Below are 70,434 nucleotides of genomic sequence, written 5' to 3'. Positions count from 1 at the left end.
TGGGAATTTTTTTTCCATGGCTAAGAGTTCCCAGAAACTGGTGAGCTGTCTGTCTGGGGGGTGTCTGTCTGGAGGGGGAGGGGGGTGTCTGTCCAGGGATGGGTGAAGCAAAGCCAGCCATGATCCATGGGTACTTCCTGCCAGCAGAAGTCCTAAAGCTTTAGGGACAGAGAGGGGTCTGGGGATGCTCTCTGCATCCACCCCCGGGGAATTGGAGCCCCCACAAACCCCACAGACACCCCTTTATCCTTCAGCCCCCAACATCAGCTCCATCTAATCCTCAGCTAAATAAACCTTCTGCCTGCAGGGGTGCAAGAGAGGGACCACAGAGACTATCAGGGGCTTTAGAGTCAGTCCTAGAAAGGGAATTCTGTGTCGAATATCAGGGTACCTCCACCCATGGATGGATTCTCCATTCTTCCAGTAGAAGGTGTCCCTGTCCTTCGCAGAGGGGTTGGAAACAGATGATTCCATGATTTTATGATCCCTGCATCCCGTCCTCAGATCCCTGTGGCCAGGAAGGGTTATCCAGGGACAGCAGCACAGCCCCGTAACCCGGGGGAGTTCCGCGGATGAAGATGCCGCTGCTTTGATCAGGCTCTTCAGAAGCTTGATTTAAGGCTTGCAAGCCTCTTCCGAAACACTTTTCAGCCTAATTATTTTTCAAGATGAAAGGGAGAAACAAGAACCCCAAACCCTCCTGTTTGCTCCTCGTCTTTAAGGTGAAGGAGAGGATGCCCCGCGGTCCTGGCCAGGGCTGCGTCCAACGCCCCGCAGTGCCAGCCCAACCCGAGCATCACACATCCCAGCTCCCACTGCATGCTCCCCCCCACCTCCTTTCCATTTCTAGACTGTTGAGGAATAATTGCATTGTGAAAGGCAGCTCTGATCTGGCATTAGGGAGCACTTCTCCTGGCCTGCACAGCACCGACGGTCCCGAGCCCCGGCGGTAATGGAGCTCACCACAAGCAATCAGCAAAGAGCTCCCAGCACTTCAGCTCACACACTCATGTGCTCTGAGCACATCCTGAGCTCCTGAATCTCTTCCCCCCTTTTCAAGGGCTCACAGTTTGCCAAGAGCACACCCGGGGCAGTGGCAAAGGGGAGGCTGAGCTGCAGGGGTGCAGGGGGCAGCACCCTGTGGCTGCAGGGTGCGTGGCATTCCTGTGTGCCATGCCCGAGCTGGGTGTGAATCACGGGCAGTACAAACCATTGCCACGCCGGGGACAAACTGGACCTTTGCAGGAGACAGAGCGAAGGGAATGAGCGCGGCAAAATCCGTGCAGGGAGGGTGCACAGCGGCCCTGCAGCCTCGCTTGCTCTCTCCCCTTCCCCTCCCCTGCTGCAAAGAGGAGGGGGCATCCCCATCCCACCCCTCGGCACAGCCACTGAGATCCTTTGGGTTTGGAGCCAGCTCTTTCTTCACTACCTTGATCCCCGCTCCCTCTCAGCTGCTGCCGCCGGCTGCCTCGTGGTTCTTTCTCAAACGCTGTCTTGCAGCCCCGATAAAGGGTGGCATGTGCAGCCCCGATAAAGGATGGCATTTGCAGCGAGGCTGCCAGCCCTGCCCACCACAAAGGGTGGCATTTGCAGCGAGGCTGCCAGCCCTGCCCACCACAAAGGGTGGCATGTGCAGCGAGGCTGCCAGCCCTGCCCGCCGCCGCTGAGACACGCTGGGGATCAGCAGAGCCCAGCTCTCCTCTGCGTGCCCCTCTCTGCCAAGAGCCGGTGACAACAGCACGGGCATCTCCCTGAGACTGAAGCCTTGCTCGTGCACTCCCCGGTGACGTGCCCAGCTGTGCCACACGGGCATCACCCCCGCTGATGTGTGCCAGGGGAACAACACGTCTGTCCCAAACGTGCGGTCCTCGGAGGCGGGTCCAGCACGTGGCGTTTGGAGCCAAGTCTGGAATACAGTTTGGCCAGTGGCTGGGCTTGTCAGCAGTGCAGATGGATGATCTGCCTCATGACAAATGTTCTCGTGAGTCGTTATGTGAAAATCTGAGCAGGATCCAAGAACAAGCTCACCTTCAAGCTCGGACAAGGCCTGGATTTGGCGCTGTCCCTGCTGTTCTGTGCAAAGGGCTGAGCAAGGGCTGGGCTGTCTCTTGGGGGCTCTGCACCAAGTGGGGTGCTGCTGCAGGCAAAAGCCATTCCAGGCAGAGCGGAAGCAAATCCAAACTGGCTTTGCAGCTGGGGAAACTGAGGCAGGAGCAGATCACCCAGATCACCCTGCAAGCCTGTCTTCTCCCACTGATTCTCACATCTACCACTCAACTCCACCAGAGCCGTTTCACACCCTTGGGTCCCACTACAGCCAGCAATGCCAAGTGATAATGATTTATTATTATTATTATTACTCCTGCTATTATTATTGCTGCCTAGATAATCCCCTGTCAGAATATAAATGTGCCTCCCCCTCCAGCGTGAAAGTGTCCTGCTTAATGATGTTGTTTTCCTCTCACTGGTACCTTCAGCCCTGACATATCGAGCGTTAATGGCACCGGGAGAGCTTTGGCTGCGCTGCTTCTTTAGAAGACAGGTCATTATACCATCAGCCATCCCGGTACGAGGGCTGCTCTTCCCTCCTCCGTTATTAAGATTTGCCTGTCCTTGATTAAATTAGCTTGAACGGCTGGCTTCCGTGGAGGGATGGATGCCTCCATTATCGCCTCTTCCCTCTGAAAAGGATGGGGGGGGGGGGGGGGGGGGGGGGGGGGGGGGGGGGGGGAGAAAATACAACGTGGCCCGGGATAATTGAATGAAAATTTAATGAGCACTTGCGAGAATACGTTAAGAGAAATGCCAATCGATAGAAAACTGATTTCCCGTTTTTAGCACCAAATGGACTCATGCTGGAGAAGTCATTCCCCTCCACCCCTGGCAGAAGGAAGAGGAAAGGCTGGAGCAGCCAGCCTGGCCCTCTGGCAAACACAGCTGTGAACTGGGCTCATGGAAGCAGAATTAAGTTATTAACGTACTCTCAGCAATTTGGCAAAGGAATCCTCTGTGCCTCAGTGCCCTCTCACTCGGGGCAGAGTGGGCAGCTGTTGTGAGAGGAGTACCAGCCACTGGCTACAGAAGGACAGGATGGAGGCTCAGCAGCTGGAACACCCACCTGTACTTCTCACCTTGGTTTAACTGCTCAGCACCAGCCAGCTGGGTGGGTACAGGGGTCTCTCTGGTGCAGCCATCCCCCAGCTGGGGTTGGAGGATGGAGACAGTCCCGTCCCCTCCGACACTCCCACAACAAGCAGCTCACTCAGGGGTCCCCTCCTGCTTGTCACCCACACCTCCCATCCCAGAGACACCACGGGGAATGGCCTTTTCCAGGTGGAAATTGCCTCCACCATGCCAAGTTTGCAAAGACAGCGCATGTCCCAGCCACGTTTTCCCAAGGCTCCTCAGCTCCACCAGCCTGGGTTTTTCTTGAGAGCTCAGCCCAGCACCTTCCCCAACTCAAAGCCTCACGAGCAGCTGAGTCCTCAATGAAACTGTGATGCTTTTGCTCCTGGGGCCAAAGGCGTCCTTGGTAGTGACCCATGGAGGTCACTGAAGCAGCTCCAGATTCAGTCCTGTTGGCAGTTCCTCAGAAAACCAGTCAATAAAATGCATCTACCTGAGAAGAAGAGCGGGGGTTGCAGGTCTCTGCCCGCCCCTGATGGAAAATACTTTTCACCCTTTTGATGAAAAAGCAGGAGGTTGCTCAAAAGCTGCACTTTATCAGCTAAAGAAAAGCACTTTATTAGCTAAAGAACCTCCATGTGGGGCCCTCGACATGCAGTGGAGGCATCTCCCCAGCAGCCCCCCCCAAAACAGGGCACACACCATGGCTGTTCATTCCTGCAAATCGAGACCCTGCAGACTCAGGCCACTTTTCCACTTTTCATTACCATCTTTCTGAAAAGAAGGGCTCTGAGCAGCCGTCCCTGGCAGGAGCAGTAACCAGGCTGCCCCACACCACAGGGACTGTCCCCGTGTCCCCAGATGTCTCCGGAGCCCCAGGGAGGGGCCTTTGGACACACTGACACTCTCCTGTGCACGTCCTACAGCCTGTCCAGCTCGTGTCTGAGCTGCACTGTGCCCAGGCCAGCTTTGGTCTCACCCCAGATGCCCCGAGCAGGCAGGGCAGGGGGGGGACCCCCGGGGAGCTCCCCCTGCTGCAGCTGCCCCGCACAAAGCAGCCCATTCTCGCAGCCCCAGCGCGGATCCGCAGCAGTAAATATTGCATTAGCTGCGGTGGGCCGGGGCTCCGGGCCCTTTTCCAGCTTGGCAGGCTCCTCCCGGCCGGCCGGCACAAGGAGCAGGGATTATTCGAGCTGGGTGCGGAGCGAGAGGGGCAGGAACAGCCCCGGGGCGCTGAGAAGGCTGCCGAGGCAGGGGTGGCTCATCTCCATCCTGCTTTCCCAGCGGCGGCGGCTGACAAAGCCCCTGTGCGACGTGTGGCTTTGGTGGAGTTAACATTTTCCTCTCGGGGAGGACAAAAAAAGAAAAGGAAAAATAAAGTGAATTTTTGGACCGAAGCGTTTGGGAATCGGAGCCGAAACCCTTCCAGCGTCGATCTGAAAAGGGCTTTTCCGCTCCCAGGCGATGCTCTGGGGTTTTGCTGTTGCGATTTTGAAACTTTCTGGAATTTGTCGGGTTTTGTTTCTGCTTGCTGGGAAAGGTCACGGCTCCCCGGGCAGGGAGGGAGAGCTGCACTTTCCAGCACAGCCCTCTGTGCCCGGCCTGCCCTGCTCGGGAGCCTGGCTGCCCCGGCGTGCCCACTGCAGAGTGCTGGGGCAGCGGGAACCTGGGGAGACGTTAACAGATAGAGGCGTTTATAGATCGCTCCCTGAACAAAACCTGCACGCAAAATCCGAGAATAGTGGCAGAAAATAAACCCGAGGTGGTCCCTCCCAAACCGCCTGGCTGAGCGAGTTCCCGGTCCCGACTCCGGCGTTTCCCCTCCGTCCCGCACACAACAGGCCTTTTGTTGAATCTCACATCCTGAAAGAATTTAATAGCATTTTTATTTTTAATCCGTCACATGTGTTTTGTTTGGACTAATTCAGCAGGGCTCCGTTTCACAAGCAGCTCTTTTCCAACATCACTAAATTTTTTGAGGCTTAACCTGTTGACAGGGACGGGCCGTGTTCGTCCCGTGTTACACAAGCGTCGTTGGGTGCACAGAGACTCGAGCCCAGGGAGCAGATGGGGAGGTCAGGGGGTTGTGCCGAGGGTGGGAGAAGGGGAGCACTGTGTGGAGGGGAAGCTGTCACCCCTTTCTTTTGGAGGGGGCTCCAGGGCTGCTCAGCAGCTTGGAGTGATTTTGCACAGACCTGCACTTCTGCAAACCGAGTGGTTTAGCCCGTGGGATTTCTCTGGGGAGGATCTGGTGTTCCCATTGCCCAGCTGAAGGACTGAGCTCGGGACTATGGAGAGCAGCAACACTGATGTCCCTTAATTGCTGCAGTTCAGATAAGCCCTGCAGTGGGGTGGAGCTGGGCAGGGAACCATCCCATCCCCAGGAGCCCAGGGTTGGAACGTGGTCACAGGGCATTCAAGCAGAGGCTTAACTTCAAGCCTGGGTTGCAGATTATCTCTGCTTAAAGCAGTGTTTGCTCCTGAGGTGTTGTGTCCTCAGGTCCCGTTGCTTTCCTGCAGGGCTCAGGCAGGAGGAAGGCTGGGGTGCTGGGCAGCACTGCAGGCAGGAATGGCATCAGCGGGATCAGGAAGGGGCTGGGGAGCCTCTGTGGGTGCCTGGCCTGCCCTGGGGCGCGCTGCAGATGCGCCTTTGAGCACATCTGGATCCTGTAAGGGCTCGGGCCGTGAAGAAAACGCGAGCTCACACCCCCGGGAAGCGCCTTTGTGCGATCCCTCAGAAGTGCCTGATTCCCAATCTGCGGATTGCTGCTCTAATGAACTCCAGCCCTTGTTTTGAACATCAGATGCAGTGGAGTTTGCTGCTGCAGGAGATGTCCCTGTCCTGGGGCTCATCCCTGGCAAGGAGTGGGAAGCAGGCAGGGCTGGGCTGGGCTGGGCTGGGCTGGGCTGGGCTGGGCTGGGCTGGGCTGGGCTGGGCTGGGATGGGATGGGATGGGATGGGATGGGATGGGATGGGATGGGATGGGCTCAGAGAGCCCTGTGGGTTGGGGGCCGGGGCTGCCCGCCCTGCCGAGGCAGCGCCCCTGGACTGAGGCTGGGTGGTGGCTTTCAAGGGACAATAGCACAGCGAGAAGCCCCACTTCAGACACTCCTTGCTCAGGAGAAGCCCTGCCAAGGCAGGTTTCTCGCTGCAGGGCTCAGATCAGCCTCAGGCACACTGCAGCCAGCGCTGCCCCTTGGCTCACGTCGGTGTGCAGGGCTCTCCTGGCCTTGCGTTTCACCTGGGAGTCTTTAAGGGGCACCAGATTACCCTGTGGTCATTATTTCTACATGCAGGTGACCACTGGGTTTAAATCCAAGCTGGCAAATGAGGCCATTACAGCACATCCCCTCCTGGACAGGCAGCTGGCTGCTGATGGAGGCTGCGAATGGTGTGGGTGCATTTTATAAAAAATTCCGGGTTTTTGAGTGACAAGCAGCAAGATTTCCCACCTCCCCGTTGCTGATGGCAGCTGGGGGTGCTGGGCACAGCAGTGTCCTGGCTGTGGGAGGACACAGCTCTGCAGGAGCCCACTGGACTTGGTGGCCGCTGGAGCTTCAGAGCATCGTGGTGAGTCACCATCTCCAAGTCCCGGGGTCTGGAGGCCTCTGAAGCTTTGCTTTGATCAAAATATGAAACCAAAGGCAGAATAAGCTCCCACATGCTCAAGTTTGGTTGTAGCCCAAGGCAGTCTCTGGGACACCTTCTTTCTCAAAGCCATGAGACCAGTTGAGGATGAACTAGGGCCCTCAGTGCTCCTGGGAACATGCCTTCCCAAAAGGGACAGCAGGACATGTCCCTGCCAGCAGCAAGTGACAAGGGACAGGGGCTTTCTCATTTACCAGCCCTCAACAGAGCAGCTCCACGAGGCATTCAGGAGGTCTGGAAGGATGCCTTGGCCTGGAGGTCCCACAGCAGTTACCTGGGGACAGCCAGAGGGTGCCCTGCATTTATTTATCCCCTTCCACAAAATGCCTGAGCTGCTCATGCCAAACCCCTGCGGCCCCCTCGTTAAATCAGCATCTGCCCTGGCATGGCAGGGCTTGGAGACCGCCCCGTAGATCAGCTCAGGGGTGGCTTCTGTGTTTGGGTTGTGTTTGATACCAGAGTCAAAATTAATCGTCTGACAAATCCAGGCTTTGTCACAGATCTGCAATAAAGCCCCAAACTGGAGGGAAATTGGGCTCTGGGTGGAGTCCAGGGATCGTGTTCAATTAATGGATTTATTTTGTCCTTGGGAACTGGATCCCTTCAAGCTGGCTCCGGGGCCAGGGCAGCACAAACCCCAGCCACACCCCGAGAGTAAACCTGGCTGGGTAAACTGTGAAGAGCCAGGAGACAAACATCCCATTCACCGGCCCTCCTGGAAGAGTCATCAGGATAACTGTCCCTGCCAAAGCCACTGCAGCCAAAGGCATCTCTCCCCAGCACACTGGAGCAGGCAGGGATCAGCCTGGGGGTCGGGGCTGAGCCGGGGAGGAGATGGGAGTGCCACAGCTCAGCGGGGCGGGGAGTTTGCTGCGTGGCCGTGGGAAACCTCCCAGCGTGGTGCTCATCTCGGTGGGGGAAATCCCTCTGAGCGGTGCTTTGGCCCCCTGCCTGTGGGGAAGGACGGCGGTGCTTCTGCAGAGGGAGCCTCGAGGACAAACTGGGGCTTTGTGTGTGAAAGTGGACCCCAGCGTGGGAGAAAAGGGGCTGCAGAACAGCCAGGGGGAAGCAGAGAGGGGACTGAGGTCACTGTGCCCAGCAGGCCAGATCACAGTGGGGATGTGTGCTGGGAACATACTGGGAGCACACTGGGGAGCTGAGCTGTGCTGGGGACAGACCCTGCTTGGCCTTTTTCCTGCTTTACACGGGAGAACTCCCATCCTCCCCTGTGCCATGTGCACCCCCTGCACCCCACCATGTCCAGCCTGGCACGCCAGGATGCACCTCTTACCAACACAGTGCCCTCATCCCTGCTTTTTGGGGGGTGATTTTTCACCTAAACCAGTTCTTCAGCCCAGATCCCAAAGTGCTGCAGATTCACATCTGGCTAACCCAGCTCAGCCTGCCTGATTTCACAGCACTCATTTTTAGGAGGAAAGGGTCACTTGCTGTCGTGCATAGGAGTCCAGAGCTGTCCCAGTCCATCCACCCTGGGCAGAAAGGTCCACGTGGAGCAGAAAGGGATGCAGTCTGGGGTGGGACATTTTCAGGGATGCTGCACTCCAGTGCTCACTGCCTCTGTTGTATCTGAAATAATAATTTCCTCACCCAGGGAGAAACATCCCCCAAAGCATCTGAGCCAGTGCTGCCTTTCCCACTGGGAAGATCCCCATCCCACGAGTGGATCCCGCTCAGGTGCGGCCTCTGGAGCGGCTCATCCCGTGGAGGAAGTGTGGGATCCAGATGCCAGCAGTGGGGTTTGCTTTGCTTTCAGTACAAGGCATACGAAGAGGTCCAAGCAGAGACTATTTATTGGTTTTAATGAAAATAATATGTTGCCTTGACTGAGGATGTTAATTAAAAGGCACCCGCTGCTGTTTATCGCTGGCTGGGTCTCTGGCAGCAGTAAAGAGAGAAACGAGCGGGGGAGCTCCTGCCAAAACCTCCCCGCAGGGAAGGTGGATGATGCCGGGAGCAGGATGCGAGGCTGGAGCTTTCCTGCTCCTCTCTGCTGCTCTGGGGGAGCAGCTCTGAAAAGAAACCCTTCTGAAAGCTGGGCCTGGCAAAGCAGAGTTGCTGGAAAAGGGGGACTGAAACCCAGGCCCCGCTCCGGCCAGCCCTGCCCCTCTCGGTGCGTGGGGCTGGGTGAATCCCACCCCAGCTCCCCTCTTTGCTTAATAATTTCACACAATGGCATCCTTTATAGAGAGAGATTTTTTGTTTTTCTTCTCCTCGTTATGCATGAGACCACTACGCAGACAAAGAGGCACCATGAGCATAAAAACTTGCTACATCTTGCCTCGAGGCAGCAAATTTAAAAGCAAAATTGGATTCTTAAGGCCCCATGGAAAGTCACTGAACCTGCCATGCAAGGTCTGCTGGCACAGAGGCAGGGACGCTGAATAAAAACCCCTGGGTGAGTGTGAGACTCCTCTGATACAGATCCAGCGCCGGGCTCGGGGGCGGGAATTGCTTCTGAGGAGGTTTTTTTTTTTTGTCTGGAGAAGGAGGATGATTTCAGCCCACGAAGCATCCCGCTTGCTTGCTGGTGGTTCCTCCGGTGTGCTGGGGTTTCTGCTCATCCCCAGTTGCTGGCTCTGCACGGCACCTCCTCTCTCGGGGTAGGTTGTGGGGTTTGTAGGTTGATTTTCGCCCCCACCCCAGCCCTCAGTCACCCTTGAGCATCACCCTTGCCTTCCTCCTCCAAAGCTGCCTTCTGGTGATGAATCAAGCACTGTTCTCAGGGTGAGATGCAGAGGCCGTTTCCACCCCTCAAGGAGACTGGATTTCCTCTCCTTTCCACCCTCCTTTTCCCATATAACCCACTTAGGCACCAAAAAACCCAACTCCCACTGTAGGGAAGGAGGGGGGGTGTGAGGACTGGACTGATCTCCTCATCTGCCCACAGAAGGGATCATCCCTCCGTGCACCCCACTCCCTCCAGGAACACGCTGAGATCTACAGAGAAAATCCATCGGGTTGCTTTATTAAACAGTCATCTATTAAGAGAGCTTCTGTGGGCTTTGGCCTACTTAATACAGAGCTTGGGGCTAAAAGCGGTGCCAAAGCCAAGATCAGCCCATTACTGGAGGTAATTCCTCCCATTTTCTGGTGTGAGATGTTCAGAAGCCATCCAGAGGCTTTTGAAGCACCCTCCTCTGTCCTTCAGAGTTCACTCTCACACAGCCCACCCGTGGCCACTCTGTCCTGGGGGTGACTCTGTGTGTCCCCGCCGTGCCTGGGGCAGACAGGAGCAGGTTGGGACGTGCCTGCCATGCAGAGGTGGAGCCCGGGGTCCCTACTGGCCAAGTGTAAATGATGCTCGGGGGACTTTGCAGCCAACAATTGGACGTGTTTACTCCTGTATTTGCCACGGGTGCCTCCCTGAGCTCCCAGTAAACAGCAGCAAGGTCTAACTCCTCTCTACAGAGACCTCTGGCAGCAGGGTGCCCAGCTCTGCCCCTCAGCTGGGGGCAGGTTTGGGTAGAGGGGGAGGAAAGCGAGAGCGTGGCCGTTCACCTGTATCGACCCCGCTGCCTGCCAGGCTCAGCCACATCAAACAGCCCCTGGGGATCACTCAGAATCCGAGTCAAGCTGCACGGGGTGGCGGGCAGGGCTGCTCCCACAGCCTGCCCGTGGGCACGCCGGAGACAAACCCACTGAAACATTTGGTTAGAGAACGGTTTGGGGTTTTTAGAGTTGTTTTATTATTTTTTTTTTCTTTTCTTTTCTTTTTCCTCTTTTCCCCTAGGTCTGCAAGCCACGGGTGAGTCATCCCCCAGCTTTCCTCAATGAGAGATCTAAAGCACTCTAAAAAAAAAAAAACCAAAAAATAAAAAGACAAACCAAAACACGTCTGCTGTTTTAATCACTGCTCGGTTTCACAAGACATAGCTGGTCTGGGCTGTGTTGCAACTGAGTCTCTCCTTCCAAGTCACACACACGGGTTTTTATGTCTCTTCTGAGATCCTCTACCGGGCTGGCAAAGCTGCTCCACGTGCTCCCTCAGACCCCACTGGGGACCTCCCTCACTGTCTGTCTGTGAGCACGTAACGTCCTGACGTGATAAGCAGGATTTCTTACCTCGCTCTGTTCCTCTCCAGCACGGAACAAGGCACCTGCTGTTCTGATTTAAACAAGAAGCCACTGCAATCAGCTGCCCAGCGAGGTCAGGGTGTTGCTGTGGATCAGCAGCCAGAGTGCCAGGGGGTTCAGGAGCCGTTGCACCGTGGCCACACTCACTGGTGGCCAAACACAGCTCACTCCTCCCCTGGCTCAGTCCCTGTTGTGTGGAGCATCTGTACCTGTGGGGAGGGTTAGAGCGTGATTTATTTTGCCTGTGGGAAGGTGGTGAGCTGCAGCCACGGGGATTTCTGATACAGAACTGCCATCGATTTTTATCTGTGGGTAAAACCCAGGCAGGACCCGGGGCACGCCGTGGTGCACGGGCACAGCCAGCGTGGTTTGCCTGTTCTGGGACAGCTCGGGGGAAATGTGCCCCAGTGAGAGGCTGTGGGGCTGGCTGAGAGCCTGCAGGGGCAGGCAGCTCTGAGAGCCTGGCAGGAGGATGCTGGAGCAAAGGGCAGAGCTGGTTCCTCCTCCAGGAGTGAAGCCCAGGCAGCTCTGGATGCAGAGCAGCTGGTTTTTTTTTATTTCTTCCTTGCATTTAACACAAGAAGAGAGCTCACAATCCTCGTTTGCTTCATTTTCCCCCCTCCTCTCTAAGAAAAAAATCCCCCCCCAGTTGTGGAGTGAGTGGGCATATTTATGAACTGTGAGAACATCAACCACAATGTTATTTATAAGTTTGTTTTTGATGAGCACCTCTGGCTTTTCCACGACATAAATCAGCCATTGGGTTGTGTTGTGCTGTGGGTTTGCTTTTTTGATGTGAAGGGGGTATTTCCAGTGCTGGGAAACACCCGGAGAAGGCCTGTGTCCCACAGACAGTCATGCTGGGCTCTTCTCATCTGCTGTCGGGATCATCTACCACGTGTTATCACTTAGAAACGAGCTCTTTTCATTTGGCCAGGCAGGAAAAGCAGTTGGAAAACATCTTAGGCAGGAGTGACCCACAGAGCCTTTTCCTTCCTCCCCTGTACCCTGCATCCCTTGGGGAAAACAGGGCACCAGTGCTCTGTTACATCTGGCAGCCCAGATCCAGCCCCAGAGCCATCAGAGCTGCTGCTGATGGTCCAAAAGGAGCAGGAGCTGCCCAGTTAGCTCCAGTGGGCACCAGTTCTGAACTTCCTGGGAGGGGTGAGGAAGATCTTGCCCCCTCTCCCTGCAATGGACTTGAACTTTAATTGCACAGAGAGTCCAACCTTCACTCGAGAATCATCAAGTTGGTTCTGCTCCACAAAGGGGTCTTTTGCTCTGTGGGGCATCTGGGTGTTGAAGCGAGGAGATACTAAAACAGGATTGTCTCCTGGAAAAAAAGGAGTTGGGGTTCTCAGCAACTGTAGCAGTTTTTTCTGGATCCTGGAGTGGGGATTGTCTCTCTAGTCCAGGAGCCTGGATGTGCACACAGAGCAGTCTAAGGAGCCTCTGGGGTCTGTGGGTGGAGACTTCATTAGGAATTAAGTGCACCTTTGCTATGTGGAGTATTAGAAATGTGATGTTTGATCCCAGGAGGGAACAGGGCCTGGAAGCACAAGCTCCTGTGTGTGTGTAGGAAGGTATGGAATCCAAAGGGCAGCTCTTTCCAGGCTGGTGTCAGCCAGTGCTGACCCACGAGCTTTGAGAGAGCAGCTCTGGTGGAAGGGATACAAAATGCTTTTGGTCCTGAACCCGACACCAAAGCAAATGCACTGGCAGATTCTCAGCTGAGATTTGTAGGGGCACTGAGACTCACAAACCCACAGGGGTTATCAAACACCTCTTCAAGCCCCCCTCCTGGAGGAGGGTCAGGCTTCACCCTCTCCATGTGGCAGGGGACGTGTGCCTGCTGTGAGCTCCCCAGAGGCACTGCAGTGACACCGTGGCCCTGCAGGAGGGCTGCCTGTCCTGCAGTGACAGGAGAGCAAGGAGCACTCCCACCTCTCCATCCTGTCCTTCCAGACATCTCAGATGTTGCAGATGGCCTCCGTGGGTGTGCTGCTGCTCTCTGCAGCCCGTGCCTGGGGATGAGGACAGGGACAGTCACTGCTACAGGAGGGCTTCTTTGGGATGGTTGGGGCAAACAAATGGAATAGTTCCTTAGCAGAGTGCTTGAGAGTTAATCCAGCTTGTCCTTTGCATGCTGGAAAGGGAGAAGGCAGTGGCTGCACAAGGCAGACGTGACCCAGGAGGAGGGTAGACAGGATAAGGTCTTCACTAGGACCTCTGCCCATGGGAGGCCCAGGAGGAACGTGGTGGATGCTGGATGAAACAGGTCTGCTGAAAGGATGGAGGAGGATTAGCCATGGCTATCTTTTACATCAGGCCTTGGTTTGCACACAGCAACCAACCACAGCGGCAGGAGGGTGAGGATCTAGTAGATCTAAGAGCTCTAGAGAGTGATGATGGTTCCCCGTGTCACTTCTCATGCCTGCTGCCCACCAGGAGCTCAGGTGCTCCACTCGAGGCAGAGGAGGAAGCAAGAGTGGATTTGCATGCCACAGCTACACCCAGCCCCAACCAAATTACCAGCAGATGAGCACCGGCGCTCCTCCTGCCCGCTCCTTAATTTATGGCAGCAGAAGCAGGGAGGGGAAGGTGAGGGGGAGTAGCGGAGGGAGCAGCAAACGTGGCCATTATACATGCAAATACAGCTCTTTCTGGTTCTCCAGAGCTTTCCCTCTGAGCGCCACGGTGTGTTTTCCCATCACTCACAAGCTGGTCACTGCTCTTCACGTTTCGGGGTGCAAAGGACGTCCCGTCCCGGGTGTCTCCATCCCTGCCCGGCCCCGGGGCTGTGTGCGGGCAGAGCCGCTGCCCACACCTGCCTGCCCGGCCGCGTGGGAGCCGCGGGGCTCGCCTGGGGCCACGCACCGCGCCCGGGACCGAGAACAAAGCCGGCGCTTCGCTCCCCACCGACCCGCGCAGGTTTCCTCCTTGGAGCATTTACCGCTTTTCCAAGGCAGCTTCCCGGGGGGACAAGCCGAGCAGAAACTGCTGTGGGACTGGCCGTGGGCGCTGGGTCCTGCCCCTTTAGCCGCTGGAGCTGCTGCCTCCCAGGAGCTCCAGAACGGGGGATGTGCCCGCGCTGGAGCCCTTGGGAGAGGCACCCTCAGCCTTGGTTCCTGTGGCTTTAGGTCGATCCTGGCGGAGAGGCTGAGGTTTGCCTGTCCCTGCAAATCGGGAGCAAACCTGCCGAGCAACTTTGGTATTAAAAGGAGCGAGTTGAGAATGGAGCAGTGGGAGAGCAGGATCGGTCCGTTCGAGGCTCTGTAATGAAGCTGTCCTTTGTGCACAGCAGGAATGGAAACAACAGCCCTCGAGTCTGACCCCAGACAATTGTTTCCAGCGAAGAGGGCTGGGGAGGCAATTAATAACGTTTAAACAAAAGAAATAAAAAAAAGCAGTACAGTATCTAGAAACTCTTCTGAGGGCCAGAGCTGTGACAGAAAGATATATGCTTTAGCATTGCTGTCAGAATAAATGACCCTCCTGAGAGAAAGAGTTTTTGAGGCTCTTTCTGCCCCACTGGACATAATTTAAGAAATGCATTGCAGCTAAAAAATCACTAATTTTAGCCAGTAGATGAATTGCAAAGGGTCATGTTTTAACTTCTACGCTGGAAGGACAGGGGATATATTATTAGAGAGCCAGAATACAAACGGTAGTTTCTGATTAGAAGAGAACATGGTCAGCATTTCTCCAATTAGGAGTGGGCATCAAGTTCCCCGGCACGCAGAGGGGCTGTTAGCAAACCTTTGGCTGCTCCACTGGGAGCAGAGGAGCTGGCTGAGGAAACACAGCCCATGTCTGCAGAGCCACTGTGCAGTTCCTCAGCGAGAGCCAACTCCTCAGCTGCAGCTGTCAGTGCACTGCAGTCCTGCAGCCAAGGGACCCCCTCTGAGAATAAGAATCAGGGTGTTTTCCACATCTCCTTCCAGCCCTCGCCCTTGCAGAGGGGCTGTGCAGCGCCGATGCTCCGTGACATGGATGCTCGTCCCCCGGGACGTGAACCCAGATCACCAAATTCATTTTGCAGAGACCACCAAACGGCCATCTGAGATCAATTAGCTTGTCATTACTCATCCCCATCAGATCTGAACTGCTGACCTACAAGTGAAAGTCCGTATATTTGTCTCCCAGCAATGTGCAGGCCCATCCAGCTATCTAATGAGGAGAGCTTCCTCCGTAAACAGAGCCAGGAGGTCGCGCTCCCGCCGTCCATCGCCCGCTCCAATTAGCTGGAACCCAAGGGCCAGCTCCAGCTCAGTGTGATGGAGAGGTAGGAGTCTCTGGGGTGTCCAGCTCTGTGACAACAGGCTGCTGACTGGAGCAGAGTGGCTCCCATTAGTGGCAATTTCAAACAATTTTAGCGCTTGAAATGCCATTTTAACTTTGCATTTGAACGGCTGCTTTGTTATTTTAAACTGCTATTCATAACTGGTTAGTAGTTGAAAGTGTAGCCTTATTTATTGATGATACTAAATATGCAGTCCAGAGGCAGCATTTATTGGGTCATGTGCTTTGGAAGTTCATTATTTAGATGAGGATATGTAATGTGGAGGAAGATATAGTCCTTCTAATTAGAGGAGTGTGAACCTGATTGAAGCATTTGCTGCCTGCAAAGGCTGTAATTATCACACATGATACAGTTCTTCATTCAAATCTAAAAGATCCACAGCTCCTTCACACATTTAAATGGACGTGTTCCTGCATATCTGTTTTCAGGTGGTGTATGGGAAGCCCTGGGAAGCAGCATTAGGCAGGGCAGTCACTTCAGGAGGGCTGGAAGGTACCAGTGGGTTTCAGACCACTGGGGACAGTTCTTCCAAATTTCCAGAGGTCTGGTGTGTGTGGATGCTGCTGTGCAGGTGTGGTGGGTGGTGGTTAGGTGTCTCATTCTGTGGGCTTGGGAGCACAGATTTGTGGAATCATTTAGGCTGGGAAAGATGTCCCAGTCTAGACTGGATGATCTTTGAGATCAGCAGCCAGCCCCTGAACCAGCTCAGGCTGTAAATCATCCCAGCCCTGCTCCTGAACTGCAGCTGGATCAGCGCCCCTGAAGAGCCAGACACTGCCAGCATCGCTGGGGCTGTCACTGGGGCTGTCACTGGGGCTGTCACTGGGGCTGTCACTGGTGTTGTCACTGGGGCTGTCATTGGTGCTGTCACTGGGGCTGTCACTGGTGCCCTCCTGGTGCTGGGCACACAGCTGTGGGTACCAGCCCACTCGGGCACATCGTTGTGCCAGCAGCCAGCCCAGGCAGGCACTGATGTGACCCTTCGTCTGTGCCTGGGCTCCTCTGAGCACAACTGCCAGCCCTGCTTAGAATTCACTGGGGTTGTTGCTGTTTAATTGTTTGACCTAAATATAGACCAATTGTTTTTCCCTTAGAGTGATGGAGAATTTTATTGAGAGCTGCATTTTCCAAAAGCTTCTCGAGAGGGTAAGAGCTACCAGGGGAGCAAGCACTGTCTCCAGTGGGTAACTCAGGATTTGTCTTAAGCTTCCCCTCTTTGGTGTGTGTGGTGTCCAATGCTGACTCCTTCATGATTCTTTTAATTAGAAATACCCAAAGGCAGCTGACTGTGACAGACAAGGCTAGTTTGCTGTTAGTGCTGCATGGCAGAAGCAATGATGCCTCCACCTGAACTTTTATATAAAAGAGAAAGCTTTTTGGGAATTGGCACAGCTTGGAAAACAATTTGGTCTTTTTTAAAAATCCTAGAGGTAATCAAAACTATACTCTTCATGATTAAGACTCTTTGAATGCTTTCTTTACTATACCTTTAAATTCCAAATAAATCAATGCCTCTATGGAATTTTCAATCGACACAGATTTCTTCCACCTAAAATGAATAGTAACTCTGAGAAAGCAATAGGAAATTGTTAATTCATCACTGCCTGCCTTGCCCTGCTGTATTTTTCTCCTAATCAGAATGCAACCTGATATCCAATCCGAAGAAAACATTTCAAGGAGTCCATCATATGCCACAAGCTTCCAAAGTTTTCTAAATTTGATAGCAAGAAAACATCATACATCTTAGTCATTAATGTACGCTGTGGCAAGATAAATGTAGGGCTCAGTTTTTACCACAGTTGCAGCAACCTGTGACTGGTGGCCTTTCTGCAAGATTCATGAGCTGATGGAACAGCGGCAGAGGGACGTTTCAATGCACTGCGTTACAGTCTTGGGTTTCAGTGTTTAAATGGGCAGGAAAAAGGATCCCGTCCTTCAGGGGGCTCAGAACAAACCCGAAGCACAAGCCTGAGGCTCGGTCAGGTCAATGGTTTTGAGGCATGTGCTCAATAAATGCCTTCCTGAGCTGCGGCCGTGCTGGTGGCACGGAGAGAGCACGAGGAGTTGGGAACGTCCTGGCAGTGCAAGGAGAGAGCTGCTCTTGGTCTCCTGCCCTCTACAAGTCAGGATGTACAGGCTGTGCCTGACAAGCCAGCCCCCTGGGGTTAGGACAGTCCATCTTGCAGGGAAATCCCACGAGAGTAACGAAGCTTTGGAAGAAAAATGAGGCTGAAGGACCTTGGGGCTCTGTGCCAGGCGTGCGTGCCCTGCCTGCAGCAGCAGTGCCAGAGATGGAGATGTGGGCCTTGCCTCCTGAGCAATCAGCAGCTGGAGCACCTTCTGCCCCACATGGCTTTCGGTAGCTGCTGCTGGAGCTGTAGTTGTGTCTCTGAACGTGTGCCTCTCCCAGGTGCTGGGCACTGCGCTGAAGGTGGAGGTTCATCAGCAGAGAAACAGGAGCACTGCCGGGGAACACCCGTCACAGCAAAGGCCTCACCTGCTCAAAATGAAAACTGGGAAACCAAAAGGGCAAAGAAACCAGTTAAATAGTTCCTAAGCAGATTAATGGAAGACACAGGAATGTTTGAGAGGGAACGTGGTCTTTGCAAGGGTCCAAATGTTTCTGAAACCCTTGGGGAGAGGATAGGCTGAGGATGCATTAGGAGAGAGTTCAGTGCTGGGCAGCTTTCACAAACCAGTAAGTGAACAGTTGTGGGAGTGTAAACAGCTGCTGCTGGAGATGGAGGCTGTGGCTCGAGGTCTTTGAATTGAGTTGCTGCTTCGCTCTAGCTCATTTTATGCAGCAGAGCTGGAAAATAAACCACACCTCAGTTTCCCTACCTCTGCTGTCAGGATTTGAGGTGTTCTTTTAGCCTCTGAAGTGTTTTCTGAAACCTTTGAAGAGACAGAAGGATGAAAAAAGGCAAGTACTAATGAAGACAAAGTGCTGAATTTTAGGCTCCTTTTAATCTTGCAGCAGTCATGTGCTCCTTGGCTACATGTGTTTTCTTACAGAGCAAAGCATAATCAGTTTTCCATCCTGCATTGCCACAAGCACTTCCTCTTCAGTTCAAAGGCAGTGCAGAGGGATGGAGATGTGGAGTCCCATCTTCATGTCCATATTCATGCACACCTCTGCTTGGACTGCATTTCAAACGGAGCTCCTTGCGCTTCACAACTCCTGATCCTGTTTTCTCACTTCTGTGTTGTGGCAATGTCTCTGTCCTTGGAGAAAAGCTCTTGTTTGTCATTAAATACCAGTGTTGGAGAAACAAAGCGGAGGAGGATGGTGCTTTCCAACCCAGGGCATCAGCAAGTTTAAGAGCCTGCCTCTGCTCTTGGGACTGCAGCTCCTCGTCCAAGGTGCTCGGCTCTGCCTACGTAAACATAAAAAACCAGGTGGATAACAGGCAGCTTCAGAGAAAAACGTGAAGAGCTGACTTTCAAAGCACTTAGCACACCCTTCAATGAAGCCCAGTGAAAGCTGGTGTGCAGACAGCAGCCGTGGGAGCAAGGAGCTCGCAGGCAGCGAGAGTTCAATCGCCGCTCGCTGCTCCTGGGCTTTTGTTAGATGTTTGCTGACAATCACATTATTCCTAAACGCAGTGTTAGTGATAAATGCTGGGAAATGGAGCCACAGGAGAGCAGGGCTGGGACTCTGTGTTCTCCTGAGCCGGGTGGGGACAGCAGTGGTGTGTGGCTTTGAGCCCTGCTTGCCAAAGACCAGACCGACTCAACCAGCTCCGATTTCAGCATGTGCCAAAAGTAATTCAGGGACTGCAACTAATTGAATTTAAAATGTCTGGGTATTTTTTTAGGGGACAGAAAGTGGAGGCTTTTCCCGGCTCTGTGGTGCTCAGGGGGAATTTTGCTTCCTAGAGATACTTTCGGATATCTGTGGCTGCTTCTGTGGGAGATAAAACTCCAGCCATGCTGCCAGTGGGAAAAAAACCCACTGAAATTCAGCCTTCAGCAGCTGAGAGGTACAACCTGATGGGTGGCACACCTTGAAACAGGAGAGTTGGACCTTAAGGCTCTGCCCTGAAAGGCTTTACTGGCAGCTCTTACATGAAAGTTAAAGTGCTTGAATTAACATCTTCTGCTAAGACCAATTTTCTTGGTCATTGTGTCATCCCCTCTCAGCTGAGTGATGCCCAGACTGTGCCTCTCCTTTGGCAGAGTAACTGTGAGGGAGCTGCAAAGTAACAGCTGGTTAAGCTTGATTCCTCCTTCACAATGACCTGCAAGCTTTACCTGGAGGTGAGGGAGGACTCTGCTGCCTGCAGGCAGATCTCTCAGGGAGGTGATCCTGGAGTGCCATTGCAGGTTGTCTCTGGCAGGCTTTCATCCAGGCTGCTTACTGCTGAAGCCTGAGGTGTGAGTCCCTTCCATCTGCACGTGGTTTTTACTGGAGACAGAAGCCTGAGGTGGGTGGACCAACACACCCTGTCTTGACCCTAAAACAGCAGCGTGAAGAGCGCTCCTGGCTTTCATCTTTGGAAATGAATGTTGCTTCAGGTTCCTGCCAGCCAAAGACACATTAAAGGGCCAAACTCTGAAGTGGCAGAGGACTCCTTACAAAGAGCAGAAAAGAACCATTCTGATACCACGGTGGAAAATGAGCACACTGCCAAACTGAGTGTGAGCAGCTGTGGGGGAGGCCAGGATCCAACACGGTGGGAAATCAGTCTGCAAAGTGCGAAACTAAACCCTCTGGATCTCAAAAGATCTGTGATGCTCAAAACTGATGCATTTGTTGTTAATGATAATATAAAACTGATGCATTTGTTGTTAATGATAATATCAAGGAAGCTGCTGTTAAGAGCAAAAGGAAAGAGGAGATGAAACAAGCTGTTCCCAGAGTGATGAGCTGCCCACCAGGCATCCTTGGCTGGGTAGCAGTAGGATGTTCTCTGTTGAATTTTCTGACATTCTCAAGTGGCTTCCTTTGATTCCCATAGAATGCTTCTTTGACTTTCTTTGATTGAAATGAAGCCTTGAACAAAAGAAATAGCAAATAATAAACAGGTATCCCCATTTGGTGATGCAATTAGACACACAGTGAGGACCTGCCAGGTTGGAAGTGCAGGGATGGAGTTGAAAAGTGGGTGATGAAAATGGGGAGGAGAAGCTCCCATCCAGGATCTTTATTCAGAAAGATGAAGCACAGCAGACTGCTGGGTAAAAGGGACATAGGCAACCTTGGATCTGCCAGCAGAGTGGAAATCCCCTGGCTGGAGAAAAGAAGAAAGAGAGGATGAAGTAGCTGGAAGGAGATCCTGGGGTACTGGGCTCAAATAAACCCTAGAGCAGAAGAAGCAGCAGTCAGAAAAGGAACTCCATCAATCAGGGGCCATGAAAATGGGTGTGTGAATTTTTAAGAAATTCCCAAGGAGAAGAACAATTTGGGTTGAGAAGAGGTGAATGCAGAACTCTAAATACTGGTGTCACTGGCCCTTCCCAAACTAGTTTATTATTGAGCATGGGCAGGTCATGCAGCCTCCATGTGCCTCTGCTTCACCAGTCCTTTCAGATGGGGGTAGAGATATTGTCCCTTTTGAAACATGGATGTAAAAAAACTTCAACAGTTAGAAAATCTTTCCACTAAAGAAAGGGTATTATTTCTCACTCTTATCATGTGTAAATGACTGTGTGTAGAGTAAATATTGAGGAGTCTCAACGTGCCACCCAGTTCACTTTTTAGCTGCTCTTCGCTGTGTCAGGGATGATTGCTCTCCATCTGCTTCTGACAACCTCCCGTGGTGGAAATTCAGTTCTCCTGGGAAACCTATCCCGGGATTCAAGTTATCTTTACAGGTAAATATTCTCCTGTTACCTCATCTTGATCTCGCTGCTGTGATTCGAAGCCATTCATTAGTGCTCACCCTATCTGCTGTGGAGTGCAGGTTTCTGTAGACACAGGAGGTGTCTGGGGTTTTGTGAGTGGGTATGAACCGACCGAGTGTGTCGGGTGGTTTCATTCTAAGAAGCAGTCTGACTACTTACAGCTTTGCCAAAGCTCAGCTATTTAGGCTAAAGCCTTTCCATGCCAGGCATTTCCCTCAAGCTCTTTTCCACCCCCTGTTTTTTTTTTTTCCCCTCCTCTTTGCCTTTTTGTTTTAAAATGCAGCCAAAAATCTCAGCTGTTTCTGAGAACAAGGTTGGGAATGATTCTGCTGCTTTAGGAGAACATTCAGACACTGATGAATAGGAGAACCTGGGTGGGACTATATTTGGAAACCTTGGGTGCTCTGATCTGAAATCTGAAGGAGGGGCTGTCACTTGAAGATCAACCAGCCAGGGGCTAACCCCCCTCAAAATGCCAGCTCTCCAGGATGGACACAGGTTGGTTGGTCCAGCTCCAGCCTGGGAATCTCAGTTCATACTGAGATGTTCTGGGAGAGGTTGAGGAGTCACTCTTCTTGTCCTGAAAGAACTTTCCATGCCACCCTGCCCAAACTCAGCTGGACACTGGGCTCCCAGTAAAGCCAGCTGAGGGAGCTCACTACACCTGTGCTCCTTTTGTCCCCCTTTTCTGTTCTCCTGCACCACAAACTGTTGAGTCTGCAGGACAAATCCAAGCAAAGCTGAACGTGGAAGGGAAAGCAGCCCTCAGAAATTCCTTCAAAAGCCCTGAAATCACATGGCGTGGATGAAGGGGGAGAATGGAGGTGCAAATCCTGAGGAAGCCAGCCCACCTTTGTTTTAAAGCTCTGCAGAGCAGCCTGGGTTTGTGGAGAACATTGTCGTGTGTTAACACCCCTGTGACAAGCCCCAGATATGTATTTGAGATGTCTTTTTCCTCCTTCCCTTTTCAGTATGGTTTGTGGGGTTTTTTTTTCTTTCCCCCAAACAGTTAAGACTGTTCAAAATCTGCGATCTCTGATGAAACCAGATCTGCCTTCGATACACATTAATCATGGCTGGATTACGGGGCTGGAGTAGCCACTGGAATTTCTTTCTGGTGAAACTGGAAGTGACCTTTGTTTCTCCTTGTTCTGTGGGTCAGTCTCAAGCTTAACTGGACATCTGCAAAGGCTGTAGCTGCTAACAGAGACCACAAAGGTGACTGAGAGGTGAAGAGCAGCCTTCTCTGCTCTCGTGCCTCGCTTCTGCTGCTGCTGCTGCAGCATTGCCTCGTGGGTGTCTGGCTGGTCTCCTTGCTCTTGGTGAGCACAGCTCTGAGCAGGGGGAGAACAGCACAAAAATGCAGCAAATTACAATGTTAAAGACTTGAAGAGAGGGGAAAATCCACATCTAATAGGACAATCCTGTGGTAGAGTGTGCTGAGGAATCTGTCCTGGGACATAAAGAAGGCTGCTGTAAATATACCCTTCAACCTGGAACGTGCAATCACATCTGCATGGGGAAATTTTGGTGCCCTTATGAAGTCAGGGCAAGGTCTCTGAGCTTGGTTTTGACCCGGGGCGCGCCCATTTGGATCAAGGTGGAAGATTGGGGCCATCCTAATTCCTAGTCAGTAAAAACAAATAGCTCCAGCAACAGAGGAGAAGCATGAAAACAAAGTTACTGTCAACACCACCCTGCCTTTTTGAAATCCCTTCCAAATTCTCCAGGGATAAGATCAATGTGAACAAAAACAATAACAGCTCTGTATGGAAAGAAGGTGAAAAGGCAGCTCCCTCAGCAGCACACGCCCCAAAAATGGCTTGGCTTTGCTTTCTTGGAGCAGCCACAGCTCAGTAGCCCCCCAAGAGCTGCAGCCAGGTATTTTTTCTACCTTTCTGAGCTCCATAACGAGGCAGCAGTCGGCACCCCCTGTGCCAGAGTGCTCCAAACCTGCCCGTGATGGAATGTGCTGATAAAGGGGAATATTTCCTTGCGGACTTGGGTTGAGACGTACATTTAAATATTGCTAATTTCCAGTATCAGCCTCAGCAAGAGACTTCACCTCTCAGTGATCCATCTGTAACTGGTGGCAGCTCTTCCCAGCCTTGAATGTCTAATTAGACAACTTCGTCTCCCGGTCTCTGTGTTCTGAGTGGACCCCTGATTTCTCTGAGAGCACAGTAAACCAGCTGACAATCCATTTGCCACAGCGAGACGTGGCAGCCTGGTGTGTTAGGAGTATGGAGATGTCAAGTTTTGATGTGGTTAGTGTGTAACAAGACAGAAGAACTCTGCTCAGTTCTGAAATGTTCACCTTGAGAAGGAAACTAATTCTTGAAGTAGGAACAAGATTTTTAGAATAATCAGGTGGTTTAAAAGTCAACATTTTGCTGCCTTTTATGAGGCATATTTCGAGTTGGTCATGTAGATGAAGTGTGAGTGACTAGGATGACTGAATGGCAGGAGACAAACTCTGACTTACAGAATCTTCAGGAAAACCTCTTAGAAGGAGAAGGTAAAAAAAGCTTCACAAAAGCAATTTCTTCCCACCTCTGGAGCTATAAGGGGAAAGAATTATAGCTCAAAGCTTGCAAGAGTAATCTCTTTAGGCTCTGGAAAGTCACTTGGACATTATCTGTACCAAGACTGAATCACCTCTAACTGTTGTACTAAGTATAATCAAAAGCATAACAAACTACAGCACAGCTTGCTCAGTGATAAACATTCACATGTGAAACAAGAACGGGCTTTGAGTCACTGTTTAGCTTTCTGCCCCACGATCCCAAATTAAACCCAGGAACAGCTATCCCTACAAGTGCTTTGTTTCCATGCCTGGAATCCCAACATTCCCTGTGCTGCTTGTGCAGGAACAAGGAGGGGTGGCTGCAGGAGCAGGTGGTGATGCAGGACATGAGCTCCTCTCTCCCCTTGGCCACCAGCACTGTCTCACAGCTGTGTATGCCAACAACCCCAACCCAAACCAAAGCATGAGACCCCTGAGGGCTGGGAATAGAAGAGGAGAAATAGAATCAATGCAGAGTGATGATGATGTATTTAGCTCATCAGATCAATTCAGCTGGTGGAGGCTGCTGGAGCATGTGTGTATTTTGACTGTCTTTTAGATGGGGACTCTGCTTGTGGCCATTTAGTGTCGCCCTCATTCTTTCATCTGGAGGAAAATTTCAGATACCCTGGGTGGGCAGGTTCATGTCCACTGTGAGCTGCCCAAACACTGCAGCTGGCTTGTGCTGGGCCCGAGGAACTGAAACTGTCTGCACTGTCCATTCTTATGTTGCTTCCTGGAGGCCCTTGAGATCTGAAAATCTGCAGGGACTTTCAGAACAGCGACAAGATTACAGGTCTTGCCTGGCCCTTTTATGTCTGATTGTGCTTAATGTTTTTTACAGTGTCTAAAAGGCCTCTGCTGTCTCCTGCCACCCCCTGGAACCATCCACATGCTTTTGAAGGAGTTCAAGGGAGGCGATTTTGTCCCTTTTTGCTGCTCTGGTGAGACCCCAGCTGGGTTATTGCATCCAGCTCTGGGGTTCCCAGCTCAGGAAGGACATCAACCAGCTGGAGCGAGTCCAGGGCAGGCTCTGAAGGTGATCAGGGGCTGGAGCAGCTCTCCTATGAAGACAGGCTGAGGGCTGGGGTTGCTCAGCCTGAAGAAGAGAAGGCTCCAGGGAGACCTTATTGCAGCCTTTCAGTTCTCAAAGGGCTTGTAAGAAAGATGGGCACAAATGTTTCAACAGGGCCTGTTGCAATAGGGCAAGAGGTGATGGTTTTAAACAAATAGAAGGTCAATTTAGATTAGATATAAGGAAGAAATTTTTTACAGTGAGGGTGGTGAGTGCTGGCACAGGTTGCCCAGAGAGATGGTGGATGATGGATTCTCATTTCTGGAAAAATTTAAGATCAGGTTGGATGGGGTTCTGAGCAACCTGGTGTAGTTGAAGGTGTCCCTGCTCAGTGCAGGAGGTTGAACTAGATGGCCTTTAAAGGTTCCTTCCAATCCAAACTGCTGGCTGATTCTAAGTTTTTAATGGATTGTGAAATGCAGTGTGAGGAGACAGTGGGGCTGATAGCACAGCAGATAACACAGAAAAAGCTGTGCCTGAACAACATACACTTGAGTGCCATTAGCTCTGTCTGTGTACTGATAATGGCATCTTCAGAGCTAATTTCACAAAGGCAGTTTTTAAACACTTCCTTTTATGTATTTAGGCTTGTGTGAGTCAGAGCTTGTGCTCAGTTAAACTTTCTCCTCATTGCTCAACATCAGGGATAATGATAGTTCTTTACATAGGGATCTCAGGATCTTCATCTGGAGATCTCCAGTCACTTGATAGGTGGGTGAATTGAGGCATCAGAGGTGAAGCCAAATGCCCAAAATCACTTAGCAGGCCACAGGCAAGGCTGGAAGAGGCACCCAGTCCTGGCCTGTGCTTGCCAGACAATGAAGACTCTGACTTCAAATATTTCTTTTAACAGTTTGTGCTGCAATTGGTAAAATAAAAAAAAAAATAAAAAAAAATAATAAAAAAAAAGAGGCGAGGGGGTTAATATAAAAACTTCATAGTTCCATTGCCAAAGTATGTATAGATAGCACAAAATCACGGAATATATACCTACTGCAATAATCATCAATGTCCCAAATAACCAGTGTGTAAGTCAAGTAGCCTTCTGGGAGAATCTGGTTTAGTTCTCTAACAATTGTGTAGTTCACTCCATTACATCCTTTGGAGGAATAATTCTAATATCCTTGAGTTTCAGTTCATGTCGGTTTTTCTAGGGAAAAAAAAAAATCTGTATTCCACTGGTTAATTAAACAAACAGATTTTCAGTTAATTAAGATGCTGTGTGCCAAGCTCAATGATCAGAGGCTGCCTTTGTTACACCACATACCTGGTATCACACTGTGCTTTCCTATTTGCACATCCATGACCTTTTTGTGTTTAGTTGCTGGCATGCAGGTGTCAGAGGAGTGTATTCCTGTGCCAGGCTGTACAGCCATGCTTTCCTGGGATAAGCTGCACATGGATGTTCTTGAAACAAAGGCTCTTCCTTTGGGAGGCATGCTGTTAAACTCCAGTGCTCATGAGCAGAAAGAGCCCAGGGTGCCCCAGTCACCCAGCTGGGAAAGGATGGTTGTATTTACTGGCCTTTAATTCAGGCCTGCCCATGAAGACCCAGGGATTTTGTTGCACTGTGGTGGTAACCCATGTTGAAGCAGATGTGGACACAGCTTCTCCAGAATGAGAGTCATGGTGACTGTGGTGGTCAGGAATTCGGGTTTCAACAGCTTCAGCGTGGGAAGGGTCTTCTGTGTCCTGGCTGAGCGCTCCAGATGCTTGGGAACAACAAAGGAAGCAGGAGAGATGTTTTGATAAGGGAGAATCCCATTCACTTCTTTCAAGTAGCACTTGCAGGCATCTTTTGGGAAAAAGGTTTCAGCTTTGGGATCTGGAGTGCAGAGCTGCATCTGTCCTGTAGCCTGGTTTTGAGAGAAGAGACCTGAGGTGCTGGTTTGGAGAGAAGAGACCTGAGGTGCTGCTTCCTCCCTCATACCTGCCATGCTTGGCGTTTCTGAACTGGTAGGCAGCTTCCCACTCAGAATGCAAAATCATACAATTGTTTTGTTTGACTCTTGTGGTATGGCTCTTATCTCTCTCTCTGTGCTAAGTAAGATGTTTAGGTATCAACTTTGGACTTGGCCAAGTCCTGAAAGCTGCACATTGTTGCCTTTGGAGTTCCTGCATCCATCTCTGCGTGAAGTGCTTCCACAGGCATGAACCAATTCTGATAGCTCATGGTCCTCTGCATTGCCCATATCCCTCATTTGGGTTGTTTTGGGAGTCCTGAGATAAGATGGATCTTTCTGCTGATGTATGTGGGCTAGACATGAAAGGCTGCTCCGGGGGCAAGTTACAGCATTCCACGATGGTTTCTGCATGTGACTCTGGCTCTGTGAACAGATCAGCAGTGCCCCACATCTCCAGTGGGGTGACTTCAGCAAGGATATTCTGGCTGGGACCGTCAGATGTAGTTGTAGGGAAATTAAATTAGTCTGGGGGAAAGAAGTCAATTCATCTGCTCAGTTTCTCCCCTTCCCCCCCCGAATTTTGTAGAGCCCGTGAGCACAGACCTTGCGTAAGTGGGTTGCATTTCACACCTAATGTGCATAATTATATCTTGCAAACAGTTTATTAATGGATCTATAATCACAGAGTAGCTTGTACATACATAATGCTGGTGTTTGATTATGCTGCAGCTGCCACAGATCAATGGATACAGAGCAGTCTGGCTCATTACTGTCTCACACACGTGGAGTCTGGAGAACAGTGTAACACTGGTGCCATGCAGTTGTTCATCAAATGCTGCTACCCAGGGGAAACCAGAGGTTTTAAAGACATGGCAGAGAAGGTTGGAAAGAACAGTACATAACAGGACTTGGCACTTGAAGAAAGCTCCCTTTCTCAAAAACGTTCCATCTGTAAATCTTTCAGTGGTGTTCTGTCTCAGTTATCAATGTGCTGCAAACACAACAGATCTTATTTTGGAAAGGGGTCTGTTCGGAGAAGTCACTCTGAAAGCAGCATGCCTACGAGCTTGACCATTTCTGTTTTCTGAAGGTGACTCACCCGGAGGACTGATGAATAGCCCAAGTTCTTGTGAATCAAAGGCCAGCGATTTGCAGGCTGAGCTAAGCCCACTGACATCTGAGCAGCCTGAACCACACTGGAACGGTTTGCAGAAATATCGCCGAGATGCCTCTGGGAAGCAGTTGCATTTGGTTATGCACAAGGAAAAAGGTTCCAGCTTGTTTTGGGGTGTTGATGATATAGTGCTAAAAGCCAAAAATAAATGTTTGGTGAGCTGCAGAATTCTCATGAGATTGTATCCCATCTCTGAGACGATAACCTCGGCTTTCCCTCTCATGTCCCCCAGCTACCACCTGCGGAGCTGCCTCTGATCTATGTTGACTGTCTGGCCAGTGGCCAGCGACTCTGGCCAAACAGGGTAAATAACCGTGGAAATTATGAGCCAGCCTTTCTTGCAGCAAAGACATTAATTTGTGTGCCTCTCCTCTGTCTAGCTGGCAACAAAAAAAATAGGAACTCCTCTGTATTTAAGACCTGAATTGCCTTGTTAAACGCTGGGGGCTGTGTGGGGCAGAGAAAGGAAGATTTGCTAAGAGGGTATTCTTCAGAGCAAAAGCTCTTTTTTCTTTGTGAGGGCCAGCTTATTGTGGAGAAACTGGATGAATTCAGAAGAATAACATGATCCTGTGCCACTATGTTCAATCTCACCCCTTCCAGCTATCCTGTTTCTGCATCAGCCTGAGCGAGGCAACAAACAGAGGCAGTGTCCGATCTCTCACAGACTTCCTGATAACAGTGACTCCCTTTATTGAAAATAAAAATTTTGGGAAGATGAAAACTGGGGGATGACAAACGTTAAACAAAGAGCTGCACGGGGGAAAGCAGTCAAACTTGATCTTGTTTCCAAAGTCTTGAAAAATACATGCCAAGGTCAGAACAGCAGACTTGCTGGGTGATACTGTCTCCTGTGTCTTGTTTCAGGGCTTCACAACCACTCGTCTTGCTTTTGACCTTGGTTATCTTTTTTATTTTTTTATTTTTTTGCAAACTGCTGTTTGGAAGAAGGCAGAGGCAGTTTTGGGGCTGAGGAGATGGAACTGGGTGAGGTACTACCAAGCAGTGAAAGATTATTGGAGGTTAAGAGAGCAGATTTCTACCTTATGAACTTGGCAGTTCTCCTGCAGGCCTGCGCTCCTGGTATTGATCTTGTTGTAAGATGAATAGTGATATGGATTTTTTTTTTAAATGTCTTATTTTGGGACCTTTTAAATGTGCCTGACATTCACGAGAATTCTGCTTAAGGGTTGGTATTAATCTAAATGAATCAAGATAATACATAACATTTTATGTTTTCAATGTCAGTGTATTTTCTTTTCAGATTTGATTACTATTGCAAAAACCTTTTATAACAGTCCTTGTAGTATTTTTAACTTCTGAATTTACCCATATATCTGCATTACAGTAACATACCAAAAATCAGAAGATACAGCTTAAACACACACGGAGTTATTGCCTAAATCTGCGGTTCCTATTGATCAGAAATGTATTAAGCACATTTTCTACATTTAGAAAAAAAGTGTAAAGTTTGTTTTTATGAAGTCTGTATGTAATTAGTTAGGGGATACAGAGTCTTCCCTCATTTTTTTAATTAATTTGCTCATACTTGATTCAAATCATGCCTTCTGGCTAACCTTAGCATTGCCCTCTTCAATTTGCATGACTGCATGTAAAGTTAAGATTATAATACTGAGAGATTAGAAAACCTCATTTCTTTATCAACAGATCTAATACACTCTAATATTTTTATGTTGGCAATAGGCATTGTAATAATCCAACAGTTTTTTGGCTCGTGCAGCCATTCTTATGATGCTTCAGAGCTGTTAAAAACCCAGAGGAGTGATTGCAGCAAAAAAATCAGAGAGTTACAGAATCCGAGTTGGAACAGACCCACTGAGTCCAGCTCTTACCCCCACACAGGACATCCCCAAGAATCACACCTGAGCTCGGTGCCTGAGCATTGTCCATGAGCCTTGGGGCTGTGCCCACTGCCCTGGGGAGCCTGTTCAGTGCCAACCACCCTCTGGGAGGAAAACCTCTTTCTAATATCCAACCTAAACCTCCCCTGACACAACTCGAGGCCATTCCCTCAGGTCCTGTCCCTGCACCTCACAGAGATCACTGCTTGCCCCTCCACTTCCCTTCCCGAGGAAGCTGTGACTGCAGTGAGGTATCAGGGTATAATCGAGGTATGTATGGAGAGATGGATTTAGGGACAGGTGATCTATGTCCTGCTGTGCTTCATGATTGAATTAGCTCCAGTAAAATGCATGTTTGTGAAGACGAAGAATCTGAAGTTCAGGCTGCTGTGTTTTCAGCGTGAAAGTGAACTTTTCAAGCGCTGGTGAAGCAAAGTGCTGGGTTTTTTTTCTCTAAGCTGACACCACGACTTCAAAGCCAGCGATCAGCCTTGCTGTGCATCCTGAGGTGGTGGTGGGTGCTCCTGCTCCCCTCGACAGCAGGCCAGTGTGTGTCTCAGCAGGGGCAGCCGGCAGGCGAAGGGGCTGGTGCACCGTGTTTGGGGCAGCAGCCAGAGAGTGGTCTCTGTCCTCTGTCAGTGGCGAGGCTCAGGGACCACCTTTGGGGTCAGGGACCACCCTTGGGTTCAGGGACCATCCCTGGGGCTCAGGGACCATCCCTGGGGCTCAAGGACCACCCCTAGGGCTCAGGGACCACCCTTGGGGTCAAGGATCACCCTTGGGCTCAGGGATCACCCTTGGGGCTCAGGGACCACCCCTGGGGCTCAGAGACGATCCCTGGGGCTCAGAGACGATCCTTGGGGCTCTGGGACCACCCTGGGGGTCCGCCAGGCTTCATGCTGCCCCCGGGGCTGCCCTCGCTGACCCTGGGGATGGAGCCAGAGGAGGCCGGTGCGAGGCCAGCGCTGTCCCTCCCCACCTGCCCCATCCTCACGGCCACCCCGGCGGCAGGTGCGGGGTCCCCGCCGGGAGGGGGGCGCGCCCCATCGTCCCCGGGGCCGCCGCAGCGCTGGGGCCGCTCCGGTCGGGGCAGGGAGCGCCGGGGCAGAGCCGGCCGGCCCGGGCTCTGAGGGGGCTCTGAGGGGGCTCTGAGGGGGCTCCGAGCCGCCCCTCGCCCCCTGCCCGCCCGGGGGCGCATGCGCGGCGGCGGCGCGGAGTTGTGAATGGCGCGGCTGTTCGGGCCGAGTCCGGAGCGGGAGGAAGTCGGAGCGAGGGAGGGAGGGAGGGAGCGGGCGGGCGGGGGGCGGGAGCGGCGGCCTCGGGCTCCGGCGGCGGCTGCTCCGCGTGCGCCGCGGCGGGAGCAGGAGCAGGAGCAGGAGGAGGAGGAGGAGGCACGGGAGGAGGGGAGCGGGGGCGCCGCCGGCGGGGGCTAACAAAGGGCGAGGCGAGCGCTGGGGCTGGGACAGCGCGGGGCGGGCGGGAGGGAGGGAGGGAGAGGAAGGAGGGCAGCCGGCGGCGGCGGCCCCACCACCATGCCGCGGGTTGTCCCCGACCAGCGGAGCAAGTTCGAGAACGAGGAGTTCTTCAGGAAGCTGAGCCGCGAGTGCGAGGTGAGGCGGCGGCGGCGGGGCTCCCCCTTCCCTCCCTCCCTCCCTCCCTCCCTCGGCGGGGAAAGTTTCCGCGGGCCGCGCAGGGGCCGGGGCAGCCGCGGGGCTCGGCGGAGCCGGGCAGGGACGCGCAGTCAGTGCACCGCGCTGCCCCCTTATCGCCGGCACTGGCCCCTCTGATTGCGCGCCCTGTCTCCCGCAGATTAAATACACCGGCTTCAGGGACCGGCCGCACGAGGAGAGGCAGGCCCGCTTCCAGAACGCCTGCCGCGACGGCCGCTCCGAGATCGTAAGTGGCGCCGCGCTGCCCCGGGCCCCGCTCCGCTGCCCGCCCCGGCCCGGCTCGGCTCGCCCGGAGTTTCAGGAGCCCTCGGGGCGGGGGCTGAGCGGGGCCCGGCCCGCTGGGATCGGGGCCGGCACGGCACGGGACGGGACGGGACGGGGCTGGGCGGCCGCGCCGGGGGGAGAGTTTTCGTCCAGGAGCGGAGTGACATCGGCCGCCTCTCCAGCAGCGGGGACAGGCGGGTTTGGTTGGCAGGCAGCGTTCCTGTCCGCCCCGCGAGCAGCGCTTCTCCTCCCGGAGCTGTCGGCTCGCTCCGCGCCGGGCACAGAGCGTGCCTGGAGCGCCGGGCTGACAGGGAAGGCAGGAAAATTCCCTGGCACTGTGGACGGGCTGTGCTCCTTCCCTGGGCACGTGCTACGGCTACGAGCCGCTTATTTCAATATTCAGCTTTTTTTCTCTTTTTTTTTTTTTTTCTTTTTCCCTTTCCGGAAACAGTAGCCTTCAGAAATGAGTAACATTGTTCAGAAGGCGCTATCTAAAAGCCTTGAGCGAGCTGTTTGATCTATCTGTGAGCTAAAGCAAATGCTTTTAAAATTAGGCTTTGAAACTTGCAACTTCAGCCCCGTTTTTCTCATTCATTAAGGTTAGTTCCAGACTACTCTCTTCTGAATTAAGAAGTGAGATGAAGTATGGCTTGGAGTAGTCAAGAACTGACTCGGTATTTCCTGGTTTGATTTCTGCTATAGGTTGCTTCTTTAGGATCAGTAGCTCATAGCACTGTTAAGTTTGTAACTCTTGACTATTAAAATGCAGAAGTAACCTCTTCTGTCTTTCACTGTAGAAAATACAGTATATAGTGAAAAACATAAATAGTGAAAGACAAGGTAAAATAGAAAATAAACCCCACTCTCAGCAAGTTTGGTTTAGGAGCATTCTTTCATTTCACTGGGTGTGTGTATATATATATATATATATATATATATATTGCTAGTCAGTTCACAATGAAATTACTCTTGCGCACAATGAAATTACTCTTGTGGACATCCAAACAAAAAGAGTTGAATACCCGTTACTTTAGCTGATCTTGTTCGCTTATATTTGTCAGTAAAAGGGAACACACTGAAGAACATGATTACCTTTTACTGAGTAACTCTATTTTAGCTGAATCTTAACACTGCTTGTTACTGCTGGTCTTAGAACCTGTAATATTATCTTGGGAGAGCCCTCTGTAGACAGGTTCTTAATTTTACTGTTTGTTTTACCTTCATTTTTCATTGTGCATGTTTGCTTCCTTTAAGAACTCACCAGGGAAACAATGGGTAGGTAAGGAAGACGTAGTTGGCTAGCGCTGAAAATTCCTGTACAGGTGAAAGTGTAGAATATACTCGAATCCCTCCCTAAAAAAAAACCCAAAAACCCATATAGCTTATAAACCAGCTTGCTAATGCAGCCTATGCAGCTATTTGTATAAATAGGAAATCACTGTAGTTTCACCTTTGTACTTCTAAGCCTGCTGCTGTCTTTTTCTACCAGAACTTCAGCCCTTGGAAGCAACCAGTGATGCCCGTTCTGCATATTTTCACTTCTACTTAATTATAAAACAGGCTCTATATTTCTTGATCTGAAACATCTGGTTTTGTTTTGTGAACAGGGCACAAGTAGTCAGGTTTATTTAGAAATGTAATGTGTGTAATGACTGATGTTAAAAAGAGCTAGTAATTTTACTTTTTTTTTTTTTTTTTTTTTTTTTTTTTTTTTTTTTTTTTTTTTTTTTTTTTAGTCTTGAATGTTTTTCCAGACATCAAGGATTTATTCTTTTATCTCCAAAGGGAGCCTTTGCAAATGACCTTACATATTTTTAAGCAGACAAAAAAACCCAGAGAACAGCTTGGGGATTTAACGTAGAACCGGCAATGCGTTGTTGGTTACGTCTGTCAAATGGCTCTTGACTGAATAAAAAAAGGAATTACCGGTATTACTGAGAAGTAACTGTGAAATCTGTTAAATAAGGTTTCATGTTTACTGGTAATGCTTTGATGACTTGAAAATATCTTCACATGTTTGGTTTGTCTTGGAAGGTACTTGTGTTTACGTTGCCTACGTGTGGGTCAGGTCACCCCTCTACTACCTGGTAGGCTTTTTGCAAAATTTGGGAATTAAATGTCTGATAGCTTTTCAAACTGGGCTTTAAAAGGCTCTGCATAGAAAATAATAATTTTCTTGCTTTCAAGTTTAGAACTGAACTAGTGGTGTGACTTTTTTTGTTTTATTTCGGTTTAATTTGCTTGTTACTCGAAAAATGTTGGGTTCCATGTAGTCCCGTGTGGTTATAGGCAACTGTGTTCTCAAGTTTTTCAGTACTGGCCTATGATCTGATTTGAGAAGCCCATGAGTATTTTAACTGGGTGGCTTTATCTGTTCCAAGGGAGGGAACAGGCTTCAAAAATCCAGAGGAGAAAATATCTGCATAGCTTTTTAAATACCCCACGGTTTAAATGCTGCCTGCATGACTCCATGAGGATGTGCAATTTGTTTTTCCTGGCCCTCTGGCACACACAGGGGGTGGGAGCAGGGAGGCATGGGCACTTTGCTGGGTGTCCCAGCAGGCAAGGATAGTGTTTCTGACCCAGCACCAGGACTGGAGTGGTCTGTAGGGCTGCAGTGCTCAGCTGGTTTGCCCTCAAAACATCTCGCTCTTTGGCATTTTAAGTGTGTAAATTGAGGAGTATAAAACATGCATTTGCTAAAAATGCTCAGAGGTAGGAAGTTCTTGAACAGGCTAAGCAGTGAAGAGTTACAGTCACACGTTTGGAGATAATATTCTGTTGGTACGTAAATAGAATCCCTTAGAGAAGCCAAGGGACAATACAGGGCAGTCACCCTGATAGTGATGATCTACAGCCCTGGCAGTTTTGATGCTTCCTATTTATACAAGTCTATCCTTGATGAAGCTTCTATTTTGTTGATTGAAATGTTTGTCTTTGAGTATTGTAGGGCAAGCAAATATTAATGTACCAATGCAGTATTCCCCCTGGTATTCCCAGGACCGATTTGTTAATTTTAATGACATTGAGAAAATGCTTGCAGGAGGTTTAAAACAAAAAAAGAAAACAAACAAGCAAAGAAAACTTACAAAATCTGTTCTTAAGGGTAGCCTGGAATGGAACCTGACTGCAGAGCATTAGCCTCCCTTGGCAGAGGGGGGAGAGTCTAAGACAAAGCACTGCTACTTTCAAAATGGGAGGTATTAATCCTGTGACAGACAGCACTGCAGTCCATGACTGGAACTGTCTGAAACAACATGTAGAGCTATTGTGTCACAGGCAGCAGTACAGTTATGCCGTAAAGTTCCTGAATTCTGGGTTGCTTGAAAGAAATCTGCTTCTCAGGAAATTCCAACTATTAGAGCAGTAGTTGTATAACTTTTTAGAAAAACTGTATTCTGGATTAATGACCATTTAAATCTAAGTGATCATGGTAATCAATACAGTTGTTTGATTGCAACAAATTACATTTAACCCTGGGATTTTGAGTAGAGTGGTATTCTGGGAGCATGTGTGAGTATTCGGATTCTTAAGGGGCAGTGTGCTCACCTGTACCAGAGCAGAGCATAAATACTGCAAATCCAACTTCTACTTGCAAAAATAATTTTTTATTCCGTGTCTATAAATTGATATACTCTTCGTGGCTTGGAGTTAGGATATGCAAATAAATACGGAGAATTATAAAGAAAACTGAAGCCTGTTTTCATTTGAAATCATAGAAAATTATTTTCTTAAAAGCAATGTATGCTTTTTCTAGAACAGTTTAGTCAGTCCCTTTAATGATTTTACAAAGGGCTGCAGCTGAGAATTCCTGCAGTTGCCTGTTCTCACTGACAGCATCTGCTGATGTGAATTTCACGGGTGCCTCAGTGTGGCACGAGGACTTTGTCCTGTGGGGTTTGACTGAGCCGTGCGTTGATGCCGCGTGCCAGGAGATGATAAAACAGGAGTTATTTACCTTTCAGTCAAGCGCTTTTCTAGGTATAAGTGGGATGTGAAAGGAGACAAGTAATTTTCTCTTGAAAATAGTTGTCCTTAGTGTCAGGTCTCAGGAGTTAATTTTCCTTCAGCAGTACTTCTTTTAGAGATATGCAACCTCTTGGAAATCACGGGCAGTTTTTAAGGTTGCAGGCACTAAGTTGGTGCAGGCTATCCAGACAGAACCGAAAGGACAGATTCTAATGTCAGCAAAACTGATTTGAAAGAAGTATTGATTCCATGTTGTATTTTATATCCGAAGCAGCCAATGGCAAATGTTGTCAAAATGGAATCAGATGTTTGTAACTTAATACTTAAGAAAAATGATGAGTGCATGTTTTTGACTTTAAGTATTCTCTATGCTGCCTGGCTTAAGACATAAACTGATGTAAAAATAAATGACTGCCTGCATAATTTATGTAATGTCTTGCTCCCTGATCCTGTTTGTATTGATTTTTCTAAAAGGCTTTTGTGGCCACAGGAACCAATCTGTCTCTCCAGTTTTTTCCGGCCAGCTGGCAGGGGGAGCAGCGACAGACACCAACCCGGGAATATGTCGACTTTGAAAGAGAAGGAGGCAAGGTAAGAAGGAAATTGTTGTGACTGAGGCAGATTTTTATGCTGTGCTCACGATGATGTGAGTGTGGACTGCGAGTGTTGTGCGTGATGTCTGGTATTTCCCGTCTCCTCGCAGGTAGGTGGTGACACGAGTGCAAGTGAAAGCTGGCAGGATAAAATCTGGGATCCCTTCGGTTTAAAGCATCTTAATGTTTCTGCAGGGAAATGGGGGCACTACTGGTGGCTTTTTATTATTTTGAACAGCAGAACTCTAGTTCTGCTGCCGTGCTGTGATAAAATTTTGGGGAACAATTTAAATGTGGTGTTGTGCAGGTGCTTCTAAAGTGGTTCAGAAATTAGACTTTGTCCAATGAATTGTGGTAGACTAATGAAAATTCACACTTTCAACAGGTTATTCCGCTGTGTCTTTGGCTGCCTGTTGATAAAGCAAGCAGTCAGTGTGCTCTCAGTGGAATGAATCTTTCTCTCAGTTCCACCCTGAGCTCTAACACGGGAGCAGCTTCGCTTTCAGAATTGATTTCTGAATCTCTTTTTTTCTGGGGTGGTTGTCCCATAGACTGCTATTGAAAGCTAGAATTCCTTGGTGACAGTGATGGTTACTGGGAAGCTGTGCTAGATTTAAAGTCAGAAACCTTGCTTAGTCCCATCAGAATAAAGTTAGAGAAATCACTTACAGCTGGTTTTGTTTTACAGGAAAAACACAGCTTTGAAAAGTAGACACTGTCTCTTATCCGAGCTACTGTAGGTGCTTTGGGACTGATCCAGAGATCACTGAATTCAATAGGGGACTTTCTGCAGACCTCAGAGGGTTTGGACCAGCACTTAAGCCCTCATAGCTTTTCTGTTTCAGGCTAATTTCTGTGTAACTTTTTGATTTTAAAGACTTTTAAAGGACTACAAAATTCTTCATTTGCCTGAATTTTTTTTACCTACCCTTATAACGAGAAACAGCTAATGCTACCAAACCTACCAGGCTGGAGGAAATACTTGAAGCCTATTCAGGTTTAATGGCACATTGGGTCTTTTAAATGCTTCTGGGTGGAAGATAAATATTTCCTATAGTGGGAAAACTTGATTGGAAGAAAAAAAAATTCCTGAGGGCAGTTATGGTATTTGGAATTCGAGTTAATGAGTTTTTTTGGAAAAAAATTGTTTTCCATTTAGTCCTGTGAGGCTTGCAGAAGTTTGACAGATTGGGGGAGAAGGAGTGAAGCTGGCTGGCTGGGTACTGACTGCTTTGCTAAGGAACCTGAATTGAATCTGGCTCTTACTGAAAAATATTGATTCTGGCTCACAATTGAATGAGGAATTTTTCTTGTAATGTGTAAGAAGACTGAAGTCTCTCTTCTTGCCAGTTCAAAACTAATTTTATTTACTCCTATGATTTTTTTAACTTTGTTTTCTCTGAATGAATCCTTAAAATACTGAACTGCTTCATCCATTTTCTTGTGTTGTCTTAATCGTGTAAGAGCATGGTAGATACTCTGTGCATTAAAATAGAACCTGAGCCTCATTAGTGAATGCCACTCCCTCTTTTATGTGTGTTTACAGTAAATTCTAGAGCTCCTCACTGACATGTTTAGCAGAAATCTCCTTAATGAGGCTGGAGGTGGACAAACTGATAAATGGGAGTGATGTGCTCTGGTATGAACAAATCACCCATTCCCAGTTGTAATCAGACCTTGCTGGGTAAATCACAGGCTGGCTCTGCACAGAACTGAACTCCTCTGAAATGAGCCACTCCCTCGACTGGAGCAGAACGGGAGAGGCTTTCCTACCTTATCAGCGGAAACAGTCGAGTGTTTCATGCGGATTGTCTCAGATTTTGCTCTCTAGATTTTTGTCATTGGGCTTTATTAAGAATTTCTTTCATAGGCTTCAGCAGTCCCTTAAAACCATGTGATTCTGTGTAGCTCTGTGCAACATTGTTTTATGAGCTTTGATTCTTGAGGCAGTGCATAATGTGTGTTTGTTCATCGCTGGATTTATGCCAGCAAGGCATGTTTTTAATTATATGAATAAAAAAAGGCTATGGGGGGGAGCTGTCAGTTAATTATTATCTTAGGCATTAGTTTGAGATCTAGAATGTAGATAAACTTACCAACACCAGAATATTTTTATTCTGGAGTTCTGCTTCAGTGTTTGGCTAAGCAAATGATGGCCCAAAATAGTTTATCCAGATTTAAAGTATGTCACTATTGTGCCTAAGCAGTTTTGTACACACATTGACAAAGCTACCAGTGCAGCATCAGCTGGAATTGCTGCCTAAATGATTGAATTTTAGAAAGAACAACACCCTTGTGAAAGTTGGGATTCTGAAAATACATACTTCATAGGCTTGAGATTTGTCAGTCTGGTATTTCTTAACTGAGGGGGTTTTTTGTGTGCTTAATTTGCCTTTTAATTTGATGCATCTGATGTTCACAATGGGTGGGTAGGCCTCTGGTGGATACCCTGTCTTCATTAATCCAAGAATTGGATAGCTAAGTGTTCACTTAATGTTTCTACTCATTTTAAACCCAAGTTTAACATTTTTTTTTTGATACAGCTTTAACATTCTGTGCTGTCTTTGACCTGCAGCAAATTTAATTGTGTATTTGAGCAATTTTTCAGGTTTGTCATAGCAAAAGAGAAAACAGCACTAAGAATAGGTCCCTAGATCGTAAAAATGATAGAACATAGTATTTCATTGTGATTGTGGGGTGTTTGGGGTGTGTCAGATTCCATGTGTGTCCCATTTCTGGAGGACTGAGGCTTCACCATCCTTTTTTTTTAAAGAATAAGTGAATAGATGTTGCTAAGAAATTCAGAAGTAGGCAGGGTCGTAGTCTAAAGTGTTGCCTGAAATCTTACATAATGAAACCCTTCAGTTAAAGGGGGAGCTGTATTTTCACCTTGGATCTCCAGTGTCATTAATTACTTAGGCTCGTTTCATTGTGGTTAATGAAGTTCTTTAATTTTTATTTCAGTTTTATACTGATGCCATATGAACTTCAGGCTGAGCTCTGTGTGAATAAAATCTAATTTTATTCCAAGTCCTTTTGTTTTATTAAAAGCCGTGTGAACAACTTTCTTTGCATGATTCACTGTGTGTACTTCTTACAATAAGATAAATGTCCTGGGTCTTCATTTGTTGTTCAAGATGTTTATATAGCTCTGCTCTTTCTTACTTGAAAGAACATTAGTTCTCAGATATTCTTTTTCACTGCTTAAATAGCAGTCACTGCTGCAGTCTGTGAAGTTGCTTTTACTTCCCCTCCCCTTTCCAATCCCGTTCTGCATCTCGTTCGAATGCAGCTTTGCTTCCTGTCTGCTCTTTGGCGGCAGCTGCTCATAAAGCAGAGTCCTCAGCACGGGCCTGTTGCTGCTCTGAGCTCTGCAGCTTTGCAGGAAAGCACATCAGACAGGATGGAAATGGCTTCAGAGTGCCTGCTGGGCCACATGTGATGCAGCCAGGATTTCCACCCATCACCCCTTAACTTTGGTCTAGCCATAACTGAAGGAGTTTTAATAAAAACTATATTTAAATGGCAAACAACAGCATCGGTTTTCCACTTGTGTCTTGTTTTCTCACTGGAGGTTTGATAGGTAGGACTCGTCCACAAATTCACTTTCTCTTCTCTGACTTCACCAACCCAGTTTCACAGATTATGGGAGTGGTGTATTGGCTGCTCCATTTTCTGAGCAAATGCAATTTCCACTCAAACAGAGGATCACAGTGTACCCTGTAGAATTTGCTTGGAAGGGGAAAGCCTGATTTATGAGAAATACCTGAACATCTGTGCTAAATGTATGGAATTGGAAGTTTTATTTTAATTTCTTTTGCCACCACCATTCTCTGAAGAATTTAGGTGTGACAATTAAGTCTTTCACAAAGCTGGAGTAGCAGCTTTTGTTTTCCTTTCTTTAAGTGTGCTTGCTTTTTGAAAAAAGGTGAGGGTGCCTGGAAAACCAGTTTACAGTTCCAGCTCTCATTTTGCCCTCTCTGTAGTGCTAATGAGACACACTCTACTAGTTCCTGTAGCACTTGGGGTTTTTGCATTGTCATCGTCTAAAATATTCTCACAGTTTGCAGTTACTTGTATGTGTTCCCTGCAATTCACTGAGTCTTTGGACAGAAGGATTTTACCTTTTCCCATGTCAGTGGGAAAGGATGTTTGATGTTAGGGATTTATATATATATCTATAAAAAAGCCATAATATATTAATTGAAGATCACACTGTGTTGTGCCACCCCATAGGACAAACTGTCTCAGCTGTGAGGTGCTTGTGGTCTTCACAATTATCAAGATTTCATCACAATAATTTGAAGGAGCATTAAATTACTCCCAGTAGAGTGAAGGTCTCAATTTGGAGCGTTTGAGGAGATGGTGCTACAGCCCTGCAGAGCCAGACATTGCCTGACAGAGGCTCCAGGAGCTGTTTGTGTGTGGTGGAACACAGGGACATGTACCTTAGTTAAAACACTAGCAACTGTCAGCCTTGGAGGAGGATCTTGTAATCCTTTGTGGATCTCTGTTAATATGAGAATATTTTGTTCCCAAGGAGTTGTCCTGCTCATAAAGGCTTTCTCCTGCAGAACAGTCTTCTTTCCAGGTCTGAAGTCGAGGTGAGGTTCATTGTGTAGCTCTGTGCAGTCCTTGACTGATTTTTAGCTGGTCCTTAATGCCCTGGTGGGTTAGGATAACCCTGTTTTGGGGTCGGATCTTTATCATGTTCATCTGGCTTAGTTTCTGCTCACTTCAGGACGTGGAGCAGGGAAGATCTCACTGGTGCTTTTCCTGAGCGCTTTTAAACAGTTGTTCTCCTCCTCCTCGTGCCTACCCAATGACCCCACAACCCCAAACCCTTGTGGTGGCTGGGAGAGGTTCCTCTGTGAGGAGCAGCAGGTGGTCAGTGAAGGCACATCAGCTGCTGGACTGTCTGTGTGCTCAGGGCTTTGGAGCTGCTTTTGCCTGCGTAGCCAAGGGAAGTGGTGCTGCCCTGAAGAAACCCCACATCACGTTCCTTTTGATCTTTCTCAGGCTTTTCTGTTTGCTTTAAACAAGGAGGTCAGTGTGTGGTTATTCTGACAGCAGATAAATGGGTTTGGTGGTATATCTAGTTTGTACCCAGCCTGGCTAAACAGCTTGATTTTTTTTTTTTTTCTCAGAGTTGCTTGGTGGGAGTCCTGCAAAGGCTTGGTGAATGAGAAGAATCCACTTTTCTCAATCATCCCCTTCATTAGTTTTCATCCAGGATCATCTATATGGTTTTGAGTAAAATATTAGTTTTCTATAGGCACTTGTGATTCTAGAATTTATTATTCTGTTTGTGCTTAAGAGTCTTTTGTTTGGCAGAGACTTCTCAGTTTCTTTTTCTTCTCTTTTTTTCTCCAGCTATGTAATTTCTTTGTTTATGCTCCTAGAACCATTTTTGCTTTAGAGGAGAGTGAAACCTTTTTTTTTCCTCGATACTTGGAAGTGTCCTCTGTTATGACCTGCTATTGCTCAGGGGAGAGCTGTTTAGTCAGAATGCCATTTGAAACCAGGTAGTGATAGTGTGTCTTTGCTTATTCACTTGACTTCTCAGCTGGGAGATGCAATTGGGAGTTTATACCCTGTGAACAGTTAGGAACTTGGATTTTGGGAAGAGAAATCTTTGGAGCACGTAGATTGTTAGGACACGTTGTCCTGTGCTGGCAAGCAGCCACTGGCTGGGTTTGGACAGTTGCTGCTGCCAGAGTGATTTATCATAGGGTGCTCTCTGCCACTGGAGGGTGAGTCACACCAGGCATCTCTCATGTGACAAGTATCCCCAGCCTTTCACCCCCCTCCATCCTCCCATGCTTTTGTTCCACGCTCAGCGTGGCTGGTGCATCCTGGGGCAGGCGGTGACGATGCCTTTTTGAAGCAGAGCTCACGAGCAGCTCTTGGAGCTCGGCTGTGTCGGTGCCTGGGAGCTGCCATCACCAAACCTGCCTTGGCTCAGCTCTGATTGCTCAGTGTAGAAGCAGTTATTCAGTCACAGTACCTCGAACTCTTTCCAGTGGTTTAAATGCACTCACTAGAGTTGTATAGACAAGATTTCAAATATACTCATGCCATCATCCTGAAGTTTCCCAGGGGAGGAACAGAATCAGTTAGCAAGCTGACTTTTGCATGTGGGAAACAGCTTTATGTAAGGGCACATGAGTGCTGCGTGGATAAAAGCAGGACTTGAGATCTCTACAGCACACAGTCTGGAAGAAATCCAGACATTTGGATTGTTGAATCCTCTTGTTTGCATATCAGACTCCACTTACTGAGCAAAGTTGTTAACATTATGCTTCTCTGCTCTTCTTACAAATGAATGAGAGAAAAGAGCATCGCTGTTGAGAATGTCTGCTGCTTTAATACTTCATATTAAAAACGAGAAAATTCAGTAAGATGATGAAACATCTGCTACAAGAAACTGTTGCTTTTCTGAAAGTTACTGTAATGTTTCTTCAAGCTTTGTTGTCCAAAGCACAAGTAACAAAATGAGTTTCCTAACTTGTATAATTGCAAGTTTGATGTTACTCTGTTAAAGAAAATTCCCAGCCATTGCTAAGGATGTTCTCTGCAGACGCTGACAGTTTTCTGCAGGATATTTGACACTACGAAATTTTATTGAACGATGAAAGCTGCATAATTGTTATAGTTTAACAAAGACAAAAAATTACTAACATTATATTAAGCCTCGATTCAGCTCTACTTGTTGAATAAATGTTCATACAGTTTTCCCAGGCCTGAATCCTGCTTGAGGCTCTCAGAGTGCTCAAGGAGGTAATGAATGCCAAAGGGCAGAAGAAACAACTTTTCTCGCCCCTCTCCTGCTCGGGTCTGTTCCTGCATGGTTTTTATTAGTTGCCCATATTGTCAAAATCAGTAACTTGTGGTTAAGTACACTTGCATTACGTGCTTCAAATTTTCAATTCAAAAATAGAGGCTTAATGGGCTGTTTATTTGCACCCCAGTAGCATGGTGTGCAAGTGATGACTTTTAGATAACCCTCTTTTTCTAACCCTCTGTTGGAGTTGCTAGTTAGAACTGCTTTTTGCAGTTGAAAAGAGTGAATTTCCCAAGCAATTTTGAAATTTCTGCCTGGAAAATATTCTGTCAAGGTGGCAGAAAACTCTGTGTGTCCCTCTTATTTTTTTTTACTCTTGCAATGAAAATGGAGTCTTTTCTTTGAAAGCATGCCCTCTCCACTGTGAAAGGGAGAGCAGATTCCAAAATGCAGCCATCTTTCCCACGTAGGATCCAGTAGCAAAGATGGACTGATAAAAGACCCTGTAAAGTTTCATAGGGGGAAAACCCCAGCGTGGATTTGCCTTTCAGATTCTCCTTGTTTTCTGCTCATTACCTTTTGTTGATTTTCAGTTCCAGCTGGGTGGTTTTGTCTTTTTAAAGTCAGACAGGAGCCTGAGCATGAGGTGCACATCTCACTGGGAGGCATTAGACCTTTCTGTATGACAGTGTGAAAACTAGAAACCATCTACTTTTTGCTTTGTGTTGGGGCTTTTTTGGTGGTTGTGGTCAGGTCTGGTTCGTGTTTTCTGCTTAGTCCAGAAATTGCAGTATTCTGGAACGAAGAGCTGTGCCTGGAGAGACTTGGTTGTTATTAAATGGATGAGTAGAACTTCTGTGCAGTAGCATTTTAGTTTTTTGCTGTGCAAGCTCATAAGCATAAGAACTGACCAGTGGGCTCAGTCCAGGAATAAAATGCTGCAGTTTCCACAGGTTTTAATCACGTATATTCTGACATCCTTACTGCTTCATATCTGTTCTTAGTTATGGACTTGTTGTTTAGTTAACTGAAATAGCAACCTGCATAATTTAGTGAAACATCGATCTGCTTTCAGAAAGGAGTCATGATTACATACTTGAGCTAACTATGCAGAAAAGCTAACAAATGAAACCAACCAAAAAACCCATAAAAATACCAGGTTTTCTAAAAGGGACTTTCAAATTCTGATGCTCCAGTAAAGTGAGGAAAACTCTTCTGCCACTCTTTTTGTGACATTTTAGAAACTGAACCCCATTACTGTAGTGTTTGAGTAGTACAGAAAACATGTTGAGAGAGGTTTTGTCAGAGCTCTGGTATTACTTGCAAAGGTATTTTTAATGGCAGTCTGCACAGGGATATTTTTGCTGTGTGAATTTGTAAGTATGGATTATGTTGCGTCTGAATTGAATCTTCCAGGTGGACATTTTGGAAACTTTAGGGAGGTTTGTAATAACAACAGGTGACTTTTATAAGCACACTTTAAAGCTGCCTGAAGTACAGAACCCCAGAGCATCAGGTTTTACTGTGAGGTTGGGAACTGCAGTGTGTTCTGAGGTGTTTCTTTAGCTGTGGATTGGACTGCACTGTTTCCCCAGGGAATACACCAAGGAAATACTGTCACTTGTTATCCAAACCCCTTCTGCTGTAGTTAGGGAACTGAAATAATTTTTGGTGTTGTTGATATGTTTTGTTTTGGTTTTTTTTGTGATGTTGATTTTTTGTGTTGTTGATGGTTTTTTGTGTTGTTGATGCTGTTATTGTGAAATGCTTAAACTAATATTTCAAGCTGTATATTGAATCATCCTTAAAATCAGCATATATGTGTGTGTATATAGGCATGTATTAATTCATAAGTTTCTGCAGAGTAGGGGGAATGCATCTATGAGTCCAAAACTTAGATTAAAAAAAAAAATAATTCCTATGACTCCTGAGTCTGGCAAGTGCAGTATTTTGTTAAGGGTCCGACTAAAAAACCTTTTTGAGAAATTAAATCGTGGTCGCAACTTTATTAATTGACTTTAAGCAGGAGCAGATGTACACAGAAGCAAAACAAACCAGGGATATATTGCTCTAAAGGGGGAAAAAATGCAGGAGTTTAAAGTATTTAACAACAATTTTAACTGCTTATATACAACAAATCTCTGCAAATAATAGTTAAATTACTTAGCCCTGTGCTCAGCTATTTTTACTTGCTGCTATTAAAATTTTGGTACAGGCTGTTAGCAATTTGAGGGATATTTTGTATTTCAGCAAATTCTTTTATTCAAGCTATCTTGTTCCTCACGGTCAGTGAGTTTGTATTTCCAGTGCTTTTTGTCACGTTAAAACATTGTGGTATGAAAGGCTGCATTTACAACTTCTGCTTTCTTCTTTTTGTTTGTTTTTTTTTTTCCCTTAAGCATAACAGTCTAGATTGGAACTCTTATCAAGCACACAGTTCTGTTAATATTTCTGGGTTTGCTGGAGGAATCAATCTGTGTCACAGCTTCCCCGTGCCAGTGCCTCCCCAGGCTGGCAGGGAATGATTTCTGTGTAATTGCTGATCTAACCCTGCCCTCTGTCAGTTCAGAGCCATTCCCCTTGTCCTGTCGCTCCATGGCCCTGCCAGAATTTCATCTCACAGACGGGGCAGTGTCTGTGTGATCCCAGGGAGGAGGAGCTGGAGGAGCAGGTGCTTGCCCTGGCAGCCCTCCTGCCCCAGGATCCCACCTCGGCAGCTGCTCGGGGAGCAGCAAGGGGCTGCTGGTGGTGGTGACACAGCTGTGACAGGGGTGCCACCCTGGGAAACCTGGAGCTGGAGTCATCTCGAAAGCCACGCTTGGGTCATCTGTGTACAACTGTTTAGGAAAGATGCTTGTTTGGTCAGAAAGTATGACTTCCTTCACGTTTCTGCAGAAGAGTGTGAGGTTTAGATTTTAACAGAACCTCATTTTCGTATAATGGAAGGTGGTCGAAGATGTAGCTTTTAAAATAGAAAACATTTTTTTTGCGTGTTTGGAAAAGTGATCGTATTTTTGCTTTGGGGCATGAGACAGAAGGATTGATCCAAATTAAAACCACTACAAATCTGTGTCATTCACAGTGACTTTCTAAAGGGAGTTCTTTTCAACTGTTTGTGTTTACTGTTTCAAAAAACAGTAGAAAAAAGCAGTTAAAAAAAACCTGTTACAAGGTTATTGTTTCAGAATTAACCCTACAGAGTCAGAGAACTCTGTCCGTAATTTGGTTGCTTGTCATTAGTTTCTTTTAAACTGAGTGATCAGTATCTGAAAGTGTAGTCTGAAGCCTTGTCAGCTTGTGCTGTACCTTCAGTTGTTACTGTTCTGTTTTGCTCCCCAAATAATTCGGGATTTTCCTGTATAAGTTCTGTTGCAAAGTTTCAGAAAAGTTTTTTTCCTTTTTTTTTTGTGTGTGGTTTTTTTGTTTGTTTGTTTTGCATTTCATAGACTGCTTCTTCCCTCGTGCTTTGCCCCCTCTTTGAAATCCAGGCTAGACACCCTTCTCTGGGATATGAAAGTGAGCCTTGGCATTTGTGGGGAGCACAGGGATGGGACTGACTCAGCTTCACGTTCCAGCACAGTCATGGCAAGACTACAGCATTTGATTTATAAAAAGGCATATTCATACAAAATTCATATAAGGTTCCTGTTAAAGGAAACAGATGGATACAGAATTTCTTATTTGAGCATTTTGACCAGGTAGTCTCCTTTTCCCCAGCAGTGAGTACAGATAATGTCAGGAGGAGCTGAAATGAGGAGGTTAGCCTTAACTGAGGAGATGTTGCCAGCTGTTTCCCCCTCGGTGGTCAGTGTTCCCTGTGGAAGTCCCTGGGGTCACTGCTGTTCAGCTGTTAACCAGGGATGATTCAGGGGAGCTGGCTCCGCTGCCTGGAGCAGTTGTGAATGGATAGGCGTGATGAGGCAGAGGGTGAGTCAGAACTGAGCCCCCTGTGCCAGAATGCCTCCTGCTCCAGAGTGCTGGGAGATGCAGCCCGAGCAGGGACTGCTCTTCCCTGGGGGGCCCTTGGTGTCCTGGTGGCTCTGGCTGCTGTGAGTGTGCTGATTCACGAGTCGGTGGGTGGTGAGAACCGTGCAGTCTCTGGGGGAGGAAATGGCTGGGTTGCTGGAGGGAGAAGGAGCATTTTCTGTAACTGCAGGATGTGTGGATGGAGCACTCAGATAGCGTATCTCCAGCAGATCGGTTAAATGCCCTGCTGCTGTGAGATAAGGATTTACTAGAGGGCTAAAATAGGATGTGAAACCGAGGTTTTTCATCTTGCACTCAAATAAAGCAGTGTTTTAAAAAGTCATGGAGAATTGTCCTCCATTTAAAGGGCTTGGTTTTTAAAATATGAATGAGTTGTGTTACAGAAGCCATGTCCCTGCCTATTTTTATCAACAAAGCTAACTCTCAGTTAGTTGGACTTGGAGGAGAGAGTTGCTCATTTAAATGCAGATCAGAAGAAATAACAGATTAGTTGAAAGAGTACAAAAGGGAGGGTGAGATACACTATATGTTGAAGGTGTGGCACAGAGGTCTTTGAGAACAAGCCAGCTGGGACACCGAGAAAGCACAAACACAGCTCAACAACTTAGAGCCCAACTAAGCCTATTCACGCAGCACCTTCTCAAGTTTATGTGTGTTTATGGTGCTGTTTGTCCTCTGTCCAGATAATCTGTCAGGAGATAAGAGTGTTTACTTTTGCTGCTTGTTCAATCAGCAAGCAGAATATTTGTTCTCACACTAAAAGGCTACTTCCAAAGTAACATGTCTGCTTTTCTCATTTAAAAATTCTAATGCTACTTTGATCTGCAGTAGAAGTTGGAAATGGAAGATGTCATTTGAGATTAAATCAATTTACAGTAGTTATCTGAACAGAAATTCAGCTGCTAATCTAGCATATTTCAGTATATGACAGTTTACTTAGCTCTCACAATCCAACAAATAGCTTTGGCTGTGCCAGTGTGTGGAAAATGATGGTGTAAAATGAGAGAGAACTCACTCTCATCCTTGAACGGGTGTATAAGAGTTCTTTACTTAGCTGCACGACTGTCTGTTCTCAGTGTCAGAAAAGCCATGCCTGTCTGGTTTATAGGTGGACTGTACACTGAGAGGAGGCAGCTGAATGATTTATCTTTTCCTCCTGTATGTCCCTCTAATGGTGTTTCTTTATTAGCATTAGATTTGTCCCCTGAATATGAATTTGTGAACTGCCTGACTTCCAACCTTCCTTCTTCCTTCTGCTCTTCAGTGTTTTCCATCTGTCTTTCAAGTTTTACAGGACTGACTTCCAGGTATTGTTAGGAAAAGCACCCAGAGATGTGTGGAGGACTTAAAAAAATTACATAAATGCAGTTAACCTGGGCTTAACAATAAAACCTTGGAAGAGTTACAAAAACATTCTTTTGTCTACTTCTAATCAAACTGTATAACTGTATAATATTAATGGGGGGGAGATTGGGATCTTTATAGAAATAATGCAGCTTTTGCCTCTGATCTCCTACTGGGACTCTCTTGAGGCAGCTTTCAGAGCAGACAATTCTGACATTTTTTAAAAGACCACTCTGCTGGATTTTGAGGTGCCATAACAGAACATGTGCTCACAGACAGAGCTGTAATTTATTAATTATTCTGTTAAGTTCAGGAGTTGAAAGGGAACCAGCATGGTTTTATTGAAAAGAAGGAAATGTGTGGTTAAACGTTTCTGGCTATAGTCTTAGGTGGTTTCCATTTTCCAGAAAGAGGAGAAAGGGGAAAAGGAGTCTAAATTCCTTTCTCTGAAATAAATTAAAAAGTACCAGTATGCTTTATTGTGTTTTAATGAGAGAAAAGTTCCTGCATAAACTCACGGGGTTTCAATATGAATTATCCTACATTTGAATGACTATATGGTAACTTCAAAACTTGAATATCTTGCTGAGGAATTCATCTTTGAGCAGTGAAAGGTGATTATTTATCAGGGTTTTGAGGAGCTGCTGAATGGGTGGTGTGAGGCTGTCGGGGCTCTGACTGGGGAGCAAGGGCACAGTGTTTATCTGGGAAGGTCAGGCCGCGTGCCAGGGATTCACCCACGCTGTGTCAGCAGCTCAGCTGTTGGGCAGCGTGCTCAGGGCAGATGGCAGGCACCAGGGATCACCCTGGATCACGCAGCTTGCTCCCCCTTTGACTTCTGAAGATTTCCACGGAACCTCCACACTGCTTCCAGGTGGTGTGTGAGGCATTGCTGAGCCCTCAGCAGCTCCATCTGAGCTACCTGCTGTCTGCACCGAGCCAGGAAGTGTGCACTTCATGCACTGGCAGGAAGTTCACTGACCAGGGCAGTGAACAGCCACTGAAAGGAGTTAGTGGCAGCACAATGTTCCTTGGCAAAGAAACAAACAGAAAGTACTCCTGGACAACTTGGGAGGGCGGGTTTTGTCATCTGTGTGAAGTTCTAAGCAACTTCTGACATCCCAGGCTCCTGTTGTGGACCAGAAGGATAGGGGAGGCTAGGTGAGAAGTAAAGCCTAAGTGAAGATCAGCAAAGGGCTTGTTTGCTGCTGTAAATCATAGCTGGCATTAGAGTACAGGCTGCTTTGTCTGTACAGACCTATAGTTGGCTTGTGCTGGTTTTTTATTTCCCCTCTTGAATTATTCTTCCTTCTCTTCAGAAGAGAATGGCTCTTGGTACTAACAGCCTCTTTTAACTGTTTTTTCACTTTTGAAGTAATTAAGCACATCTGTTAAGTTGGTGATGTGCACTCTGCTTCTTTGTGAGGTGGCTGAGTGAAGGCTGTTGCGAAAGGGTGCAGTGTGTTTGGCGTGTTTGAGACGCTCACTCTCGAAATGAGGGCTGTGGGAGGTGGTTTCCTGGTCGTCCACGTCTTACTCATGCTGGTTCTGACACCTCTGCTCCCAGAGCTGGCCGTGTGCTGTGCTGGCATCACCAGGGCTGGGGGATGACGCGCAGGGCTGGGCCTGAGTGCAGGCACAGAGCACAGAACACCATCAGTGCTGTCAGCAGAGACCCTGCAGCAGAGTGCACGTGGCAGGAACATCTGCATGCACTAACCTTTGTCTCTTCATTACTGAGCTGCAGCATTCTGCACTAGTTAAAGCATCAGCAGTGTGTCCCTTCAGACCAAAGTGTGATAAGTTGCAGGAATCAGGCTCGGAGACCAAATGTGCATTTTCTTTAGCAAATAACTTACTTGTTTGTCAGTTGGATTCATGTTATTTGTTCCCTTTCTCCCTATCCTGGGTTGCCTCTCACATGGTTTAGTGCCTTTGCCTGAGGGAGGTTTACCTTCCCCTGTACCTCCTGCCTCTTCTGCCCCAGTGACCTTTGGTGCTGAGTGTGGGACTGAGCCAGTGGGCACAGCTGGGGCTTTGAAACACGTTACAGCATTAACCATCAGCTGGGCTTTGATGAGGAGTGGCCAGAGGATTAATGCAGAGCTGTTAGAGGAAGTGCTGTGTCAGAATTCCCTCGCCTAGCTGAGCTGCTCCAGAAGGTTGGAAAAACTCTGGATTTGAACTGTCTTAAGCATCATCCAGTCTGAAGTGGGTGCAGGCCTGCGTGCATGGTTTGCCTCTCTGGTGATTCAGCGTAGACAAACTCTGTTCCACGAGGGATTTGACTTGCCAAGTAGGCTGAAATAACCACAGAAGGTTGATTTTTCTTTTTCTTTTTTTTCTGTACAATTGAGGTAATTTTGCTGTGACATTTGTTTAAGGCTGATGTCATTAAACACAACACGTCAAAATCGTTTAGTGTTGGTTTTGCTTCTTTTTAAGTTCCTTTATGTCACCACTGTACCATCTACCATTATCTAGATGAAGTGCCTCAAGCTCATGCATTATTCCTTGCTGCAGCTCAAGGCACTGTGCACACTGATGCTGTACTTGGGTTTTCATCATCTGGTGTTGCTTCCTTTGAGAAGCCTTTCCCACATGCTAGAATTGACACAGGAAGACTTCCTTATTTTTAGCACAGCGTGCATATATAGTGTATTTTATTGAATTCTGACTAGTTCATAAATTTGAGGAGGATTGAAACCAGTGCTTGCTCTCAGATGAAAGCACTCGTGTGTTGGTGTTCAACACAATGCTTCCTGGCAGTAGGAAGGTGTGTGTTCATTTATCTATTTAAATGTGCTGTAAAGGATCCTCCCTGTCTGGCACTGTGCCACTTCCTTTGTGACAGGAAGGTTAGCTGACAAGAAAAACAGTTAATTTAACTGAAAGTAGTAAGAATTCTAACCCAGTCTTGGTGCACGCCAGTTTATAAAACGAGAACACGGCTTAAATTTATTCCATGCAGTACAGTAGGCAAAAGTTAAAGCACTGACTTGATTAAAATGAGTTCTTGGAAAGGAGGCAGAAGAAGCTGTTAAATGGAGTCTCATGTTACCAGCTGGTTTGGATGTTCTTCTAAGAATACACAGAGAAGCTTCCTGGCTGAGTGTTTTCATTGTGCAGGCACGTGTGTAAGCGCTTCCAAATCCACAGCGTGTGTTCTGCTTTTCTTTCAGGTGTACTTGAAGGCACCTATGATTCTCAATGGTGTCTGTGTAATCTGGAAAGGCTGGATAGACCTGCAGAGACTGGATGGTATGGGCTGCCTGGAATTCGATGAAGAGAGAGCACAGGTAAGACAGCCTGCCCGTGGGTGCTGTGCCTCAGACACTCGTTCTTCTGGAGGGAAACACACAGTCAGGTAGTGATCGCAAATTCTGATTTGCTTTTTTTCTGCCTTCACTTTGAGTACAAACTCCAAAGAAAACTTCTATACTATAAGTTCAGAAACATGTGGCTGTAGCTAAACACTAGTTTAGCTACATTAGGTCAAATATTAGGGGTGGGGATCACTTGTAGTTTACAACTACACTGTTACTGTGCTACAGAGTAGTAAATCAAAGTATTTGAAAAACTGTGCATGTATCTTGTAACAGTTTGATTGGCAAGTCTATTACAGCTGTTCATTTTAGGATGATTGAGGGGTTTTTAATTAGCTCTTTGTTTTATTGCATGTGGGCGAGAATGAGTAGTGATTTTATTTGTCCTCTAATGCTGGTGGACTCTGCTCTGCTAAGGTATGGCAGCTTTTGAGAACTTACCTGCCTCCTTCCTACCAGCAAAATTACTGTCTAGCAGCTGAGTCTCTGGACATGCACAAGAACAAAGCCAAGGCAGAGGAAATGCCTTTTAGAGTGGGTATCACATAGACAAGGCTCACTTCCACAGGAGGATTCTTTACCTCAGTCAGACTTGAGACGTGTCTGTGCTTCTGAGATGTAGCTTGGTTTTTTTGTGCACTGGAGCTGTGGTTTGTGCTCTTTTTGTTTGGGGGGGGATGTGTGCACGCTCTCAGGTGTCAGTGCTTTTGGAGCTGTGAGCACAGGGTGCTGAGCTGGAGGTATTTTGGATCGACAGAGATGTGTTTGCCCTCAGTTGCAGGTGTGTAATTTGTTTTCAGTTTGTGCTTCCTGGCGATTATGAGCTCATCCTTGGTCATCTTATTTGCCACAGTAGCAGTACCCAGGGGCTCCTGGTGCCATGAGGAACTGTACAGGCACAGAAGTAGCTGCACCCTTACGTGTTAGTATTGTAAACATTTGGGCAATCTTTCACCCTCTTAAGTTTCCCTTTTCCTGTGTCTGTCACTGCCTCCTTGTTTAAAACTGTTGTAACACTGCTGGAGGCAGTTGATCTAACTGCTGACATCCATCCCAGAATAACACTGATGTCAGGTTGGGCTGAAGTGCCTCCCACTGTGCCTTGTAGGGCCTGTGGTACCTGCTGTCCCCTGTCATAAAAGGTGCTGCTGGAGTTCAAACACACACCCATTTTCTGGAAGGCTTGTCTGAGAGAAAAGCAGTGCTCTTGCATTTTCCTCTCTCTTGCCACTTCTTACTAACTAATGCTGAGATCAGATAACATTTCTCTGTGCTGTCACACTTCAGAAATTATACTATCCTTCACCAGGCCAGCAGGTATTTTAGGAGGAAAATCCACACAGGTAACATCCTGCTATCTCACCAAATCTTTTCCTGCCAGGCTGCTGGGTTGTGTGTATAGGTATGGGGGTGTCTAAGCTTCTGTCTTGGGTTTCTTTTTCTTAATTTTCTGGATTGGGAGGTTTGCTTTCATTCTGTTGCAGTGTTGATATAGCTCATGTTTTGCTTATTCTTTTTTTTTCTTACTAGATTCATACGAGGAGCATTTCTGTGGAATAAAACTAAGATGTATAAATGATTTGCTCTCAGCTGCATTCACTGAGCTGTAATTCCTAGAATTGAGTGACATTTTAAAAAGTGTTAAATTCCTGTTGTATAAGATTGAGACGTTGGTTAATTTGTTAGAATGTCTCACCAAGAGTAGAGCAGAACCTTTTTTTTCTTTTTACTAAAAAAAAGAAAGTTCTGATGCTTTTTTCTTCCACTTTCTCAGACATTGGTAAACCAGTGTTTCAGCTGTCAGCACATCTTCATTCTAGATGTCAACATGCTGATTTTTTTTTTCCCCCATGAATTTCTAATTTGGTTTCTTTTGGTTATGACCATTTCTCTAAAATATTCTGGCTGAGGCTCTGTGTCATCCTTTTAGTTCATGACCACTGTAAATGATGGCGAAATGCAGAAACCTTTGATGATAAAAGAATCTGCTTCTATTTAAGTCTGTTTAAGAAAAGGGTAATAAAGACATAACTCTCTTCTGTAAACTGGGAGGCAGCTTTCCTGTAGTCACCTGGGAGTCAAGCTTATCTGTTTTCTGTCTCTCCTTCTGCATTATTAAGAACAAACTTACTTTCTGCTGCCTGACCTCGATTGCTATGCCTTGTATGAACATTGGGGTAGCTCTAAAGGGCCAAATCCTACTCTTAAAAATAGTAGGTGGTGTTAAAATGTTGTTGGCAGCTCTAAACATCGCTGTGGAGCTCTGGGGAGCTGTGTGCAGAGCAGTGGAGTGGCAGCTGGTGGTATTTCCCTGCCCTGGGCCGGAGGGAGCCCCTTGCCATCACTTCAGAGAGCAGCCCTGGGGCCCACGGCTGTGCCCACGGCAAAAAAGGCAATTTACCGTTAGCTGGGGCTGGGCATGCTTTATCTTAAATTAAAACATTTATGTGCTTAATCCCCGGGGATGTTAACACTTAGCTGGGCTCTCTGCATGCCTGTGTCCTCTACCAGTCAAGGTTGGCTGCTTTTAAAATGATCAGCTTTAAAATAACGTCTGTGTGTGTGGGAACTGTAACAGGGGCAGTGGAAATTACAGCTGAGAGTTGGGAGGAGGGACAGCCAGCACAGTTTGTCCCTCACTGTTTTGGGCAACCTCTTTAGACTTGACTCCTCCGTTCTGCAAATGTGAAAATTCTGATGGGGAACAGAAAATACATGTTAAAAGGCCTCTTTAAGAGAAATAACTTCTAACCCTATTAATAATGGCCTTACATAGTAATAACAGTTTATTTGAAACGTTTTCTAGTAGAAGATACAGTTTGAAGGATTTTTGTTTTCTGAGTGTTAATTTATTAAATCTATTCCTGGGCATAAGCCATTGTTGAAAATAAACTACAGAGCTGTTGAAAAGCTGCAGGTTTCTCCTCCATTGTGTGGGAATGTGTGCTAATTAGTGGAGGAATAATTTCTGCTTTGCACTTTCTTATGCAGCTAAATTTAAATAATGTAAATGATACATAAGAAGTAAGAATGTTCATACTGATGCCCCTGCAGCAGCTTTGGATAAAATGAAGGGTTTATTTGGTTCGTAACTTAGATAATACTTTTTTTTTTAAATGCAAGAGAATTAAATTACCATTGTTTATTTAGTGATGCTAGTTGTCTCTGACTAGCTGTGGCTGTGAATACTGCCTTCAAAATTATTTTCATGAGGAGAAAAAACTGTATTGCCTTTCTCGTACTACTTCTGAGAATTCCCAGCTTTTTTAAAAAAACAGCAGCATTTAAACTACTTTGGAAAAGCAGCTGTCCTTTGAAAGTGTATTTTAACCGAAGCTGCCCCAGCTCTGGTTGTCTCTGCTGCTGCAGTGAGGGTGAGTGTTATTTCATTAACCTGGGCTGGCGTTTGCTGGAACTCGTCTGTGTTCCAGCAGGTTCTGTGGGACGTTCTTGACTTTGCTGCCAAGGGATCCTTACTTACCGTGCATAAGAAATGTGATCTGGTAGAAAGGAGGGCTGCCTCTTGTGTCACTGTGTGTCATCTGGTTTGGTAGCAGGAGGATGCATTGGCACAACAAGCCTTTGAAGAGGCTCGGCGGAGAACCCGCGAATTCGAGGACAGAGACAGGTCCCATCGGGAGGAAATGGAGGTGAGGGTTTCACAGCTGCTGTCAGTAACTGGTTAGTACTCTCCCAAACCTTTAGATTGTTTCCATTTGTTTGTCTGTTTGTACAATGTTGTGTGTTTTCTGTTTGTTCAGTGCTGCGATGTTGAAATTGCAAAATGCATTGGTTTGAACTCTTGGAAAAGTGGATTTAAAGTTTTTAAAGTTTTTGATGAGAGTTCTCTGATCTTATCCTTTTTTCCTTTCTGTAGATGGCCTTTTCTATGGGTACTTCAGCTGTAAGGACATTCATTTAATAAATGTAAGGACATGTATTCACAGAGTTGCCATTTCTCTCTCAAGTGATACTTTAATAGCAGGGAGAGATCTTTTGCCCCGTGCATTTCTCTTGAACACAGAAAAGGCTTTGGGAGCTGTTGGCATAGGTTTGGAGCTTGCTATCCCATGTTGTGGGAAACATTATCAGTGAATTTAATCAGATGCCATGCTCTGCTTTCTTGTGCAGGCTAGTTTTATTGTCCTCTCACCTTTTTCTTGCTGGCAGGGAGCCTTGCTCCTCTGTTTCACTGGTTTCACACAGTTCCCCCCGTGTTGTTCTTTGCTTCTTCAGGGCCCCACAGGATTGAATCTTGTTCTTTCTTGATGAGAGCAGAAATTACGGAGCAGAAAAGAGGAGCCAGGAAAGGGAATGGAAACCAGCTGCTCTGAGATGTCAGAGAGGCAGGAGCTGTAAGAGGACGAGTAACAATACATGAGGGGAGTTGGCAAGTTAAGGCAGGCTGTAGGTCAGGCAGAGAACAGGGAGAACACAGAAATGCTCTGAATCTCTCTCCCTTACCAAATGCTGTTTCTTACTTCCTGCTTCATCAGTGCAGCCTGGCTTCGCTGTAATCAAATAGGATCAATCTGCTGGTTCCCTGGTTTTTAGAGAATTTGATTATTGTTATTGCTAAGCTGCTTTTCTTTTGGCATCCTTTCTGATAATTGGGATGATGAGACAGACTTTCTTCCCTTCCAAGTACAATTGGAAGACACTGAGCATGAGAATGAGAGGGAATGGCAGACAGAGAACACCATCTCTCACTCTGAAGGGGTGGCTGGAGGATGTCTCCTTGCAAACACTGCAGCCAGGTCAGACATCAGCTGGAACAAGGCTAAAATCCTTGCCTTGGAAGCCCTGCTGCCACTGGATCCTGGGAGTGACAGCTGGATCACCTGAGTGATTCTGTCACAGCAGAGCCAGAACCTGCCTTTGGGTCAGTTCAGAAGGGAGGCAGAATTAAAGCTGCTCATGAGGGTCTGATTTTAACAGCACAAAGTAGGAACTTTAGGTCTGGCCTTATGTCTTTGAGCACAATTTACTGAAAGCTTTCCTTGATTTATTTTCCTTTCCTGTGTCCTTCATCCCCTCTCCTGGTGCTGCAGAGAAGGAGCTGTGTGCATAGTGAATGCTGGGGGTTCAGAAAGAATGAGGCTTCAGGAAACAACTTCTGGAGTTCTGAGAGACTTGATTTTTCCTCCCAAGTGTAGAAAACACTTTCTTGCAGCTAAGCTGTGCAAAAAAGCTCTTTCAGTTAACAGTGAGATTGAGGTAATACTGAGCATCTGGGGTTTCCTGACAGACATCAAAACTCCTGACACTGAGACACAAAAAGCAACATCCCTGGCTGTGTGCTGGAGCTGGATTCAGGAACTTCTGAAATGCTCTTGCTCTTAATAAGCCAGCAGGCAGTTGGCATTAAGTGATGTCCTCATTAGCTGATAGTACCCATTTTCTCTTAAAACAACAATAGTTGTTGTCCTAGCTCTAAAGCACTGGTGTAGATCACCTACAGAAAGGAAGAAAAGGGAAAATTACTGACTTGAAATATGTTTAAACAGAATAAAAACATTGTCAAAAGGTGCTTCAAATTTATGTGATGGCAAATACAGGTTTTTTAATAATTGCAATACGTTTTCATTCATATTTTGCTATTTATTTTACTGTACATGTTTAATATGTCTAACCAAGAGATCTTTGCCTCAAATACTTGTAGGTCTATAACTGGTTTTCACATTTCAGCTTTCATTTGGGGTGAGGTGTAAAAACCCTAATCCAGACTGCCTTGGGTACTGCTTGTGCAGTTCAAAAGGTCAAACAGTGTCTTTGGTTGTACTGCAGAGATGATACTTGAAGGGTGTTTTATAGAAAAGGTCAGTTCTGAGTGTGCTGAGTGAATTTTTGGGGATGAATGCAGATGAAGGTTCTGCCCTCTAATCTTTTTAATATGATCTCCATACAGCTCTCATCCTTACTAAAACTTGAGATTTTTCTTTCCTGCTAAGCTTGGCAGGGACAGCAAAACTGGGAATTGGCAGACGTGGGACAGCATCTCATCAGTGTTAATGATGGTTTTAGGAATTGCAACACTGTATAAAATCAGGGTATTTCTGACGGTGGAATTACAGCCGAAATGCCTTTAATAGAGACCAGATTCTGCTTCAGTGGGGGAGGGAAGGGGAATCCTGCAATATTCCACCCACTCCTACCCAAAACAGAGGCGCCAGCTCTTTGGAAACATTTATCCATCCGAAGCCTGGCACATATGAAAGTGATCAGATTAAATTCTTTATTTATACAGCTTTCTGGGTAAAAAAGATTCCCTATTCTAAGTCTCTTTGTGGACTTAAAGTGGTATATCCTTGCCCAGGAGTGATCAGGGATAAGTTGCTGACAGGAGTTAAAGTGGATCGTATGTGGCAAATTGGATATTAGAACAGTGACACTTTGAAAGGGGAAAAACTAGGAAGTGTGGTAACAATTTAGAAATGATCACTTTATTAATTTTCGGTTTTAAGTATCCTAAAAATACCCCAGCCAATTAAAAAAAAAAAAAAAAAAAAATCCCCACCAGCAAAAACCCTTCAGAGTGCTGTCAAGTTTGTTTGCTCCCTTTTCTTCATAAAGAGTCCCTTCCATTCGTGACCACATTAAGACACCAAATCTTTACTTTAATGAACACGTTCTTTGCGTCTGAGGGCAGAATCTGAGGTAGGTTGTGCATGAATTTCCAAAGATGGTTGTGTTTCTGTGCAGTCACAGCACTCCTCTAATGTAAGTAGGGTGTGAGTGGATTTAGGAATTTTCATTGAAGTTTTTAAGCACCTCTGAGTTGAACTGCACTCTGTTACATTTTTAACATCATTTGTTTCGAATACAAGATGCTTTTGTGTTTTTGTATCAACTTGTGTAGCTTGGTTGCATCAGATACTGCAGATCCTGCCTCACTCTTCAGGATTCTCTTGTTTCAAAGATGCTTTTGAAGTCAGTGAGTGTTCTTAGTGCCTTCAAAATTAATAATGTATTCTAATGGCTTCTACAAAAACATTGGAATGCTGAGACAGTGAATGTTTAATGATAGACACAAAGAAAGACCTTGTCCCTGGTTAAAGATTATAGTAAAAAAAGTGAAATAAATGATGGAGGCTCGTTAAGTTTAGGAACACTGAGCTGCTTGTCAGGCTTGGGCTATTTAATGGCTTCACACCAGTCAAAGGCAAAGTTCTCTGTCCATGAGCAAGACCTGGGAAACTTGGTCTGAGGCTGTCACTGTAGGGGTGTACTCTGGCAGCCACTCCTGAACAGCTACAGGAACTTGAGGTGTTTGTACCCCCTTTAGCAAACCCACAGGAGAGAGGGAGGAGACCACAGGGACGTTGGTGAGGCAGGTATTTAATGCTCACTGTGTCTTGGTTGAGAGAGTCAGTGTGAGCATCCCTTGTGTTGGGTTTCACTATGAATGACCAGAGTTCAGTGTCACATAAGAACTTTTCTGCAGAAATTACTGTCAAGTTGCTGTCTAGAAGTGCTTGAATTTTCCAGTAAAAACCTTTGCTTTGTTATTCAGTCCTCTGGCCGTGGTAACATGACACAAAAACGTGTTACGGCGTGGTGAGTGGCTGGGAGAGACTCCAACAACTCCTGCTTGGGAAAGTAGAAGCTGCAGAGAGGAACAGCCTGTGCTCCTCGCTGCAGCTCCCGGCACAGAGGGGGTTCCAGGGGGTGGCAGAGGAGAGGAGAAGGGAAGAGGCTCTCTGGGTGTTGCTGCACACGGGTCAGGGTATTTTGGGAAGGTTTGGTTTGTATTGCAAACTGCAGTTTCAGATGTGATGTGATCTGGGATGGCAGTTTGTCCCACTGTCGCTCTGGAGCTCAGCTGAGGAGGCTCCCACTGCTGTCCCTGGGAATGGGCTGGATCTGATCTCACTCTTCCAATGGAATTTCTTCAACTGCTATTTTAGAAATGTCATCTTTTTCTACTCTGTGTTCATTTCCTACGTTACTGCCGTGCCCTTTGTTTTAGCAACACTGTGAGTGAAGAAGCAGAGTGGTTTGCTTGTCCCTGAAACAGTCTAGTCTAGCAATCTGTCTGTTTGTGGTCTTGTGCTAAATATAAATTACATTAATGCCTAAGCAGAACCATTTTGGGAGACTGCATGAAATTCCCATTTTAAAAACCTTCATTTTGCTGAAAAAAAAAAAAACCCTGGTTTGAAACTTTTGTTTCTTCCAGTAGCAATCCCTCTCGATACAAAGCACCAAAAAAACCCCCACCAACCCCAGCCTTTAAAAACTGCTGGAGAAAAATGTACCTACATTTGAAATACTTAGTCCTGCCCTAGGTTTTTACACATTTTTGTTGTTTGTCAGGAATGTTTTTGTTTAATTGTACTCAAGTCCTGAACTCTTAAAAAGCAAACAGGATTTTGCTGCAGAAATGTAAACACTTTACAGTTGAAAGAAAATCAGGTAGTAGGGCTGACTTGCATGCTTTCATGTTCTTCCAAGGTTCTAGACGGTAAAATCATTCTCCCTCTTTGCTTATTCTTTTTTAAAGATGAAACTCCTAGTGTGAATAAATGTTCTAACTAATTAGAAGTGTTTTTGTCAAATCTAAGTGGCTTCAGAAGAAAGTAGAGCGTAACAATAAGTTTGGAGGATTTTTTTGTTTAAATTCTGTTGGTTTGTTTTGTTGGGTTTTTTTTTTAATATAATTTTTTTCTCATCAAACTCTGTGATTTTTAAGGAGGTTTTTTCCCTCAAAAAATAATCTGGAATTAATTAGTTAATACTTACTGTATGTACTCTCCAAACTGACAACGATATAAAAATAGCATAACCTTTAATACAGGTTTTTGGATATGAAGGAAACCCAGACTGGTAATTTTTCATCTGCAGTGGGGAGTGCACACTTGGTAGATGTAATTTGTTTATATGCAGGAAGAATACAACATAATTTAGGAAGAGGCATTGAGGGGGTGTGTGGATTTGCCTCAAGAGGTTCTACAGTGTGAGTGCAGCACGAGTAAGCCAGTTATGTTATGACTGGTTTGCTTCCCAAGAACTTAGCTGGTGTTTGTGTGAAAGTGCTACGGGGTGCAAATATCAGAAAAACAATTTGTGCTGAGCAGAATCAATGCTGACTGCAGGACAGAGGGGATCAATCTTGCAAATCAGGGAATACTGTAATATAAGCGTCTTCTTTCAGTCAATGAAGGTTAGAAAGGGGCTGAGCAACAGAGGAAAACTGTCTGGAGGCAATCAATATTAATTATAAATTTATAACCTTTAGGCCAGCCTTCAAACAATACTTTCTAAAAGGGAGCATTTCAAGCTCTTTTTTTTTTTTTTTTTCCCTTGGAGAAGAAGTTCTAATACAAAGGTAAAAATGTGAGTCTCTCCTGGAGCCCTTCAGAGCCCCAAACTCTTGCTGTGCTTTTGCCTGTCCTCGCAGTGCCCAGGGTGGTGCAGCAGAGTTGTTACCCTGGAGCTCCCCAGCAGCTGGGGGAGAGCAGGCTGGGCAGCTGGCACAGCTGATGTGTGTCCTTATTTCAGGGGGTTTCGTTTGGGGGGGGTTTTATCCTGTGGCTCTGTACTTTTTAGAGAAGTATCTGCAGAGTGTTCTCAGGTTTGGTTGGTTGTTTGGGTTTTTTTTAATCCCTTTTCAGGAGGCTGGCAGTCCTTCTAAGAGAATCCAAATGTTCACTGTTTAGTTTCTCATAACATAGCCTGATTTTTCACTTATTTAGTAAACTATAGATGGCAGATACCAAGGCACATAATGCATCTGCTGTGTTTCAGCAGGATGGAGCTGCCAGGATCCAGTTAAAGAACTGCAGTGGAGTTGCCCATGAAGAGACTTTATTTTGGCTGCTCTTTGTGACAGCCCTTCTTCCTTCCCTCCTCTTCACCAGTGCCCCAAGCTGTATGTGCAGTGAATATGGGTTGTACTTGTCGTTTCACTGCCTGGTGCTCAGAGCTCCCAATTTTCCCTGCTGTTTTTTCAAGTGATTGATGGAAAGGGAGGGCCATCTTCATGGCAACCCTGTCCATCCTCACTGAGCTCACTTCCAGCTGGCTGAGTTCTGCTTTCTGGGAGCTATCGTGTGAGCCACACGGTGGGACTGCATTATCTTTTCCTGGTGAGCCCGTGTGGTGGCAGGGCTTGGCTTCCTCGGGGACCTCACAACACACACAGGAAGGGGGTAGTTACAGCAGCTCTCTGAGTCACTTGGAGGAGTTTGTTGGCCCAGCTGAAAGCACCACTGGCTGCAGCTCGGTCAGGATTGAGGGGCTGGAGGAGGAGGTGTCTGCCTGTCCTGGCAGCTGCAGGAACTGCCTGTGTGCCTCCTGCCTTAATTGCCATTATTCTTAGATTTGTTTTTCCTAAGAGCCCCAGGAGCAGATGTAAAGGCTCCAACACGGTCCTTTTTCAGAAGCGTCAGTGATAAAAATTAATGATTTGATGATTTCAGGCTATCTAATTGATTGAGAAGAAAATTAATATAATACAAGCACTGCATCACACTCTTAATATGACTTCCAGTCCATCCCAGTTAACATATATTAGGCTTGGAAAAGGCTCAGACACCAGAGGGTTGAAGAGAGCACAGGTGTGAGAGTATTGCAGGGGACACATTTGTTTGTCAAAATGTTTTTGGTAGTAACTCTCTCTTGTCAGCACATCATTGCCCCGTGGTGTCAGCATTGTGAGCTCAGCATGAATAAATCTAGAATAGCTTGTGATAGGAGGCTCTGGAGGGGTTCTTTGCCAAGTATGTTCCTGCAATTCTTTCAGTGGGCCCTCAGAGCATCTCCAGTGTAGGAGGTTTGGACCAGCTCGTGGCCAGTCACAGTTCCTGCTGCACTGCAGGAGATTTGCATGGCTTGGTGTGCTGAAAGCTGAGTGCCCAGTGGTTTTGGGTATTGAAACTCCTCATGTCCATGGCAGTAACTCCTCAGTTTCAGGATATTTGGAAGGAAACTGGCATGCTGGTTAAAATACATTCATTTTTAGGAGCATTACAACTCTGGTAGTATCTGTGTACTATTTACAAGTCTTTCTCACAAGCAGATATTTTTTATCCTTTCACTAAATAGCAGATGAAGGACATGCAGAGTAGGGCTCCTTCAAACTTCAAATCAGCATTTGACTGAAAAAAAAAATGAAATATGCAGAAAAAAAGATGAATAACTACTGTTTTCTCCTGGCTCATTATGCATGAGTCATGGCAGGGTATTCCATTTCCCAGTGGCAAAGATAGATGCATCTTTCTTAATTGAAGCAAGTCTCCTTAATCCTGGAGAAGCTGAGCTCATTCTTCACTGAGAGTAATTCTGGTGCTTTTGCATGGCAGCAGAAGGTGTGCATTTCAAAAATGGCAGCAGAAGGTGTGCATTTCAAAAATGGCAGCAGAAGGTGTGCATTTCAAAAATGGCAGCAGAAGGTGTGCATTTCAAAAATGGCAGCAGAAGGTGTGCATTTCAAAAATGGCAGTAGAAAGTATTCATTTCAAAACAGCAGCAAATTTGCAGTTGGGAGGATTGCCTGGCTGTGCTGGGCGTGTGGGACCCTCAGCTGAGGGAAGGCTGGAAAGTGCCATCTTACCTGGCTGAAAGGGAAGGTTTAGCTCCCTGGAGCAGACTGAGAAGGAGCAGATACTCTCATACTCCTTCTGCAAGGGACTGGTAAGGATCTCGTGGCATTTCCTATGGAAATTGTATTTTGCTGATTGCCAGTGAACAAAACCAGCACCCAGTGCCTGGTGCTGCCCAGTGTGCTGCCTGCCTGCACAGCAGGGCACTTGTCCATCTCCAGTGAGCATTCTTATTGCTCCTGTTCTGATCTGAGCACGTGGAACACAGTGGCAGTGGTCACACACTGTGCTGGTGTCCCTGGGCAGGGGCTGGGGGTACAGTGAGTGTTTCATGTGTCCTGGAAGAGCACAGGGAAAGGAGGGTGTCTGAGTCAGAGCTGTCATTCCAACATGTTAACAGTTGCTTGTGTAAATCCCCACTTACTGAATTGCAAAATGACTCCTTTATCCACATACACCAGTGTAAGATATTGTAATGACTGCTTTTGGTGCGTTGGAGGGTCATTTGTCATCCCTTCTGAGTATCACTTGAAAGGGCAAATCTGGTAGTGGTTCACCAGTGGCTTCTGCAAACTCTGCAAGTAGCAGTGAGGTCACGAATCACGCGACTCCTCTCATATGTTTTGAAAGAAAAGACCACTTTAAGCAAAGCATAAATGCAACCATATGCCCATATCTTGGAATCTTCACTGAAATTTGACAGTAAAATTGCTGTGTGTATGATTTGCTTTTAAAGCAGTAGTATAGCAGCAATTAACTCACTGGTCTGTTCTAGTTAAGTGTAAAAATGTTTATTGAGTGCAAAATTGGTAGGAGATTAGTAGAAGTAAGACTTTGGTAATTCTTAGAGACAGTGCTTGCCTTTGTTTCCTTCTAGAAGAAAGAGGCAGCAGTGAACCCCAGAGCACATCTTGTTGCAGTCGGTTCAGTAGGAGAGGAGTATGCAAAGTGGAGCTGTGGCTGTTTTGTTAATCTTGGTAGAACTCTAAACAGATACTGTCACACTAATTTAGGACTTGCTGAACGACCATTTCATGTTAAGAAAACTCTTTACAGTTTCCTTTGCTGTTTGGGTTGTGTGGTGGTTACAGGCCTTGGTGCCAACTGTTCTCTCTGTAAACCTTAGGTAGAAGCATCAGGACTGAAATGTCTTACCAACCAGCCAGCATGTATTGGATGTTCCCAGAGCTGAAGTGTGGCTTTAAAACTGTAACTCTGTCAATGTTTTTTAGTATCTCCCTGCAGTATTTGTGTGTGCTGCTTGAAAGCCTGGGTACAGGTAGAGAAAGTGGGTATTTACTGTGACTGATGCTGCTGTGACTGACCATCCTTAATTTCCTCTTTCCAGTGCCATTAACTCAAACTGTTTAACAGAATGATTTCTTTACAGGAGAACTCACATTTGTTTTAATACAGGGGTGCAGTTGTCAGAGTTTCCTCAGTGTGCTATTATTGCCAACTTCGCAGGTGCACTGGAAAAAAAAGAGTGTGTTAAAATGTGTGTCAATATATGGATTAAATTATGCTTGTGTGTTACCATGTTATAATTCCAGAATTAAATAATTCCTGATTCCTGAAGAGGCAAAAGTAAATGTTTCCCACTAAAAATGCTGAGGGGAGATGTATTTGGAAATGTGACACACTCTGCCATCTTGCATTGTAGCCTTTCCCTCCAAAATCTTGATACTGAAATCATTTACAGGAAAGGTTAACAGAAGGGAAATAAAATCATTTTGGAAAAAGAGACACAAAAAACTGTTACCTAACTGTTCTGGAAGTCTCTTGCTGCTTGTTGGGGTGATGTTTAAAGCCTGGCTGCAGGAGCAGGGGGACAGTGCCCAGAGCTCTGCCCCTCTCTGGCTGCTGCACCCACAGCCCTCACCTGTGATTGCTGTTGGTTATGGGGGATCACTGAACTGAGGGGCACAGAATGATTGGGATGTTAAAAAGGAATGCTTTGGTTACTGCTTGAACTGTAAAGTTTCTGCCTTAAATTGGTTGTGGTTTTAGTCATGTTAATGCACTGAATAAATTAACTGGCCACGTCCTGATTGCCTTTTTTTTGACCTGCAATGTGTGTTTATTGCTACAGGCAAGAAGACAGCAAGACCCTAGTCCTGGCTCCACCCTGGGCAGTGGAGATGATCTCAAGCTCCGTTAGTCAGCGCCGTGCTCTGCACACGTGCATTGCTTCCACTTGGCAAAGGATTTAATAAAAGACCAGAAACTGTGATAACTGGGTATATTATGGTCTGTTCCCTGACCTGCGGCAGTCCGAGTCACCACAGCTGCCATGGTTTGCACTATGTTTATGTTACAATACCTGCATTTCCCATTTGAAGCATGTAGCCAGTGGCAATTGGAAATTTTGTTTTTTTCTATGCAAACTTATTTTTGTTGGCACTATTTTAGTGAAATGGAAACTTATGCAGCTATAAAACCATTTTTCTCAACTGTAATAAAAATTGTCACTTAAAAATAGGTCAAGATATTGCAGATTTAAAACTTTTTCTTTTGTTATTTTGTTTGTTTTTTTTTTTTTTTAAACTGCTGAAAGCAAATGCATTCCAAGCTTAAGTTTTTTTAATATGGGCTTTTGGAATTTTGATTGTCCTTACTGTACTCCTGCTTTATTTTAGATATGCATTCTTATCTTTCTCTCAGTTTTCTTTTTTCCTGAATTTGCAAGACCTTCTTAAAACTGCTGACATTATTTTGCGTTGTTTCCAAGCTAAACCCGGTGAATCAGAGCTGTTGGAATCAGCTTTTCAAACTTTGTGGGTTTGTAAATGTTACAGTTGCAGTATTCTTTTTAACTGCTAACAACTCATTAGTTCCACTTTTTAAATGATCAAAACGTGGGTATTTTGGCACGTCCTGCCCCAGTCCCTGCCCTGGACTCTGCTCTGCATCCCAGGAGTGTGGGGGCTGTTCCCCCCTGTCCACAGTGCTGGACTGGAGCTCGGAGGAAGTCGCAGGTTGGCTTCTGTTTTATTCAGGGATTTTTTTTAACTGGTTCTGAAAAGGGATCCTGCAACCCCACAGCCAGACCCAACAGCCTTCCAACTGGGGACAAAGTCATCGGCTGCCAAGGTGGCCTCTCTGCAATCGTGTTTAAGATAACTGCTTTAAGTATATTTTGTATCTTAGGCTTTTTGTAAAGTTGTGCTGGCTGGTGAGAAGCTGAGATGAGGTTTGTGCAGAAGCCTCACACAGCACCCAGGCCACTTCTGTTAATTCTTATGCAAGTTAAGACTACATTGCAGTATATATTGCATTTTCTAACAGGGTAAGATTTGGGATGAATTCATGTGTGAATTAATCTTGGTTTATTTGGGGTGATGGTGAATGGACTCGTTCCAAAGTTTTCATTGCATCCAATATTTGAACAAAATTGGTTGGAAATGTGATGTCATTTGGCTTTGTTAAAATGTGGTGCTTCCTGTACAGCCTGATTGATTAAAATGTCGCTTAAATACCTTTTTAAAATAGGTGATCTGACTTCAGTATTTTAAGAATCCTTTTAAAGCTAGAAACTCTGTATGGTTAGAACAGTTAAATCTTTATTAAATTCTATCATTAAGACAGTTGCACATTCCTCATTAATGGCAAAACAACTGATGCAAAAGAGGTCTTGCAAAAACGTAAGCAGATGTCAATGTGAAGGAGAATCTTTGTATGTTAATAATATGAATATTTAACATTCACTTAAAAATGTCATTAACTGTAAACTGTGAGAATCTCATCAAATAGAAATATTTTGATACTTCAATTTAAATGTGATTCACCTGGAAGATAATCTTTTTCACTCTGTGGCCACGTACTCTTCTTGCTCTTCTTCCCCCAAAGAGGTAATTTTTCTAAAGTGTTTCTGCAAAGAGTTATTTAAGGGACACACGCCCGCAGCCCAGCCTTGGGTCCTCTCTGCCATCTGTGTATTTTTGATGGAATAGTCTGAAGATTTATTTTAAAAGGTTTTCCTAACGTTTCAGACGGTGGTTTTAAACCATAAGTACACAGGAAATGACGCTATCAGATATTAACGTTGCTATCTCTGTGTAAATACTGAACTTTCCCTATCATCATTTAGCATTCTGCTGCTTCCCATATCTTAATGCTGGCATTAAGATCACAGCCCTTACCCTCTGCTGGTTAGTGCAGACTTTTTAAAGTGCATTTTAAGTTATTGATGCAATTTGATATTTTTCATAATTTCTATTTAAACTTAAAGTTGCATCATCTTTCTCGGATTCATCTCCTGTAAGAGTTGCCTTAAGCTACAGGATTGCTTTTGCTACTTTTTTTGTGTTGTATGTTTAACTTTCATAATAAACTTCTGTGTAGTGAAAACGGGGTGCTGTAAGTTTATTTCTGGCTGCCTGGCAGTCCAGGCTGACGTGTTGGTGTCGATGGGGTGACTCTGTGCCCGTGGCCGTGGATGAAGCAGCAGTGACATCCAGTGGTCACTGGACTAACCAACCCCCCTCCCTCGTGTTCAGCAGCGCTCCAGGAGGGAACCTTCAGTAAAAGGTCTGCACTGGGGAAAACGTGGATGGTGCTGCCCTGAAATTCTCGTCTCTCAGAACTGGCGTGCCCTGCTTGCTCTGGAAGCAGGTCCCTGCTCCAGCTGCCCCTCGCTGGCTTGTCTGGGCTGTGTGTGCTCGCAGGGGTGTTGTTTGTGGGCACATTGTCACAGCAGCCATCAAACCTTGTTCCTTGGGCTGCTCTGGGCCAGGGGGGCTGCACGGTGGAATTCAGGAATGGGGAGATGTGCTAAAGTACTGTGAGCAAATTACGAGTATTGTAGTGCTTCCCTGAAGCTGCTAAAGTGGTAGGTGGTCTGACTTCAAATAGTTAATAGTGGCTGACTGACAGTGGTGGTGATGTGCTGAAATCAGGTAGAGCATTGCTTAATAACTGGAGAGCTGCTGTCTGCTTGGAGAGCATTTACATGTCAAAAGACAACGTGTAACCTCATTGTACCTTCACAGACTGTGAACAGATCAGAGAACAGCTCGTAAAAACAGCCCTGCTGTGACCCGTGGCTTTCCTGAAGATGCTCTTCAGTTTGGAAGGGAGGCAGCTTGTGAAAGAGAGTTCAGGGAAGGATTTCTTTCCAATATCTAATCTAAACCTCCCCTTTCTCTCAGTTTGAACTCATTTCCCCTCGTACTGTCCCTTCATGCCCTTGTTGAAAGTCCTTCTCAAACTCCTGCAGCACTTGGAGTTACTGAGGGGGCTCTTAAGGCCTTCTTGGAACCTTCTCCCCCCTGAACAACTCCTCTATCCACAGGAGAGCTGCTCCAGCCCTCTGAGCTCCCTTATGGCCTCCTCTGGATTTGCTCCAGCAGGTCCATGGCCTTTTGTTGGGGGTCCCAGGGCTGGATGCAGCAGTGTAGGTGGGGGGCCGTGTTTAGTCCATTTACTGACATTCTCAGAGCCTGGGTGAGCAGGTTTCCTGTGTTTAGTCCATTCACTGACATTCTCAGAGCCTGGGTGAGCAGGTTTCCTGTGTTTAGTCCATTTACTGAAGTTCTCAGAGCCTGGGTGAGCAGGTGTCCCGTGTTTAGTCCATTTACTGAAGGTCTCAGAGCCTGGGTGAGCAGGTTTCCTGCTCTCTCTTGAGGGGAACAGCAGCTGGCCCATGCTCATGGTCCCCCCTCTGAAAGCAGAAAACAGAAAATGAAACTGGGGGTGAGAACAGCCCCTTTTCTGTTCCTGAAGGGCTGGGGTGCTTTGTGTAATAACAAGCCTTGTTCAGGTGAGGGCTGGGAAGTTAAATGAAGAAGATGTGGTGTTGGAGAACTCCAGAACTGCATGGCCCAGCACTGTCAGCACGACTTCTGTATTTATTTTTGTTTGTCAGAAGTTCAGGTCTCCACTCTGTCACAGGTGTAGTAAAGAATCCATCCTGTCTGCGCAGAAGAAGGACCAATTTCTGTGAAGTTACATTATTTTTTTTACTCCATTTCCAATGCAAATAAGAGAATGACAAAAATGGCTTCAAGGATGAGAATTGCAGTGAGAAGTTGGAGCAGAGTGAACATTTGCATGGGCAACATTTCTCATAGCTCATTTGCCTGACATCCTGTCTTCACACTGCCATGAAATGCAAATCCCAGGCCATGCATATTCATCAGCTGCTGCATGCTCAGAGCTGCTCAGGGTTTAAGTAACTATTAAATAGGTTTCTCAATTACAGGTTAAGTGAATTTTCAGAGTTGCCTTGGGCTCATTTCTTAAAGCTCAGGAGTGAGAGAAGGAGAAAGGAGCACAGAAGAGCCGAGTGCTGCCTCGGCTGGTGCTGTCCCCCAGGACAGAGGGGGGCTGGGGAAGGATGGGGGAAGAAGGGGAAACCCAAAATGCTCCTTGCTCAGCTGACTGCCTCTTCCTGAGCCTTGTCCACAGTTTGTCACAGCTGCTGAGACCTTTGCCAAGGCTTTGGTGCTCCCCACAACTCTTCTGATGTGTAACTCTGTTTTCCACCCTGTTGGACTTGACAATGTGGGTTTGGAAGATGTGGGTTTACTCAGTGCTTTCCCCCTTCCCCTTGGTCCACAGGCTGATTCTGTGTTTTCCGTAGGAACTGCTGCCATTATTGCCTTTCCCCCTTTGCAGTCTTCTCTCTTCCCCAGAGCAGGTGATGGGTTTGGCTTGAAAACAGAAAGACCTTCTAGAGCTGGAGCAAAGTTTGCTCCTGAAAGCTCCTGGCTCCTCCTGCTGTTCCCCACTGGTTTGCTGGGAGAGTCTGTCCCTTTGAGCCTTTCCCAGATGCATCCCCAACCCTTCCAGCTTTTGCTGTTCACACCTTACAAAAGCCCAGCGAAGTGCAGGTGTAGAGAAACGAGCAGTGCAAGAGAACTGGGGCTTTTTGGCTGTGGGATGCTCTTGGCCCCATCACTGCCTGTGTTACTGGAGCAGATGACTGGGGGGGCTGTGCTGCTGCTGCAGGATTTGGGAAGCATTTCAGGGCTTCAGCCCTTCCCAGCAGTGATGCAGATCATGGCTGTTCAAGCTCCTTGGCAGGGCTCAGGCATGAAGAGCTGAGCTTGGCATGGGGAGAAGGGAGCTGGTTCAGGGCAGAAGCCACAGGAAGGTGGATTTGGCCACGTAGGTTGGGCGTAAGGCTTTGGCTTTGGGAAGTGAGCAGGTACTGAGCACATCAGGTGGAAGAGAAAATGGGGAGGGCAGGGAAGGGCTCCCAGCAGGGCAGGTGTTACTGTCACTGCCCTCCCTTCACAGCTCCCTGTTGTGTCTGCCCCTGCTTTTCAGTGGCCAAAAGGGTTGTGGCTCTTGGTTTGAGCTCTGAGTGGGGGACACAGTGCTGGGTGCTCATCCCCAGGGTGGTGGTTC

At 46.9% G+C, this 70,434-nt stretch overlaps 1 protein-coding gene across 2 annotated transcripts; it reads left to right on the top strand.

Moving 5' to 3' along the window:
- The first annotated feature begins 31,060 nt into the window (after positions 1-31,060).
- On the top strand, positions 31,061-65,620 carry CBFB (core-binding factor subunit beta). Of its 2 annotated transcripts, none has more exons than XM_027902544.1 (6): positions 31,061-31,211; positions 31,411-31,497; positions 35,979-36,095; positions 51,395-51,511; positions 55,093-55,219; positions 65,174-65,620. In XM_027902544.1, the coding sequence occupies exons 1-6, from the start codon at positions 31,134-31,136 to the stop codon at positions 65,194-65,196; spliced, it is 549 nt and encodes a 182-aa protein (XP_027758345.1). In that variant the 5' UTR covers positions 31,061-31,133; the 3' UTR covers positions 65,197-65,620. The 2 variants fall into 2 exon arrangements, with proteins under 2 accessions (XP_027758345.1, XP_027758344.1); XM_027902543.1 differs by having other exon boundaries at positions 31,106-31,211; positions 55,093-55,188.
- Positions 65,621-70,434: the final 4,814 nt, after the last annotated feature.

Source organism: Empidonax traillii, unplaced genomic scaffold, assembly GCF_003031625.1.
Source record: "Empidonax traillii isolate 1590-97213 ecotype Southwest subspecies unplaced genomic scaffold, ASM303162v1 scaffold887:size345335, whole genome shotgun sequence".
NCBI lineage: Eukaryota > Metazoa > Chordata > Aves > Passeriformes > Tyrannidae > Empidonax > Empidonax traillii.
This window is presented reverse-complemented; position numbering and strand designations above follow the sequence as displayed.

Bases quoted from the DNA above. Each gene is read 5' to 3' on its own strand.
- CBFB (XM_027902543.1), top strand. From the start codon at position 31,134: ATGCCGCGGGTTGTCCCCGACCAGCGGAGCAAGTTCGAGAACGAGGAG. The intron at 31,212-31,410 runs GTGAGGCGGCGG...TGTCTCCCGCAG, and splicing joins AGCTGAGCCGCGAGTGCGAG to ATTAAATACACCGGCTTCAG. The intron at 55,189-65,173 runs GTGAGGGTTTCA...TTATTGCTACAG, and splicing joins CCCATCGGGAGGAAATGGAG to GCAAGAAGACAGCAAGACCC.